Genomic DNA, 72,089 nt, shown 5'->3' on the forward strand with positions numbered 1-72,089 from the left:
GCCAGACACTGTAGCTGGTGTGGCGATGCCAGCTACTTCTGGCAAGAGCTGTATCAGACTTGTTTACTCTCGTCCCTCCTGTTTGTTTGTAAGCAAAAACAAATAGGCATAAGGCTTTAAACACAAAAGCTGAGCTGAAAACAGCTTAACCCCCTTGGGTGCTTCAAGTATACTGTGTGCGGCTTAATGAGGGTACACACGGTACAACAGATGCGTGCATTATTTAAAAGAAAACGCTCTGTGTGATTGTGTGTGTCCCACGCCTTTCCCGAACCAGCCATCATATAAGCAGCGGAGGCCAGCAGGCCGCAGTCGATTAGATTGTATTCAAGCCCACTTATACTTCAAGATAATGACCCGTAATTTGCGGTCAGCGGCGAAGCAAAGGTGCCCGCCGCTGGCCCCGAAGGAAGCTGCCCGCAGAGATCTCCGGGGCGGGAAATTTGCCATTTTCGACGGGTAATTGATTGCGGCGCTCTGTCGTGGGGGTTCCCAGTGAAGAGCCGCTGTGACGGCAACAAACTGTCTGAGCAGCCAATCACATTGAAGAATTCTCACAGGCGGCAAACCAGGAAAGGAGAAGCTGCTTTTATCCGGACTTTCTAAAAAATGTTACAGAGAGCGAAATAAAGGTTGGGACTTTCATATGGGGATAAAGTAGAAGCCAAAATATGGTGAACAAACTCTTAAAAAATAATTTTAAGTTTTAAAAAACTGTAATCTTTATCATAATGGAGAAATTTGACACCCCACAAATATAAAAAATTAATTTTTCAGGGCCAGAACATTAGTTTAGCAGTCAATAGGTGGTTAAAACCCCAGTTACACCTTTTCCAACAAGGCTTAACATTTAATGGGATATTTAACAGCGATATTACCACGGAAAAGCCCAGGTTTTTGTCAGTTTCACTGATTGCCGATATGGGGGTGGGGGTGGGGAGGGGGAGGGGGAGGGGGAGGGGGTTCCACAGTGCAGCCTGTGTCGTAATAGTGAATGACTGACCACAACTTCAGGATTTCCGCGTTTAGATGCGCATGCGCTACATCCTGAAGTTACGGTCAGTTTCAGAGGGGTAATGGCAGCGAACGTTGAAAGTTCACCGTCATTACCCACCGCAAATTTGGGCTTTTGGTTCCCCCTCCCCACCACCCCAGAAACATATCTTACATATATCCGACTCCCGAGTAAAGTTTGAAACTGTAAACAAGGGGCCAGTAATTCCGTTCCCAACGTGTGAGTACGGATGGTGTACTCACGCATGTGGCCGGAGGAATTGCCGGATTCCAGCATGCACAGTGCATGCGCGGGAAACCGGCATTTCCTCTCCATCGAACTAAGGGGTTAAGAGGTCCAACACGTGCGCGCACGCGTTGAACTTCCTTCGTTTTGACAGGTTTGCGCGTGTGCAAGGGCCTGAACTTTTTGGAAATGAAAAAAGGAGGCGTAAGGAGTGGATTCTTGAAGGTAAGTGGTCTATTATGTAAAATTATTACATTTTTTCCACAGCTTCATTGTTTTTAAGGACTTTACAGTAAGGTAAGTTTATTTTTAGACCCGAATTCGTAAAAAAAAAATGTTTTCAAAAATTTTATTAATTGTTTTAAATAGTTTTTTTAAGTTATTTATAGTTTATTTAATTATTGGGATGATTTTTTAAATTTTAATTAAAGTTAAACTAGTCTTTTGGGCGCCCGTACTTTTCATGAGTTTGACAGTCTTTACTATCAAACTCATGAATGAGTTTCCCCTCCCCTGATTGGCTGCAGAGTGCTCACCTGATCCCAGCCGGCACATCGCACTAACTACGCCGCTGGATCAGGTAAGCATAAGCACATCGCGCCGACATCTGAACCGGGCCAGTGACAGGAAATGCAAGCAGGCCCAGGCTTCAGATGTCAGTGCGCAGGGTGAGTGCAGATCGGGGGCTTGCACGCGCGGCAAGCCCCTGATCCTAATTTCTGGCTCAATGACTGTGCTAATTGACGGTCAAATGACAGGAACCCATTGATCGGACTGGGGACTTACTCTAGTGTTCTGTGCACAGTAAGGAATTTTGTGCTAATTTGTCATCTAAATGGAATGCAAACCTGTGCGTTAGGTTAGGATCATCCATGTATTTTGTAGACTCCTGGGCAAGTGATTAAACCATTGCTGAATTGTGCATTTTCTTGGTTCAAGATGATAATGTATTAAGTTAAAGTGATTAGTAGAAGGATTAGGGGGGAGTTGAGGAGAAGTTTCTTCACCCAGAGGGTGGTGTGGGTCTGGAACTCACTGCCTGAAAGGATGGTAGAGGCAGAGACCCTCATCACATTTAAAAAGTACTTGGATATGCACTTGAAGTGCCGTAACCTACAAAGCTACGGACCAAGAGCTGGAAAGTGGGATTAGGCTGGATAGCTCTTTTTCGGCTGGCACAGACACGATGGGCCAAATGGCCTCCTTCTGTGCTGTAAACATATATGATTCTATGACTTCTATGATTCTGTAGCATCAGACTAAAGGAGCTCTGCTCTGTCAGACGGTTTAGTTGCTTAATACATATATGACAACAACTTGCATTTATATAACACCTTTAATGTAGTAAAAAGTCCCAAGGCGCTTCACAGGAGCATCATCAAACAAGATTTTACACTGAGCTACATAAGAACCTAATGGCCCAGTAATCCCGGGCACAACGCGTGAGTACGGACGGGGTACTCACGCGTGGGCCCGGAGGAATTGCCGGTTTTCAGCATGCACAGCGCATGCACTGAAAACCGGCATTTCCTGTCCTCTGACCCAAGAGGTTAAGAGGCAGAACGCGTGCGACTGCACAGGCAGCGCGTGCGCAGTGAAATTCCTTTTTTTTTTCAGAGTTGCCCGAGTGTAAAGGCCTCCGGTTTTTACGCGTGGAAAAACCAGACGTAAGTACTTAGTTTTACAGGTAAGTGGGCTTTTAGTACAATGTAGAAATTTTTTTCCACAGGTTTATTATTTTTAAAGAATTTAGAGTAAGGTAAGTTTAGTTTTAGACCCTATTTTTAAAAAATTTATTTTTTCAAAAAATTGATTAATTGTTTAAAACATTTTTTAATACTTATTAATAGTTAATATAATCAGTGGGATGTTTTTTTAAATTTTATTTAAAGTTTAAGTAGTGTTTTGGCAGCCCATACTTTTCATGAGTTTGACAGTTCTTACTCTCAAACTCATGAATGAAGTTTCCCCTCCCCTGATTGGCTGCACAGTGCTCACCTGATCCCAGCCGGCACATCGCACTAACTACGCCGCTGGATCAGGTAAGCACATCGCGCCGACATCTGAACCGGGCCAGTGACAGGAAATGCAAGCAGGCCCGGGCTTCAGATGTCGGCGCGCAGGGTGAGTGCAGATCGGGGGCTTGCATGCGCGGCAAGCTCCCGATCCTAATTTCAGGGCAATTAGGATGGGAATGTAGGGAGGGAATTCCAGAGCCTAGGGCCCAGGAGCTGTTGCCAGTCGAATAAAACAGAGACCCAAACAGGTATTTTCCATGACTCTTGGTAACCTGGTGGTGGATATGTATCCATGGTACAAATTTCAGGTCTGCACTAGATGTTCTCTCAGGTTCAGCAGCATCAGTCTCTCCTGTAAGTGGATCCAAAGTCCCTTGCATGTCTTGATCATAAGGGACATGGGATCTACTTATAGGAGAGCCTGGAGTTTACCTTTATGCCCAATACCAAGCCATAGGGTATTGTGATCTGGGGGGGCTTTAACAAGTAAACCCCACATTACGTGAACTGGATGTCGTAATCTTGCACATCCCCCCACGTGCATTTCTCCTATCTTCTGAGATGAGGCCAATTATAAACCAAGAGGATGATTTATTTCTCATATAATATAGGAACCAAAACAACAACACTTACACTCTTTTATAATTTATTTCATATTGCTCCCTGGAATGTATGAAATAACAAAGCACATCACATTATCCTGTAAGTGGGCTAAATATACCTCTCTGACTCGCTCTTGCTCTGAAACTAGCTGGCACTAAACCAGAGAAGGAAGCTCTCACTCTCTGGGCTGGATTATGCCGGTGCGCAGAGAGGGGGTTTGGAGGCGGGTCCGCTGTCAAAATAGCAAAGATTGACAGCAGGTAGGAAACCTGCTGTCAACCCGCATCCACACGAGTCTCCCAGGTGTCGGGTCTGTCTGCGCAGAACTGACCCGACACCAAGCAGAGGGGAGACAATTGAGCTCATTAAATAGCTTGTTAAGAGTCAATTTAATGGTATTTTGAGGCTACCTTGCAATTTTACGTGCTCCCCCATGGGTTACCCACTGCTCGGGGAACACGCCAGCTCACCCTGGCGTAAGTTGAGTCTGCTCTGATGTTTCTGATAAGCTGAGCTGACAGTTGCAGAAGTGGTGTAAAGGATGCCATGTTGCAGATGGTCAGTTTCAGAGCGCAGAAACTGTTGGTTACTGCATTTGTAAGACATAGAGATTTCTTTAGCTTACAAGTGTTTAAAGCCAACTGTATGTCCAGTGCCACCTCACTGGAACAATCTCACCAGTGACAGATCGCTTCGGTCATCTCACCTGCAGCTGCCATCTATTGCAGCAACATCGGTGCCCTTGGAAAAAAAATCACACCTTGGTCCTCTGAATCCTTCCACGATCAGCCCCAACACCAACATCAGCAGGCACACCAACATCACCAACAACATCGCCAACCTTCTCCGCCATCACCTGATGCTGCACAGGACACAGGGCATCAGCCCCTGACAACATTGCTGCCCGGGAGGCCAGCAATGGCATCACCATGGCCAGATTTACTTCACTTGACACTGTAAACCCTGGCTGCCACATGATGTGCCAGGTTGACACTATCCCACACCAGCACCGTAAAGCATCCCTTTAATATCCAAGCCATTCCATTCACACTCATCACTGTAGCGGGGAGTGGGGGGGGGGGAGTTAGGTCTCAACATTCACTGGAACTCAGTAAGACACATCTCAAGGTGCGCGCAGGTCTGTCCAATAAGGTTAAGTGTTGAAAATTTAGATTTCACTGTATGGCAACACATTACCAGAAACTTCACATGAACATTGGCTAAACCTCTCAAATGCCTACCCTTGTATGTTGTTAATTGGTATGATTGCAGTAGGATGAGGGTGAGTGTGAGAGGTGGTTAGTGAGGTGGGGAAGTGATAATATAGATAGAGAGGGATGGGTGGAGGTGCAAAGTAAGTTTGTATGAGCAAGGATGTGCAGGAGTAGGGTAGTGAAGGCAGAGTGATGGGGATGCGATGGGTGGCACAGCAGGGTGAGGTTGAGTGTAGCTTTGCAATAACATGTCGTGATCTACTGAGATCATTTAAAGGTTTGCGCCACTGCAGCCTGGTCCTCTTGACAACATCCTTGCTTGTGCCCTCCTGTGCAATGTGCAACCAGGCTGCGTTGGTGTCCTGGGGAGGTCTCTTCCGCCCATGGGAAAGGGAGAGAATCTCCCTGCGTGCTGTGACTCCCTCCATAAACATATGAAGGGAGCCATGCGTAAGCCTGGCTGCTGACGTGCGCCTTTGTGCAGTGCTTGTCAGTGTTTGCAGCACCTCAACAGCACAACTGTCAAAATCTATGTGGCCGTGGTCCCTTTAAGGAAACCGGCTGATGACGCGTCATCAAATGACGTCGTCAGACCCGCTTCCTGTTAATTGGCCAGGAACCCCGCGGGGCGGGCTTAACAAGGCCAATCTATGGTCAATCTTTTTTTGCGAGCAGCTGTGGATGGGAGTGGGACCGGAACCCGCCATCCAGCTCTCCCGCCGCCATCCCGCCTCCGCAGGGAAAATCCAGCCCTTTGTGTCTGACTTCTTTACCCGATTTCTGAAGACTCTTTCTTGGCTGGACCGGACACCAAGGCCTAGAAATTCCTTTAGGCCATTTTTAAAAGGCCAAATGGGTGCAGGGAACGATCCCTGTGCCCGAAGATGGAGGCCCGAGGATTACAAGAGATTGGCCCTCGGGCCTCCTCTGGAGAACAGAAGACAAAAGCAAAATACTGCGGATGCTGGAAATCTGAAATAAAAACAGAAAATGCTGGAAATACTCAGCAGGTCAGGCAGCATCTGTGGAGAGAAACAGAGTCAACGTTTCAGGCTCTGACGAAAGGTCATCGACCTGAAACATTGGCCGGAATTTTCCCCTAATAAACGGGTGGGTTTGGAGCGTAGGGGCAGTTAAAGTGTTAAAAATGGGATTCCCGACCTGATCCTGTCTCCAACCCGCCCGCTTCCAGTTTTGCCGGGGCTGGGATGGGGGCGGGCGACCAACCCGCTCCCAGGGAGCGTTACCTCAATTTAAATATTGTAATGAGGCTGGAAGCCTCTTTTTCCCCCATCCGTTTTGTATTTAACTGCACGTGGACGGGTTTCCCACAATTCGTGAAACCCGGCAGTTAAAGAAAGGTGGGGACTGCTGCATCCAGGAGGCAAGTGGCTTTACACCGGAATCCAGGGTCCCTGCCTAACCCACCCCCCCGCGATTGGAGACCCCACCACTAGGCCTCCGATCACCTCCCCCCACCCCCACAACGAAGATGATGAGACTGGCTACGATCCTCTCTCTCTGCCAGCCGCACCCACCCCCCGACCACCGACCCTGACCCTTGTCGATCCTCTTCCCACCCCCCGACCCTGACCCCTGTCGATCCTCTCCCCACCCCCCGATCCCCAACCCCGATCCCCGCCGATTGCTGACCCCTCTCCCGCGACCCCTTCCCCGGACCGGACCCCACCTCTGAGGCCAACCCGCCCGCAGCCAGCCAGCCTCTCAATCTGGTTGGCGGCGGGCAGGAATCTGAAGCCTCGCATTCAAATCAGGCCCTGGCCAGGGCCTGCAGGAAACCCAGCCTCCCGGGTTTCCTGCTCGCCTTGAAGGCCACCCACCCCAACCCGCCTCCCTTGAGAAAATTCCGGCCTTTAACTCTGTTTCTCCCTCCACAGATGCTGCCACCTGACCTGTTGAGTATTTCCAGCATTTTCTGTTTTTATATAAGAACATAAGAATTAGGAGCAGAAGTAGGCCATAGAATCATCGAAAGTTACAGCACCGAAAGAGGCCATTTCGGCCCATCATGTCCGCGCCGGCCGACAAAGAGCTAACCACCCTAATCCCACTTCCCAGCTCTTGGTCCGTAGCCCTGCAGGTTAGAGCATCCCAAGTGCACATCCAAGTTCTTCTTAAATGTGGTTAGGGTTCCTGCCTCTACCACCCTTTCAGGCAGTGAGTTCCAGACCCCCACAGCCCTCTAGGTGAAGACATTTCCCCTCAAATCCCCTCTAAACCTTCCCCCAGTTACTTTAAATCTGTGCCCCCTGGTTTTTGACCCCTCTGCTAAGGGAAATAGGTCCTTTCTATCCACTTTGTCTATGCCCCTCATAATTTTATACACCTCAATAAGGTCTCTGTTGTGTATGTACCTTTAAGAGAGAACTGATTTTATACTGTAGTACCGGCAGTGACCACCCCTGTATATAAAGCCATAGCAGGCTTCTGTACTTTAAGTTTTAAGCTTACCCTCTGTTCAGTAAATACCTGTTATTATTGTTCTCCTGTAGTCCGTGTATTATTGATACGCGGACACTACAGTCTCCCCTCAGCCTTCTCTGTTCCAAGGAAAACAAACCCAGCCTATCCAGTCTTTCCTCATAGCTAAGATTCTCTACTCCCAGCAACATCCTTGTAAATCTCCTTGCACCCTCTCTAGTGCAATCACATCTTTCCTGTAATGTGGTGACCAGAACTGCATGCAGTACTCTAGCTAAGGCCTAATTAGTGTTTTATACAGTTGAAGCATAACCCCCCTGCTCTTGTATTCTATGCCAAGGCTAATAAAGGCAAGAATTCCGTATGCCTTCTTAACCACCTTATCTACTTGGCCTGCTACCTTCAGGGATCTGTGGACATGCACTCCAAGGTCCCTTTGTTCCTCTACACTACTCATATCCTACCATTTAATGTGTATTCCCTTTCCTTGTTAGCCCTCCCCAAATGCATTACCTCACACTTCTCCGGATTGAATTCCATTTGCCACTGTTCTGCCCACCTGACCAATTTATTGATATATACTTCCTGCAGTCTACAGCTTCCTTCTTCAGTATCAACCATACAGCCGATTTTAGTATCATCTGCAAACTTCTTAATCATACCCCCTATATTCAAGTCAAGATCATTGATATATACCACAAAAAGCAAGGGACCTAGTACTGAGCCCTGCGGAACCCCACTGGAAACAGCCTTCCGGTCACAAAAACACCCATCAACCATTGCCCTCTGCTTCCTGTCTCCGAGCCAGTTTTGAATCCAACTTGACACTTTGCCCTGTATCCCATGGGCTTTTAACTTCATGACCAGTCTGCCATGTGGAACCTTAGCAAAAGCCTTGCTAAAGTCCAAATACACTACATCAAATGCACTACCCTCATCAACCCTCCTTGTTACCTCCTCAAAAAATTCAATCAAGTTTGTCAGACACGACCTTCCCTTAACAAATCCGTGCTGACTATCCTTGATTAATCTGGGAGTAGAGAATCTTAGCTATGAGGAAAGACTGCATAGGCTGGGTCTGTTTTCCTTGGAACAGAGGAGGCTGAGGGGAAACCTTATTGAGGTGTATAAAATTATGAGGGGCATAGACAAAGTGGATAGAAAGGACCTATTTCCCTTAGCAGAGGGGTCAAAAACCAGGGGGCACAGATTTAAAGTAACTGGGGGAAGGTTTAGAGGGGATTTGAGGGGAAATGTCTTCACCTAGAGGGCTGTGGGTGTCTGGAACTCACTGCCTGAAAGAGTGGTAGAGGCAGGAACCCTAACCACATTTAAGAAGAACTTGGATGTGCACTTGGGATGCTCTAACCTGCAGGGCTACGGACCAAGAGCTGGGAAGTGGGATTAGGGTGGTTAGCTCTTTGTCGGCCGGCTCAGACATGATGGGCTGAAATGGCCTCCTTCTGTGCTGTAACTTTCTACGATTCTATGATTCTATGGCCTACTTCTGCTCCTAATTCTTATGTTCTTATATAAGATTGTCTTTCTAAATGAAGATTTATCCTGTCCTTCAGAATTCTTTCCAATAATTTTCCCACCACCGAAGTTAGGTCGACTGGCCTGTAATTACTCGGTCTATCCTTTTCTCCCTTTTTAAAAAAGTGTACGACATTAGAAGTCCCCCAGTCCTTCGGCACCACACCTGAAGCCAGAGAGGATTGGAAAATGATGGTCAGAGCCTCTGCTATTTCCTCTTTTGCTTCGCTTAACAGCCTGGGATACATTTCATCCGGGCCTGGGGATTTATCCACTTTAAAAGCTGCTAAACCCCTTAATGCTTCCTCTCTCACTATGTTTATTTCATCTAATATTTCACACTCCTCCCCCCCCAATAGCAATGTCTGCTTCGCCCCTCTCCTTTGTGAAAACAGACGCAAAGTATTCATTAAGAGCCCCACCATCGTTTCCCGCCTCCACACACAGATCACCCTCATGATCTCTAATAGCCCCTACCCTTTCTTTAGTTATCCTCTTACCCTTAATATATTTATAAAACATCTTTGGGCTTTCCTTGATTTTGCTTGCCAAGAATTTTTCATGCTCTCTCTTTGCTTTCCTAATATCATTTTTAATTGCACCCCTGCACTTTCTGTACTCCTCTAAAGATTCTGGAGTATTTAGCCCTCGTTATCTGTCATATGCCTCCCTCTTTTTCTTTATCCTGCCCTGCATGTCTCTAGACATCCAGGGGGCTCTAGATTTGTTAGTCCCACCTTTTTTCTTTAAGGGCACATATTTGGTCTGAACCCTCCGATTCTCCTCCTTGAATGCCTCCCACTGCTCTGACACTGATTTACCTTCAAATAGTTGTTTCCAGTCCACTATGGCTAAATCCCCTCTGAGCTTCGCAAAATTTGCTTTTCCCCAATTTAGAATTTTTATTCCTGGTCTATCCTTGTCCTTTTCCATAACTATCTTAAATCTAACAGAATTATGGTCACTGGCACCAAAATGCTCCCCCACTGATATGCCTTCTACCTGCCCAGCTTCATTCCCTAAAACTAAGCCCAGAACCGCCCCCTCCCTTGTTGGGTTTGCTACATACTGGCTAAAAAAGTTCTCTTGGATGCATTTTAGGAATTCTGCACCTTCTATACCCTTCACACTAATTTTATCCCAGTTAATATTGGGGTAGTTGAAACCCCCTATTATTACTGCCCTATAGTTTTTGCACTTCTCAGAAATTTGTCTACATATTTGTCCTTCTATCTCCCTCTCACTGTTTGGGGATCTGTAGTACACTCCCAGCAGTGTGATCACCCCTTTTTTGTTTTTCAGTTCGACCCATATGGCTTCGTTTGATGATCCCTCCAACATATCATCGCTCCTCACAGCTGCAATAGTTTCTTTAATCAATACCACGACCCCCCCACCTCTATTTTTACCTCCCTCTCTATCCTGTCTGAAAATCTTGTAACCAGGAATGTTGGGCTGCAATATCTGCCCCTCTTTCAGCCATGTCTCTGTAATAGCTATAATATCATAGTCCCAAGTATCTACCTGTGCCCTCAGCTCCTCTGCCTTGTTCGCTATACCCCTTGCATTGAAGTATATACCATTTAGTACAGGCAAATCTCCTTGTTGACTACTATTTAGCCCTTGATTCCTCTGTCCTTCCAATTTACTTTCTACATTTTTGTTTTCCAATTCCAGTTTTTCTTCCCTCCCTAGTGACTCTATACTTAGGTTCCCATCCTCCTGCCAAGCTAGTTTAAACCCTCCCCAACAGCACTAGCAAACCCTCCCGCGAGGATATTGGTCCCATTCCCGTTGAGGTGCCATATGGCCCCTCGAGCCTGCTCCACCATTCAATAAGGTCATCTTCGACCTCAACTCCACTTTCCCGCCCGATCCCCATATCCCTTGATTCCCCTAGAATCCAGAAATCTATCTATCTCAGCCTTGAATATACTCAGTGACACAGCATCCACAGCCCTGTCGGTAGAAAATTCCAAAGATTCTGAGAGAAGAAATCCCTCCTCATCTCAGTCATAAATTGCCGACCTCATATCCTGAGACTATGAACCCTAGTTGTAGAGTCCCCTGCCAGGGGAAACAACCTCTCAGCATCTACCCTGTCAATCCCCATCAGAATCGCATATGTTTCAATGAGATCATCTTTCATTCTGCTAAACTCCAGAGAGTATAGGCCCAATCTACTTAATCTCTCTTCCTAGGACAGCCCTCTCATCAATCTAGTGAACCTATTCTGAAATATTCTGGGTGAGCTGCCGGCGCTGGTCACGCTTCCACAGGCAGCTGGCTCGATGGAAGCGTGCAATCTTGGGCCACCTGCCTGAGGGCCACTGCCGGTGAGGCAAGTCTCGGGGGGAAAGGATGGTTGGGGGGTGGTGGTCAATCACTGCCGGCAGCAGCCACTGAAAGTACTGTGGAGTGGGAGAAGAATAACTGCTCCTCCTGGCTTCGCACTAAAAGTTTTTTTTTTTTAAAAGGCTCACTTACCTTTTGGTAAGACTAGGCCACATCCACATCCCAAAATCCTGAGCGGATCAGCTCAATTTGTGGAGAGCCTCCTTAAACAGGTGTTAGGCCCTTCATTAGCATATACAAGAGGCCAAGTGTCTGTTTTAGGCGGCCACGCTGAATGCCTGAAAAATGGCCCAACCAAATTGTGTTTTCCAGATGTCCTTGGGTTACAGGATGTTGCTCCCAAAGGTGGTCCTTTTTGCACCCATTTTACACCTATAAAGTGGGCATAATGAGAACCAATTTCTACCTCCAGAATCTTGACCTCTTACCCTCTTCCAGCTCTCTGTGCCTGCAGATTGGCCAGCTTAATTGCCAATTAAACCGGCTACTGACCTCCTAGGTCTTTACTCCAGACGGCTAACCTCTGCTGAGCTCCAATGATTAAATGCATTCCATCACACCATGTATGAATGTTTACTGGACTGTCTTTAATGTACCTCTATTGTCTCAAACTGGTGTGGTATATAGGAAGCACAACACTGTATAGATGCCTTTTGTCTGAATCCAATCTGTATTTCCAGAAATTGTACATTTATTTATTATAAGGGATTAATTCCTTGTGAGCAAAATGTAACTTAATAACAGCATCTTAATATAAATCTAGTGTTGCGTGTATATCCAGTTCCTTGGTGGTCTAGTGGTGGTTATGGGTCTGGATTCATGTTGTCTGGTGATGGCTATGGAGGTGCCTGATAGTGAATATGGGTCTGGGTTCCTGGAGCCTAGTGTTGGGTCTGGGTTCCTGGTGTCTGGTGGTGAGTATGGGCTCAGGTTCCTGCTGTCTAGTGCTGGGTAAGGGCCTGGGTTCCTGTTGTCTAGTGTTGGGCCTGGGTTCCTGTTGTCGAGTCGTGGGTCTGGGTTCTTGGTATCTGGTGGTGAGTATAGACTCAGGTTCCTGCTGACTAGTGTTGGGTAATGGCCTGGGTTCCTGTTGTCTAGTGTTGAGCCTGGGTTCCTGTTGTCTAGTTGTGGGTCTGGGTTCCTGTTGTCTAGTGTTGGGTCTGGGTTCCAGCTGTCTGGTGGTGAGTTCAGCTCTGAATTGCTAATGGTTTATGATAAGTTTTGTTTGGGTCTCTAGTGAGCTCTGAATTTGACCAGCAATGCAAGATGTGCTGCTTTAGGTAGAGATGTGTTTGGACTTCAGGATTCAACCTGGACAAGGAAAAATGGATCAGAACAGATGTGAGGTTTGTTCTGGTATCCAAGCAAGCAGTATCACCTGAATATAGGATCTGGCAATAGCTAATATGTTGATAACTAGACATCAGATACGGCCTAAAATTGAGTTCATCCAAATGCCAGTAACTATTTTGCAATGTGTGCGTGTGCACACCCCAAAAATAATTGAAACCCTATGTCTATTGAGAGCCAGCAGTATATACTCGCACAGCTGCCATCTTTTGCCAAGTCCAAATCTGGACAGGGGGAACAGATCAGAGAAGAGCTAGGCTCAGGTTGACAGCCTGAATTCTGATGTCTGCCTTGCTGCTGGTGCAAAGTAATGTAATTAATAATTAATGCCTGCACACGATCAGTCCAGGAAATAACTGGAAAAAGAACGTTAGTGTTAAAAAAGATCAGACTTTGTCGGGCTAACATTGTGAGCGTGTGCTGCCGATGGGAAAGCGTGTCGATCACCAGTGCAGATCAGGAAATCAATGGCTGCACTCCGACAGTTTTCCATTGGCGAGAGGCTCGGTAACCCAGAGGACACAGATTTAAGCTAATTGGCAAAAAGAACCAGAGGAGAAATGGAGATTTTCATTTTTTTTTTTACACGGCGATTTGTTACAATCTGGAACGCGCTGCCTGAAAGGGGCAGTAGAAGCAGATTCAGCAGTAACTTTCAATGGGAAATTAGATGTAAACTTGAAAAGAAAAAATTGGCAGGGCTATGGGGAAAGAGCGGGGCCAATTGGACTGCTCTTTTAAAGAGCCGGCACAAGCACGATGGGCTGAATGGCCTCCTTTCTGTGCTGTATGATTCTATGTCCTGGCAGTGGGCACGGAACGAGTCTGCACTTGGAAAATGTAGGCTTAGGTATTAGAATGATATTCCAAGAATTTCTGGACACAACAGTCAAAAGCCATTCCCAGTCCAACCACAGGTGTCTCTATAGTCAGGGCCATGCCACTCGATCTACACTCAACGGTTTTGTACACTGAGCTCAGGTTACATTAACTGGGCTCAGTAGAAGTATGAAGTGGAGCCAAAACATTTTCAACCTTTCAATTAAATCTTCAGTTTGCATCTGCATTAATTTCCGTGCTTGTCCAATTGGTTCCAAGTGTTCCAAATAAAGTGCCTGAGGCTATTCACTCAGCCTTACAACCATTAAATACAGGAGAACCCAACAGTTGATTATATGCTGTACTGTTCCACCTTTGTACGTGTGATGTTTTTACAGCTTGGTGAATAGCTTCAACCAAACCACTGTTTGCACAGAACCAGGTATAAAAGGTCGATTGTAACGAACATTGCTTTGTGAATGTAGCTTCACAATAACCCTACGTATTCACTAAGTACAGTATGTTCACTTAATCTATCTCCATTTGTATAGGGCGTAGTTCCTTTGACTCTGCTACCACCCATATATTTCACAATTCAGGGTCAAGATATGAGGCTATTTCTCTTTCCCAGACACTGCCAATTTTTACATTGAATTAAGAGCACATTGAAAGAAAAGAAAAATAAACACAAGCCTTGTTAACTGAGCTACTTTTGGAGCTCCCTTAATGGTTCAGTTGAGAAGTGCACTTCCCGCGCCATACAACAACTTGCGCCTTAAATGTCGCAACGTACTTCATAGAGGCCTAACCAAAAATGGACGCTGAGCAAAAGAAGGAGATGCAAGGAGGGCCGACCAAAAGCTTGGTCAAAGGGCTGGGTTTTAAGGAGAGTCTTAAAGGAGGAGAGGGAGGTGGAGAGGTTTAGGGAGGGGATTTTAGAGCATAGGGTCTATGTGGCTGAAAGCACGGCCACCAGAGGTGGGGTGAAGGGAGAAGGGGATGCGTAAGAGGCCAGAGTTAGAAGAACGGATGGTTTAGGGTGAAGAGCTGGAGGAGGTTACAGAGGTAGGGAGGGGCGAGGCCATGAAGGGTTTTAAAGATAGAGTCATAGAGTCATAGAGTAATACAGCACGGATAGAGGCCCTTCGGCCCATCGTGTCCATGCCGGCCATCAAGCCCTGTCTAATCTAATCCCATATTCCAGCATTTGGCCCGTAGCCTTGTATGCTATGGCATTTCAAATGCTCATCCAAATGCTTCTTAAATGTTGTGAGGGTTTCTGCCTCCACAACCCTTTCAGGCAGTGAGTTCCAGACTCCAACCACCCTCTGGGTGAAAAAGTTCTTTCTCAAATCCCCTCTAAACCTCCCGCCCTTTACCTTGAATCTATGCCCCCTAGTTATTGACCCCTCTACTAAGGGGAAAAGCTCCTCAGCATCCATCCTATCTATGCCCCTCACAATTTTGTACACCTCAATCATGTCCCCCCTCAGCCTCCTCTGCTCCAAGGAAAACAAACCCAATCTGCCCAGTCTCTCTTCATAGCTGAAGCGCTCCAGCCCTGGTAACATCCTGGTGAACCTCCTCTGCACCCTCTCTAACGCGATCACATCTTTCCTGTAGTGTGGCGACCAGAACTGCACACAGTATTCCAGCTGTGGCCTAACCAGTGTTTTATACAGCTCCATCATAACCTCCTTGATCTTATATTCTATGCCTCGGCTAATGAAGGCAAGTATCCCATATGCCTTTTTTACCACCTTATCCACCTGTTCCGCCGCCTTCAGGGATCTGTGTACCTGCACACCCAGATCCCTCTGACCCTCCGTCTTGCCTAGGGTCTTTCCCTTCATTGTGTATTCCCTTGCCTTGTTAGACCCCCCAAAGTGCATCACCTCGCACTTTTCCGGGTTAAATTCCATTTGCCACTGTTCCGCCCATCTGACCAACCCATCTATATCGTTCTGCAGACTGAGGCTACCCTCCTCGCTATTTACCACCCTACCAATTTTAGTATCATCCGCGAATTTACTGATCATACCCTTTACATTCATATCCAAGTCATTAATGTAGACCACAAACAGCAAGGGACCCAGCACCGATCCCTGTGGTACCCCACTGGCCACAGGTTTCCAGTCACAAAAACAACCTTCGACCATCACCCTCTGCCTTCTGCCACTAAGCCAGTTTTGTATCCAATGTGCCAAGGCACCCTGGATTCCATGGGCTCTTACCTTCTTGACCAGTCTCCTGTGCGGGACTTTATCGAAGGCCTTACTGAAATCCATGTATACCACATCCACTGCGTTACCCTCATCCACACACCTAGTCACCCCCTCAAAAAATTCAATCAAATTAGTCAGACATGATCTTCCCTTGACAAAGCCATGTTGACTATCCCTGATTAATCCTTGCCTCTCCAAGTGGAGACAAATTTTGTCCCTCAGGATTTTTTCCAGTAATTTTCCTACCACTGATGTTAGGCTCACTGGCCTGTAGTTCCCCGGTTTTTCCCTACTACCCTTCTTGAATAATGGTACTACATTAGCGGTTCTCCAGTCCTCTGGCACATCCCCTGTGGCCAGAGAGGTCCTGAATATATGTGTTAGAGCCCCCGCAATCTCCTCCTTTGCCTCACACAGCAGCCTGGGGTACATTTCATCCGGGCCTGGGGATTTATCCATTTTTAGGCCAGCTAAAACCGCCAATACCTCCTCCCTCTCGATGTTAATATGTTCGAGCATATCACAGTCCCCCCGCCCTATTTCTATGTCTACATCGTCCTTCTCCATAGTGAAAACAGATGCAAAAAATTCATTTAGAACCCCTCCTACATCTTCCGGCTCCACACACAGATTGCCACTTTTGTCCCTAATGGGCCCTATTTTTTCCCTAGTTATCCTTTTACCCTTAATATACTTATAAAACATCTTCGGATTTTCCTTTATTTTGCTCGCCAGTGTTATTTCATGGCCCCTCCTTGATCTCCTAATTTCTTTTTTAAGTATCCCCCTGCACTTTTTGTACTCCTCTAGGGCTTCCTCTGTCTTTAGCCTTTTGTATCTACCAAAAGCCCTCCTTTTTTTCCTAATCCATTCCCGTATATCCCCTGACATCCACGGTTCCCTGTGGTTTTTGGAACCACTCTTGACCTTTATGGGAACATGTTGCCCTTGTATGATCTCAATCTCCCTTCTGAAAGCCTCCCATTGCTCCGATGCGGATTTTCCTACAAGTAGCTGATCCCAGTCCATTTTGGCCAGATCCTGCCTTATCCTATTAAAATCGGCCTTCCCCCAATTTAGAACCTTTATTTCCGGCCCATCCCTGTCCTTTTCCATGACCACCTTAAATCTTACCATATTATGGTCACTATCACCAAAGTGCTCACCTACTAGCACTTTTTCCACTTGGCCGGCCACATTCCCTAGAATTAGGTCCAGTACCGCCCCCTCTCTTGTAGGACTTTCTACATGCTGGCTCAAAAAGCTCTCCTGGATGCACTTTAAGAATTCTACACCCTCTGAGCCTTTCACACTTTGACTATCCCAGTTAATATTGGGGAAGTTGAAATCCCCCATTATTATTACCCTATTATTTGCACATTTCTCTGAGATTTGCCTACATATCTGTTCCTCTATCTCCCCCTGACTGTTTGGAGGCCTATAGTACACTCCCAGCAAAGTGCTTGCCCCCTTTTTGTTTTTAAGCTCCACCCATATGGCCTCATTAGAGGACCCTGCTAATATATCATCCCTCCTTAGTGCAGTAATTGACTCCTTAATTAATATTGCGACACCCCCTCCTCTTATACCTCCCCCTCTGTCTCGCCTGAAGATTCTGTACCCCGGAATATTGAGCTGCCAGTCTTGCCCCTCCCTCAACCATGTCTCCGTGATAGCAACAATATCATACTCCCATGTGTTTATCAACACCTTCAGTTCATCCACCTTCAGTTCATTTCAACTTCCCCAATATTAACTGGGATAGTCAAAGTGTGAAAGGCTCAGAGGGTGTAGAATTCTTAAAGTGCATCCAGGAGAGCTTTTTGAGCCAGCATGTAGAAAGTCCTACAAGAGAGGGGGCGGTACTGGACCTAATTCTAGGGAATGTGGCCGGCCAAGTGGAAAAAGTGCTAGTAGGTGAGCACTTTGGTGATAGTGACCATAATATGGTAAGATTTAAGGTGGTCATGGAAAAGGACAGGGATGGGCCGGAAATAAAGGTTCTAAATTGGGGGAAGGCCGATTTTAATAGGATAAGGCAGGATCTGGCCAAAATGGACTGGGATCAGCTACTTGTAGGAAAATCCGCATCGGAGCAATGGGAGGCTTTCAGAAGGGAGATTGAGATCATACAAGGGCAACATGTTCCCATAAAGGTCAAGAGTGGTTCCAAAAACCACAGGGAACCGTGGATGTCAGGGGATATACGGGAATGGATTAGGAAAAAAAGGAGGGCTTTTGGTAGATACAAAAGGCTAAAGACAGAGGAAGCCCTAGAGGAGTACAAAAAGTGCAGGGGGATACTTAAAAAAGAAATTAGGAGATCAAGGAGGGGCCATGAAATAACACTGGCGAGCAAAATAAAGGAAAATCCGAAGATGTTTTATAAGTATATTAAGGGTAAAAGGATAACTAGGGAAAAAATAGGGCCCATTAGGGACAAAAGTGGCAATCTGTGTGTGGAGCCGGAAGATGTCCTGGATTTGATCTCTGGGCTTTGCTGAGTTAGCTATTCTCACCAAGGTGACGGTAAGGATGGTGTAATTGACCTCAGTGTCTCCGAGCTAGGCTGGGGAATAAATCAACTGGAGTTGACATTTGTATTAACTATCGAACTAGAAAATTAATAGATAATGGGGGAGCAGTTTGGGGCGATAACTTTAGCGGTAACGAAAAAGTAGCGCCGGGCACTACACCAGTGAATCCAACGGGAACTTCAGGTTTAGCACTCCAGGAAGGAAGTGGAGCGCTAAATCAAGCGGTACCACTTCCCATGGAGCGCTAAAGCCGGCGGGTGGGGCGGTAGCGGTGCGGCGCGGCCCAATGTCGAGGGTAGCACTGCTGGGAACGGAGTCTCCTTCCCTCCCTTAAAGGGAAGGGCCATCGCTGCAGGCTCTGCATTAAATCGATGTCCCTCGTCGCCGACAGCAGCCGCGACTTGCGACAATCAGCCCCAAGCACTGCAACAGAGCGCAGGGCTGATCGATCGCGGCACAGGAAAAAAGTTGAAAAAAAGCAACCTAAGGGGTAGAAACAAATTTTTCATTGACACAAGCAGCCTTGCCTTTCAATACCGCTCTCCAAGCGGTCGGCCTCCTTACCAACGCGTCTTGCAGCTGTCGGTGTTATTGCCCCACGATGCTGCAGGGGGCGGAACCGAAGTTCGGATCACGGGCGCTGCACAGCTGGATGACGTCACATTCTCCAGGCGCAGGAGATCGTGGCGCTAGGGTTTACTGCCGCCGCAAACCTTGTCAATTTCACGGGTGTCGGTACTATCGCTGCGCCTGGTCGGAAAGCCGGTACTGCCCCATTATCACCCCCGGAGGCACTAATGGGAGGTGCAAAGGAGGTGAATTTCTAGCCCATTGAGTAAGGACAGCAGCAGACTCAACCCGTGTTGCTCTCCTCTGCCCGCCCGCCCTCCCTCCCCCACCCCCACCCCCACCCCACCTCATTGAGCAATAAAATGCACTGTCTCTATCTGGGCTCATGCATGAAGTATGGCCATTTGGGTGGGATATGTTTTAGCATAAGTTAGTGTCTTCAGATGAGGAAGGGAGAAATATTGGTGGGACAAAGAATCTGACATTCATACAAGGAAGTTAATGGCACATTGATGTTATCAGTAGTGGGCATACAAATATAGAGAGTATCTTGGAAGATCTCCTTCCTTAAGGTGATAGCTTCTTCAAATCATGCACAGGTTTAAAACTCCATGGATGGTGAAATTGAACTTGGGCAGGGATGCAAACCAGCTGGTAGAGAATTGGCCATCCGTTATACACCCTGCCCGAAATGGAAAATCTGGCTGGCATATAACCGGTGGCTGATCCACTTCCACTCCTTTTGCACCCCCACCCAAGTTCAATGTCGTGTTTCCCCCCCCCCCGCTCGCATGTATTCTAACCTGAATTCAGAGTAAGGACATGTTTTAGATGATATTTCCGATGCTTGCATACATTTTAACTGAAGGTTTAACCTTAATCGTAAATGTCAATAATTGAACTGAGGCCAAAATTGAAGACTAATTTTGCTGCAATAAGAAGAATGCGGAATAAGCAGGTGGAGGAATAATGAAATAGTTTCAAGCTTGGCTGAATTTGTTCATTGAATATCATGGTACATTGTACAATCAGCCTAACTCGCTCTGAAAAGCAAGAACCAGAAAGAGTAACAGATGTATTATGTCCGTGTATAATTGAGACACGGACTGCAGGAGTTGATTATAACAAGTCTTTACTGAATGGAGACAACCTGGAAACTGAAACTACAGAAGCCTGCTAGGGCCTTTTATACAGGGGTGGTCACTGCCGGTACTGCAGTCTGAGACCAGTTATTCCCTTAAAGGTACATACACAACAATTCCTCCCCTTTTAGATAAACAGTACATAACATTCATTTAACAACTAAATCTGGGTGTCCGAGTTGTTGTGGGAATGATCCTCTATCCGCAGTGTCTGTTTCCTTTTGGCAGTCCTGATACCCTTTTTTAGGTTGGTCCTAGCTGCACTGTAAGCCGCATTTAAATCTGGCGACGCGGCGGCTTACAGTGCAGCTAGGACCAACCTAAAAAAGGGTATCAGGACTGCCAAAAGGAAACAGACACTGCGGATAGAGGATCATTTCCACAACAACTCGGACCCCCGGCGCATGTGGCAAGGCATCCAGTCCATCACTGACTACAAGGGCAAAAACACCAGCCCCCCGGTTAGCGATGCCTCCCTTCCGGAGGAGCTTAACAACTTCTACGCTCGCTTCGACAGGGACAACAGGGAGCCGGCTACCAAAGCCTTGCCACCCCCGGAAGACCAGGTGCTCACTCTGTCGACCTCCGACGTAAGGGGTGTTCTACGCGGAGTGAACACACGAAAGGCTGCTGGACCGGATAGCATCCCTGGACGGGTACTCAAGGAATGTGCTGATCAGCTGGCTGATGTCTTCAACGCCATCTTCAATCTGTCATTGGCCCAGGCAGTAGTCCCTACATGCTTCAAGACCGCTACCATTATTCCTGTGCCAAAACAAACGGCTGTGACGTGCCTGAACGACTATCGACCTGTCGCACTCACACCCATCATAATGAAGTGTTTCGAGAGACTGGTCCTGGCTCACATCAAAGCCAGTGTTCCCGCCTCTCTTGACAAACACCAGTTTGCCTATCATGCAAACAGATCAACGGAGGATGCAATCACAACTGCTCTACACTCGGCACTGAATCACTTAGATGGTAAGGAGACCTACATCAAAATGCTGTTCATAGACTACAGCTCAGCATTCAACACTATCGTCCCCAACAAGCTGGCCACCAAACTCCAAACTCTTGGCCTGAACACTTCCCTCTGCAACTGGACCCTGGACTTCCTAACAAACAGACCCCAGTCTGTCAAATTAGGTAACCACACCTCCCCCCCCCGACCCTGAACACGGGGGCCCCACAAGGATGTGTGCTGAGCCCCCTCCTTTACTCCCTCTTCACCCACGACTGTGTGGCTGTTCATGGTTCCAACACCATCATCAAGTTTGCGGATGATACCACGGTAGTAGGCCAGATCACCAACAATGATGAGTCAGCCTACAGGGAGGAGGTCCAGCATCTCATGAAGTGGTGCGCCGATAACAACCTGGCCCTTAACATCAAGAAAACCAAAGAAATCATTGTGGACTTCAGGAAGTCTAAAAGCGGAAGTCACACCCCCATCCACATCAATGGGGCTGTGGTGGAAAGGGTGGACAGCTTTAAGATCCTCGGAGTCCACATCACGGAAGACCTCTCCTGGTCCCTCAATACCTCCTCTCTGGTGAAGAAGGCCCAGCAGCGCCTATATTTCCTAAGGAGGCTGAAGGGATGTAACCTGTCACCCCTGATCCTCTCTAACTTTTACCGCTGCACAATAGAGAGCATCCTGATAAACTGTATCACAGTATGGTATGGCAGCTGTAGCTACTATGACCGGAAAGCCCTGCAGCGGGTAGTCAAAACTGCCCAACGCATTACCGGCACCCGGCTACCGACCATAGAGCACATATACCAGAAATGCTGTTTACGGAGGTCACGGTCCATCATCAAAGACCCTACCCACCCCAGCCACAGTCTGTTCGCCCTCCTGCCATCTGGGAGACGCTACAGATGCATTCGCACCCGTACGACCAGATTTAGGAACAGCTTCTTTCCCAGGGCTGTCATCCTACTGAACTCCACAAATAAACTCTAAAGCCTGCACATCTGCCAATGCACTTTATTATGGTTATATTTATGTTAATATACTACAAGCCAAATGTATGTTGAATGTTTAAATGTCTTAATCTAAATGTACACTCTCGGGAGCCGCAAGCCTACATTTCGTTGTACTGCACTTGTGCACTAACAATGACAATAAAAGTTGATTTGATTGATTTGATTTGATTTTGATAAATAATAACTAATTACAATTACAATTATGGTTGCTAGATACATTGGTTGAAGTTAAGCAATTATAAGTTCAGTCTTTGAGGAGGCTTCCTGATTCTGTCTGGATAACGCCTCTTTGGGATATCAGGTTCTTCTGGCAAGGTTGAGTCGGGATCAATGTCGTTGTTTGGTTCGTCTGCTTCCAATATCACCGATTCTGCGGTAGATGCAATTGGTACTTCGGTTTCATCGCCAGGTGTATCAGATCGTGGTGTGGAGTTGACGTTTTCCAGTGACTCTAAAATCTGGTCAGCATGGCGTCTTACAATGCTCTCTCCAACGTCCACGGTATACATTAGAGGTCCTTGCTGTGTGCAGATCGTTCCTGGCTGCCATTTCTCTGTGCGGTAGTCCCGGGCCAAAACTGGTTGACCTATCTTGCAGAATGTAAAGATACAATTTCCGTATTTTCTTGCCGTTGTATTCGACAGGCACCCTTATTTTTCCTCTGGGGTACACTTTTTGCCCCGTATACGTCCTCAAGACAATGGATGTCTCTCTCAAGGGTATGTGTGAGAATAGCCGCTCGTAGTCTCGTCGATTCATGACGGTTAGAGCTGATCCTGTATCCAATTCCATTTTGACTTGGGACCCTGCTATCGTGAGGGTGACCCAAATGGTTCGGTGATCCTCTTTTGCGATTACGTTGTGAAGTTTGAGACAGCTTAGTCTCTTGTTCCCGGATTCACTATCGCTCATCTGGTCTTCGGAACTACTGTCCGTCATCTTATGTACTTTCCTGTACGGTTCCTTAGTAGCCTTTTTGTTGTCGTTGGTCTTCTTCCCAGACCTGCAAACTCGTGCAATGTGTCCCATCTTTCCGCATTGTCTGCATATTTTGTCCTTGGACCAGCAGTCCTTCTGGTCATGGTTTGTTCTGCCGCAGCGATAACATTTTGCAAATCCCCGTGTCATTTCGTGGGTGCCGTATTCCTGTGGCTTTTGTTGTATTTCCACAGCTCCCCATGCTGCTGCTTCATACGGTACTGCCACGCTGAAAGCTTTATCTAGCGTCAGCTCTTTCTCTGAGAGTAACCTCTTCTGAGTTCCTCCACTCAGGAGTCCACAGACAAATTTGTCCCATAAGGTATCTGCCAGTCCTGCTCCGAACTGGCAGTGCTTTGATAGCTTGCATAGTTCCGTAAGGTAATCAGCATTGCTCTCATTTTTATGCTGATTTCTCCTGTGGAATTTAAATCTTTCTGCTATCAGCAGCGGTGTAGGATTTAGGTGTTCCTGTAGGATAGCAACAATTTCGTTAAAACTCTTCGCCTTCGGTTTGGCTGGAGTAATCAGGTCCTGCAATAGGCCGTACATTCTTGCGCCCATTAAATTTAGCAATACCGATGCCTTTTTCTCATCGGCTATTTCGTTTGCCTCGCAATATACCTCGACTCTTTCCACATACGTGGTCCAGTCTTCTATTGCATTATCGAAGGCAGTGATATCGCCAGTCTTTGGCATCTTGAAAATCGAAGATGGCGCCTCCCGCGCTTTGCCTTCGTCCCCGATGGATCAAAATGGCGCCTCCCGCGCTTTTCCTTCTTCCCCGCCGAGTTAAGATGGCGCCTCCCGCGCTTTCCCGCCGCTGCCGCTGCTGCCAACGCTGTTGCTGGTGATTATATTTATTTTACTATCCTGTAATGGCGACGCCCTATGGTCTTCGCGCCTCCCCGATCGCTGCTGCCAACGCCGCTCTCCGCGGTATTTTTATTTTTCTATCGCGCTTCAATATTTGCTCCGTTAATTGAAGAACCGTTCCCGTCGTGGAGCGGACCCTCTGGGACACTTCCCTCCCTCTTCTTAGGTCCGAACGCTGCCCGGCTTCGAAGCACCGGCTGCGCCCTGTGTGCTCCACCCTCTCTCTCTCTCTTTGCTTCCCGACTTGCTGCACTTTTCAATTCGATGATTTGGAGGGCGGTTGCCCACGGTCGACGCCCGTTTCTCGAGTTTCTTTGGATTATTATTTATTTTATTTTTTTCTTTCTTCTGGCTTCGACCTTCAATAACATCGTCTGAGGTGCTGCCGAGTTGCAGGTAAGTTCGTTTCTTACTCGTCGCCAGTATTATGTCCGTGTATAATTGAGACACGGACTGCAGGAGTTGATTATAACAAGTCTTTACTGAATGGAGACAACCTGGAAACTGAAACTACAGAAGCCTGCTTGGGCCTTTTATACAGGGGTGGTCACTGCCAGTACTGCAGTCTGAGACCAGTTATTCCCTTAAAGGTACATACACAACAAGATGTGTGGACAGGACTCCCCACGCCCCCACCCTTGTTCTACTACACTAGTTCCCTGTTCCCCAATGCAGTGACTTTAAAATCTTCATACTTATCAACAAATCTGTCTAGGACCTCACCTCGCACAATTAGTGCAACCTTCTCTGGCGTTACATCCACTTCCTGCCTCTGCAATCTTCTCCAGCCTTGCCTCCCCTCTTGTGCCCTTTGATCTGGTTCTGACTCCTCTCCCTCTGCTCCACTATCTGTGGAACAGTCTTCAACCACCTCAGCCCTACTATCTAGAACTAACTCCCTAAACCGCTCTGCCTCTTTACTTCTCCCTTTCCATTGAAAAACCTCTCTCTTTAATCAAGCATACGGCCATCTTTCTTAACTCTCCCACATGGTTTGCATCCATTCCTCTCTCTTCTTTTGCGAAGCACCTTGGGACATTTTTCGACATCAAAGGAGCATTATAAGTGCCAGCTGTTGAATTACAAGACTATAATTTAATCGAGGGGCTCAGACAATAGCATAAACAGTAAGAGCAAAACTTAAGTGGTTTATAACTGGGATTTGAATCCTTTCATTAGGTTGCAACCTTGATTTTTTTTGTTACTTTTATGATCTATATATAAAAATACTGTTCCGTCTAGAACATTCTTAATTCTGTTTTTTGCTGTTGTTCTGTACCCAGAGCAGCTGTTGTTGTTCCACATCCTTGATGTCTGATAAGGTTCACAAAACCATACTAACGCTATCTCGCCAGATAACTTAAGTGTGCTTATGCAGACTCCAGGTAAGGAGGTCAGGCTTGAGCGGAAGATCCTCCACAATCAAATAACTTTCTGCCTCTCACTGCCCAGGCTCACATATAAAGAGCCGCCAATGGGTGAGGTATAAGGGGGCATTTGCCGCCCGTGGAATTGTACCTTCACGTGGGTCATTGCCTACAGGAGAGGAGTAAAGAGAAACAGATATTAACATAGAAACATAGAAATATAGTAGATAGGAGCAGGAGTAGGCCATTCGGCCCCTCGAGCCTGCTCCGACATTCAATGCGATCATGGCTGATCATCCAAATTCAGTACCCGGTCCCTGCTCTCTCCCCATACCCCTTGATCCCTTTAGCCTTAAGAAATATATCCAACTCCTTCTTGAATATATTTAATGTATTGGCCTCTACTGCCTTCTATGGTAGAGAATTCCACAGGTTCACCACTCTCTGGGTGAAGAAATTCCTCCTCATTTCTGTCCTAAATGGCCTACCCCTTATCCTTAGACTGTGACCCCTGGTTCTGGACTCCCCGACCATCGGGAACATCATTCCTGCATCTAGTCTGTCCAGTCCTGTCAGAATTTTATAAGTTTCAATGAGATCCCCTCTCATTCTTCTAAACTCCAGCGAGTACAAGCCCAATCGGCCTAATCTCTCCTCATATGTCATTCCTGCCATCCCATGTATCAGCCTGGTGAATCTTCGCTGAACTCCTTCCATGGCAAGAACATCCTTCCTCAGATAAGGCGACCAAAACTGCACACAATACTCAAGATGTGGTCTCGCCAAGGCCCTGTATAACTGCAGCAAGACATCCTTGATCCTGTACTCAAACCCTCTTGCTACGAAGGCCAACAGACCATTTGCCTTCTTAACCGCCTGCCTTATGAGAAAAACCAAAAAGGTATTACTGAGACCTAATGGGTGGTGATTGACTAGTATTTTGGTGTACTTTATCTGTACAATATAATTTATATATATAAAACGGTCCGTCTGTCTTTCTGTCTTTCCGTCTTTCTGTCTGTCTTTCCGTCTGTCCGGCTATACAATCAAAAGTTATAGAGCGTACCTACACATATGTTATATCAAAAGAAAGCTTATCATTAGGGGACTCTAATAAGCATATTTACTTTTTGGTCAGACAAAAATTGTTCCAACAGTATACAAAAAAGATTCAAAAAACGGCAACATTCCGCTCATTAGCGTTGAGTGACGTGATGGTTGACCAATCGTACAGGGGATTAACCTGATTGACCAATTGGTGCGTCACGGGGGGCATTTCATTGCGTGTGTGGGCGGGCCTAATCCTTCTGAGCTGAGGTGAGTGGCCACCATCTTGATTCCTAACGATTCATTTATTTTTCCCACTTTCTGCGTGTTTATTTTCAAATCTAGATTTCCAGCAAAAAAAAAGTTGCTTTTAAAACACAATTAAATTGTTTTTAAAAAAAGTTAATTAATTTGTAAATATTTTCTCTAACCTCATTAATTTTCCTACCTTTCACCATTTTTTTTCCCTCTTGACTCGCTACCTCCGCCGGGCGCCGCAACCTTCCAGGGTTACCCCACCTGCAGGCCTCGAAGCCTCAGCATCTCCTCCCCAGCCACGCCCGAGCTAGGCACCTCCCGTCCCGCTCAACAAGCGGCCCGCGATCGCCGCCATCTTTGTAAAGGCTGGCAGGGCGGGCCTGAGCTGAGCGTAGTCACCGTCGCCATCTTTGTAAAGGCTGGCGGGGCGGTACGGAGCTCCGTGGAGCCATCGCCGGCGCTGGGCTCGGGTGCTTTGTGGCCTGCGGCCGAACGGCGGCTGCGGAGCTCGGGCTGCCCGGGGCGCTGGGCTCGGCTGGGCCATGTCAGTGCGGGTGCCCGAGGCCCCGGGGCCTAGCCTTCTCCAACCGCCGGCAGCGCAACTCTCAACACTGGCAGAGGGGAGAGGGTCTGCTGGCTCCCTCCCTCCCTTTCCCCCCTCCTTCCCCCACACCCCCTTTCCCCTTCCCACCCCCCTTTCCCCCCTCCCACACACACACCCCTTCCCCCCCCTTCCTTCCCCCCACCCCTTCCTTTCCTCCCCTCCCCTTTCCCTCCCCCTTTCCCCCCTACCCCTTTCTCCCATCCCCCCTCCCACCTCCCCCTTCCCCCCAACCCCCCTCCCTTTCCCCTTTCCCCCCTTCACCCCCACCCCTTTCCCCCACCCTCCCACCCCTCCTTTCACCCCCATCCCCCTTCCCCCTCACCCCCCACCCCCCCTTTCCCCCCCACCCCTTTCCCCTTTCTCTCCTTCCCTCTCTCTCTCCTTCCCTCTCTGTCTCTGTCTCTCTCTCCCTCTCTGTCTCTCTCTCATTCCCTCTCTCTCTTCTTCGCTCTCTGTCTCTCTCTCCTTCCCTCTCTCGCTCCTTCCCTCTCTCTCTCTCTCCTTCCCTCTCTCTCTCCTTCCCTCTCTCTCTCTCTCCCCCCTTCCCCCCCTCTCTCTCTCCTTCCCCCCCTCTCTCTGTCTGGCACAGGGTTCTTGAGTTCCCTCGGCACCGCCGGGCACTCCAGCTAGTGTTTAATATATAAATGTAGAGTGGTAGAAAATTGGAAAACAACTGAAGATTAGCTGGGCATTCACCTCATTGAGTGTCAGCTGTGGCTCAGTTGGTAGCACACTTGCCTCTGGGTCAGAAGGTTGTGGGTTCAAGTCCCACTCCAGGGACTTTGAGCACGTAAAGCTAGGCTGACACTCCAGTGGAGTGCTACATTGTCAGAGGTGCTGTCTTTTGGTATGAGATGTTAAACCAAGGCCCCATCTGCTCTCTCAGGTGGACGTAAAAGATCCCATGGCACTATTTCAAAGAAGAGTAGGGGATCTCTGGTGTCCTGGCCAATACTTAACCCTCAACCAACATAACAAAAACAGATTATCTGGTCATTATCACATTGCTGTTTGTGGGACCTTCCTGTGCGTAAATTGGCTGCCGTGTTTCCCACATTGCAACTGCGACTCCACTTCAAAAATACTTCCTTGGCTGTAAAATGCTTTGAAACGTCTGGTGGTTGTAAAAGGCGCTATATAAATGCAAGTCTTTCTTTTATTGCTGTTTGTGGGAACTTGCAGTACACTAAATGGCTACCATTTTGCCCACATCACCAGAGTCAGGTAATTCATGGTGAGATGTTTTGGAGAGATATGAGAGGTGCAAGGATTTCTTTATTTTTTCCCTTTTTTTTGTCGTATTCATGCCAGCAGCTTTGGCAAGTGAAAGCTGAATTCAATTTAATGCACACAGACGAAATATTGCGGTGTTCTTTGGCTTTTCTCCGCAATGTTTAATGACAATGACACCTTTAAATACGTTAGGCTCTGCAACAAAAAACCTCAGAATAGTTTATAAAGAGGACGGGGGTGGCTCGCACCAAATAGTTCAGAGATGCCAAGGCTGCTTTAGAGCTCACCAACTAAAGTTTAAAAACTTAAAACAAACTACGAGATGAGGGTAATGAATTGACATTAATGGCAGGTGAATCGGAAATGAAACGTGAATTCTTCCTGTGAATGACTGGGTGCCACAAAGGTTCACAATGCCGTCCTTGCTCCTCTGAAACCTGTGATTGTATCAAGCTCAGAATGAATAGAGAGGAAAATCTCTTTTTCTGATGACTAAAAAGGGACTAATATAAAGCAAGTTTAGGCAGTCTGTAGTCAATGCAAGCCCAAAGCACAAATGAACACTAATTGGTAGGATCACTCGTAACTCATTCAGCAGCGATGCAGAATTTACAAATAAATCAACACGCGTTCACCTGCTGAGTCAGGAATTTGTTAAATCTTCATTGAATAAATGGGTCATATTTACAATCCGTTAAACTAGGACACATCGGTAAACTGTGATGGGCACACTGGTAATTTCTTAATGGGTATATCAGTAACCTATAATGAGCACACAGACAATCTCTAAATGGGCACATTTGACAATCTCTTGGGTGCATCAGCAGCCTTTATAGTGAGCACACCATCAAACTCTTAACAAATGCAATATTGCAGAAAAAAATATTTTTTGCGTGTCACAAGACCCGTGCCATCCCCTCCCCAGCCCACTATTGCAATTACTCAATCATTTTTCTTTTTGTGGAGTGGGCTTTGCAATTCAATTAAATTGCTCTGTTATTCCTCCTATCATTTTTTTCAATCACCTTGCAATTTGTAGAATCATAGAAACTCACAGCACAGAAGGAGGCCATTCGGCCCCTCGGGCCTGCTCCACCATTCAATGCGATCATGGCTGATCATCCAAATTCAGTACCCTGTCCCTGCTTTCTCCCCATATCCCTTGATCCCTTTAGCCTTAAGAAATATATCCAACTCCTTCTTGAATATATTTAATGAATTGGCCTCCACTGCCTTCTGTGGTAGAGAATTCCACAGGTTCACCACTCTCTGGGTGAAGAAATTCCTCCTCATCTCTGTTCTAAATGGCTTACCCCTTATCCTTAGACTGTGACCCCTGGTTCTGGACTCCCCGACCATCGGGAACATCGTTCCTGCATCTAGTTTGTCTAGTCCTGTTAGAATTTTATAAGTTTCAATGAGATCCCCTCTCATTCTTCTAAACTCCAGCGAGTACAAGCCCAATCGACCCAATCTCTCTTCATACGTCATTCCTGCCATCCCAAGTGTCAGCCTGGTGAATCTTCGCTGCACTCTTTCCATGGCAAGAACATCCTTCCTCAGATAAGGCAACCAAAACTGCACACAATACTCAAGGTGTGGTCTCACCAACGCCCTGTACAACTGCAGCAAGACATCCTTGTTCCTGTAGAGCGTTCCAGATCCCGACAACTCTAAGTGAAAACATTTCTCCTCATCTCCCTTTTAGATCTTTTGCCAATTATTTTAAATCTCTGACCTCTGGTTATTGACCCACTCCAGCTACCACCCGATCTCCTTACTCTGCACTTGTTATAAAGTGCTGGAGAAGCTACTACTCCACAGACTTGCCCCCATCATCGAGCCAACCATTCCTAAGGAGCAAGCGAGCTTCCGGAGCGGCCGTAACTGCTGCGACCAAGCAGTAGCTTTAACAACGCACATCGAAGCAGGCTTCCAGCACCAGCTCCAGACCGCCGTAGCATTCGTGGACCTGTCAGCGGCGCATGACACAGTATGGAAGCATGGACTGCTTTTCAAGCTCTCCACCATTTTACCCTGCAGAACAACGATCCATCTTCTCAACTCCATGCTTAGCAACCAACGCTTCCATGTACACCCTGGCACCCAGAAGAGCAGATATAGGACACTGAACAATGGACTCCCACAGGGTTCTGTCCTGACACCCATGTTATTCAACATTTACACCAGTGACCTGCCCAAAACAGTGTCCCGCAAGTTCGTATACGCCGATGACATTGCCTTGGCCACGCAAAACATGAATCTGTCCATCACCGAGGTGACCCTGACCAGTGATTTACAGAGGATGGAGGCCTACTTCCGCCGAGGTCGACTTCAGCCAAACCCGCAAAAGACCATTACTATCTTTACCATCTTGGTAAACCTCCTCTGCACCCTTTCTAAGGCTTTTACATCTTTCCTGAAGTGTGGTGCCCACAACTGTCCACAATACGCCAGCTGAGGCCTAACCAGGGATTTAGAAGGTTCTATCACGATCTCTTTGCTTTTATATTCTGTTCCTCTATTTGTAAACCCAGATGCTTTTTTAACCACATTATAAACTTGACATGCCACCTTTAAGGATTTCTGTATATGGACACCAAGGTCTCTCTGCTCATCTACACGTTTCTGAATCGTGCCATTTATAGTTCACTGTCTTTCCATATTAGTCCTCCCAAAGTGCATCACTTCACACTCAGTGGGTAGCACACTCGTCTCTGAGTCAGAAGGTTGTGGGTTCATAGTCCCACTCCAGGGACTTGAGCACATTGACTAGGCTGACAGTCCAGTGCAGTGCTGAGGGAGTGCTGCACTGCCAGAAGTGCCGTTTCTTGGATGAGATGTTAAACCGAGGCCCCGTCTGCTCTCTCAGGTGGATGCAAAAGATTCCATGGCACTATTTCGAAGAAGAGCAGGGGAGTCATCCCCAGTGTCCTGGCCAATATTAATCCCTCAATCAACATAACAAAAACAGATAATCTGGTCATTATCACATTGCTGTTTGTGGGAGCTTGCGGTGCGCAAATTGGCTGCCACATTTCCCACATTACAACAGTGACTACAATTCAAGAAGTGCTTCATTGGCTGTAAAGTGCTTTGAGATGTCCGGTGGTCGTGAAAGATGCGATATAAATGCAAGTCTCTCTTTCTTTCTATTTGGCAGTGGGGATAGGACTACAACATTGTAGCCCCGATTTTATGAGCCCTACGCACTGCTAGCATAGCCATGCAAAATGATCCCTTTTGTATATAAAGCCCACATTTTCACCTCTTCACTTGTGTGATTGGTTGGAAGGACAGGTAGATGAGTGAAAGAGTGCAGCACTGAGGGGGTGCTACATTGTCGGAGGTGCCATTTGTTAGGCGAGATGTTAAATCGAGGATCCGTCTGCCTGTTCAGGTGGATGCAAAAGATTCAAAGAAGATCTGAAGAGGTTATCCCTCAACCAAAATAGATTTTACTGGACATTTATTTTATTGCTGTTTGTGGGACCTTGCTGTGCACAAATTAGCTGCCATATCTGGTTACATAACAACAGTGACTGAACTTCAAAAGTAATTCATTGGACACGAAAGGTTCTATATAAATGCAAGTTCTTAAATACTCTGGGGGAGAAATTCGGTTGTTAGCGCCAGCGATTAGCGCCTAAAGAGCCCGAGAATTGGGGCATTATCCAATTTTCAGGCGGGCGCAGTGAACCCAGCGCCTCTTGCCATATTGAGTGGGCTTTTAGCGCTGGCGCTAAATCTTAGCGCCCGCTCGCGGGCGCAGGCAGATCATGACGTCATTTCAGTGTGCAACGCCTTTTTGGCGCCCCAGACCGGAAGTTCAGTGGCGTCCCCCTCTGTTCCAACTGACGCTATTAAGGACAGCTTCCTGGAACGTTCCTCAGTCGCTCTCGGGCTTAGGGGGGCGCTCTTTAAAGGGGACTGCACTGGTATAAAAGCGGCGGCCATTTTGGGAGCACAACTTATTTGAGATTTACACAGAGTTGCAAAGTTGAACTCTGAGCCATTTCACTAGTGACCCAGCGCTGCCAGAGGACCTTCAGTCTTCATACCATCACCCTGCTGCCGGTGAGCGTTTACACCCTATTTAATTTCTGCTGACCTATTATTATGGGGGCTGCTTTGGAGGGGAACGTCCTGCTGCTCGACCATCTTGAAAGGGCACAGGGACGGAGGGAGAGAGGGCCAGGAATGGCCAGACGGAGGAGGGCCAACAGACGTCGCCGCTCCAGACCTTACGCTGCCAGGGTATTCAGGCAGCAGTTCTCTTACCTCAACATGTCGGAGGAGCAGTGTGTTAGGAGGCTGCGATTCCGAAAGGAGGTGGTGACTGAGCTGTGCCACCTGCTTCAGGAAGATCTGCAGCCGCAGATAAGGTGCAGGACCTCTCTGTCGGTGGCTGTGAAGATAACAGTGGCATTGAATTTCTATGCGACCGGCTCCTTCCAGTCAGCAACTGGGGACATTGCCAACATATCCCAGTTTGCAGTGCATAGCTGCATCCAGCAGGTTACAGATGCCCTGTTTAAAAGGCGGCGTCAGTACATATCCTTCAGTGTGACACCGGAGAAGCAGCGGGAGCGCGCAGAGGGCTTCGCGGCAATAGCGGACTTCCCCATGGTGCAGGGCGCCGTTGACTGCATGCACGTGGCTTTGCGGGCGCCTGTACAGAATCCTGAGGAGTTCCGCAACAGCAAGGGGTTCCGCTCCTTGAATGTGCAGCTGGTCTGTGACCACCGGCAGCTGATCCTGGCGGTCAATGCACAGTTCCCAGGCAGCAGCCACGACGCATTCATCCTGCGCCAGACTTCAGTCACTAACCTTTTCGAGGCCCCGGCTCACCCAGAAGGCTGGCTTCTCGGCGACAAGGGCTATCCACTGTGCCCATGGCTGATGACCCCACTCCGTACGCCCAGCACCCCTGCAGAAGAGCACTACAACGTCAGCCATCAGGCGACGAGGAACACTGTGGAGCACACAATCGGCGTGCTGAAGCAGCGGTTCCGCTGTTTGGACCATTCAGGAGGAGCCTTGCAGTACTCACCAGAGAGAGTCTCCCACTTCGTCGTTGTCTGCTGCATGCTCCATAACCTCGCCACCCTGCGCACCCAGCCAATGCCAGCAGACATTGAAGGACCAGCAGAGGAGGAGGAGGAGCAGGAGCAGGAGCAGGAGGAGGAGGAGGAGGAGGAGGACCAAGACGGGAGGGTCTGAGAAACTGGAAGGGCCGTCCATCTGAGGCTGATAAGGAGTCGGTTCTAGGCCCCTCTCACGGACTGCTTGGTGCCATTCGAAGACCAGGAATGGAACCATTCGGATAACCCAAAGCCTATGAAGGCCACAATGATTGTAAATAGCAGACATGGCCAATGACAATAAAATGTTTTGTTTATTTTGAAAACTGTGCTTCCTTCCAACATGACAAAGCAATGGCAACAGAAAGCTTAACTAACAAACTAACAAATAAGTGACTCGCACACCCGGGAGACTATCCAAAACATGACTAACATTCAGACCAATTGCCTCGCACACCCGGGAGACTATCCAAAACATGACTAACATTCAGACCAGCATCCATGGCCTTGATTTCTAGAAATAGGACGTTTCAGCAGCACCTTCTACTCTTTCCCCTTTGATGGTGATCTACTTCTCTTGTGAGAACGGCCCCTTCCCTCCCTGCAGCTCCTCCGTAATGGGACCCCAGTGGCTGCATGAAGGCTGGGGGACGCCTGCTGACTGTCCAAAAGCGCAGATGCCCCTCAGGGACGGCCTGGACGGACTCTGGGCTTGGAGGGGCCGGATGCTGACTGCCCCAAATGGGCATGGGTGGAAGCAGTCTGTCCTGCAGGTGATGGCAGCTGCAGTGGAGACGTGCCAGTGTTGGCATCAGGAATGCTGACATCCTGAGAGCAGACACCTGCTCCGTGGTCGGCCGACACACTAACACTCTGACGGGGCAGCACCGCAGCATGCGGACCAATCGGCTGGTCCACAGATTGCTGGCCTGCTGTGGTGCTGCAAGGGCCCCGGGTAATCCTGCCTGATCCATCGAGGGTGGCAGCAGTCAGTGCTTGTGTGGCCTCAATCTGCCTCTGCATGAGGCCAGCGAGGGATTGCGTGGCAGCACTCAGCACTTGCGTGGCAGGTGCCAGTGCTTCGGTGAAGCCCTGGACAGTCCTTTCCAGTGATGTAGCGACGCCTTGGACAGTCCTTTCCAGTGATGTACCGACGCCCTGGACAGTCCTTTCCAGTGATGTACCGATGCCCTGGGCAGTCTTTTCCATGGCTGCCCCGAAGTCCTGGGCACACCTTTCCTGTGTTGCCCCGAAGTCTTGTACACTCCTCGCCTGTGCTGCCCTGAAGTCTTGCACACTCCTTGCCAGTGTCTCGATGGATTTAGGCATCCTTGCAACTGCAGCCATCAGCTCAGTGTGCCTGAGTCGAGCCTGGGCGCTCATTTCTGCGAGGGAATGCACCTCTTCTGCGCTCTGTGCAGCAGTCATCATGGCCTGACGCGCCCTCTGGGGAGACGGCTCCCGAACTTCCCTACCCCCCCTTGCGCTGCTGGAGGCCGCTGGTTCCTGCAACTGGTTCCTCCTCAGAGCCATCCCCCCCGCTCCCTTCCAGGGAAGCACTATCCCCAGTCTGCAGATGGGCTGGCTCGCCTGAGGGTGGGACGGATGGTCCGGCTTCCTCCTGCTCGTCGCCTCCGGAGTCCGTGTCCCTGGCAGCTTGATGGCCCGGCTCCCAAGCTGGTGATGCAGCATCTGAAAGCAGGGAGGTTGAAGAGTGGCTTTAGCGAAAGGACAGGGTGGCAGCAAGGGATGCAAGAGTGCTGCAATGCTCTGACATGGGTCCAGGCTGAAAAAGCATGCTGGTGGGGGGAACAAGTGGAAGGAGAGAGTTCAAAAAGGTGATGACCTTACCATCGCTGTGCACAATGGGGTCGGCAGCTCCAGTGGTGACAGGACCACTCATCCGGCCTCCAACAATCTGGTGGACTCTTTCCTCCAGGCCCGTGAGTTCCTGCAGCTGAGGAGGGCCCCCTCCAGTATGAATCTGTTCCCTCCGGTTCCTGGCCAGCTTGCCCTGCAGGAGAAAGGACGGGGAGTTATGAAACATGCTGCCCTGAGTTGTCATCTCATGCCCCCCCATGGTGGATCAGCCCTTACATTATGCCCTGAGTTGTCATCTCATGCCCCCCCATGGTGGATCAGCCCTTACATTATGCCCTGAGTTGTCATCTCATGCCCCCCCATGGTGGATCAGCCCTTACATTATGCCCTGAGTTGTCATCTCATGCCCCCCCATGGTGGATCAGCCCTTACATTATGCCCTGAGTTGAATGTGCGTGTGCGTTCCCAGAAAGGGCCATGGGTGCTGGCTGACAGATGGCCATTGGGGCATCGCACACCCTCTGGCCATAAAGTCAGGTGCAGATGGAGGGATGAAGAAGATTGCCAACAAGCCACTCACCCTAACGACCCGAGTGAGATCGTTGAACTTCTTCCTGCATTGCACAGGAGTCCTGGGCGCCACGCTGCTGGAGTTGACTCTTTGACAAACTTCCCTCCAAGCTCTGCGGTACTCGTTCTGATGAGGCCTCCTGCCATTGTCAGGGTACAGCACTGCTCGCCGGCGCTCCACTGCACCAACCAAAGCATCCAATGCCCTCTCGGTAAAGCGCTCCGCTCTCTGCCTCACCCTCTCCATCTGGTCAAAGTTTGTAACGCCTCAGAATGCACAGCACTGATTTTGAGGCCTACAGGGCGATGAGTGTGGCTGCTGAACCTAAATGACCCGCCCCTTTAAGAGCTGGCCGGCGCCAGCATGTCTCGTGGTCATCGATTATTGACAGCACCTGCACTGCGCCCGTCCGCCCAGATATTGAGTAGCGCCGCCAGGTTAGCGCCTTAGGAGTCCCGTGCAGTGCCTGATTTTACGCCGCAATCTCCTTCAGGGGCGATGAAACCCAATATCGCTGGAGGTGGTGATAAGTTGCGCCTGGCGATACAATTTGCGCTCCGCCAATTCTAGCGCCCCAAGCGGGGCTATACCCAATTTCTCCCCCTCTGATTTTTATGGTATGTCAGTCAGTGGGCATTAAGGGGGAAAATTTGGTTGCTTTGCGCCTCCCGTTAGTGCCCTAAAAGGACGCTAATGGGGCGCAAAGCAACTAGCGCCCAGGCGCGACGATGTTTGCGCCGCTCGTGAAATTGACCAGACATTTCGCGGCAGTGCTAAACACTACCACCACGATCTCCTGCGCCCGCAGATCGTGACATCAGTCGAACGTGCAACGCCCCAGTAACGCTCCGGACCGGATATTGAGTGATGCCCCCCCTGCCTTTCCACCTGCCGCTAGCAACGGCTTGTTGAGGGGAGCATTTTGTAGTCAAGAAGGGGCTTGGGGAGCACTATTTAAAGGCGACCACTTCCTGCCTTTTTTTGTCGGTGACATTTTTGCACCACGCATTCTGAGAGAGAGAGAGAGAGACTTCTGGAGAGATTCAACGCTGTGTGGAGTTTTGGGTACTGAGCAGTACTTTGCAGGTTTATTTTGATTTGAGCTTCCTTGCATCAATTTAGAAGAGATTGTGGGGGCTGCACTCTGAGCTCTTTCTCTGGGCCTCTCCATTGTTCTTTCCAGCAGAATTGATGTACAGGTCTCTCCAGTCGAAGATTCAAGGCTGCAATGAGCAGGGTGTGGATGGAGAGCAAGATCGACCCTCCCCTTTAAGAGCTGGCTGGTGCCAGTGTGTCTGTGTTCCATTGCTGACTGACATCACATGAGCTTCGCCAGCGCTCTGAGGTAGCGCCTCGCTCCTCAGCGTTAGCACCTTAAGGGAGGTGTGTAGCTCCTGATTTAGCACTCCAATCACCTCCAGGGGCGATAGAAGCCAAGTTTGCAGTCGGAGGCGATAATTAGTGCCAGGCGCTAAACTTTGCGCCCGGCCGATAATTGTGCCCCAAACGGGGCGATACCGAATTTCTCCCCCTAATTCTCTTAACTTTAGTGGATTTTTTTTATCATGAACTAACACACATCCCGTGGCATTCCTCTTGGGTAGTCCAGGACCTGGAATGTAGTCCTTGATGTTAATTACTGTTTACGCTACAACCCAAAAGTGATAGCAGTTCACCCATCTCTGCAATACAATAACTTCACTGAAGCAATATAGCGCATGGCTCAAATGGATAAAATACCACAGCCTAGCATTTCCGCCAGTTTACGTTCATTTTATCAGCACCATCCAGGTGAAATCAGCCGAACCAGTGCGAAAGATCGCGGAAACTCAAGCATAAGTAACGTCAAGCATAAATCGCGTTTTTGTGATCTTTAAACCTGGATTAACAAATCATTTCACACGAAGTCGGCCCCGCCCACAAAATAATGAGGACGGCACGTTTCTGCTGATTGCGTCCGTTCGAGGTGGACCTTCAAATGAATCTGGTTTTCTTAGGCGCACAGGCACTAGTAGGCGCATTTTTAAAAATGTACATATTAAAAAATATTTAATTTATGAAGAAACTGACTAGTGTACAGCAGTGAAACTAGTAAATGGTTCAGTTTAGTCTTTTTAAGTCATTTTCAGTGATTTAAAATCAGGTTAGTCACAGGTGGGGGACGAGACAAGCTTATTAAAAATGCTTATTCTTTGTGGTAAACCTATTTCCAGCTGTATCAATAAAACTGCACCAGGTTACCACTCTTAAATACATCAATGAATACCTTTTAATGCAAAGAAAATAAAATAAACAATTATGTCTCCTGAGCAGGTGATCATTCACCATAGTGCGGGCCTCACCAACTAATTGAGGTCTGAGGTCAGCACCAAAACACCTCATAAACATTCTGGTTCCTGTGGAAATATCAGACCCTCTCCGCAGCACAAGTAATACCTCATGCCAAATAATATCATTAGCTCAGAATTGTTATTTGGCGCCTTAAACTACATAAAACACTGAAATATTATAAAATTACTATGGCCTAAAATGTATTAAATAATGAAAAAGAAAAAGAGACCTTTATTTTTTTTATAATCTGATTTACAAGTGCTTCAGAACTTGTAAATCAGATTAGTAAATCTTCCACTTGACTAGTCTGGTTATTGTAATTCTCAGGATGCATCTTTCTCCACAGGAGCTCAAACTCTCCAGTCCTTTTCTATCATTGTCACGTCATGTGGGCATCACAGGGCACATTATCTGTGAGGCAAAAATAGCCAAAGCATGAACACTACAATTGCAATGATGCGCCTCTCCATCTCTCGCGCACACACACACACACACACACACACAGTTTATCAACAGAAGCTGGGAATAGCCAGCACTCCGACCCAAAGCAACGACCTGGTTCTAGACCGTAGGGCAGGCCTATGTGTCATAACCTCCTTGCGGGTATTTCTAACATTAATTAACCAATTTAGTGATTTTTCAGAATGGAGTCATTTTGTTTTTTTAAGTGTTATCATATAGATGTTATTTCTAGCTGTTAAGCACCCATTTCTGTGAAGACGCAAAATGGCCGACCAAGTTTAAAAGAATGATTTAAACAATATGATTGGTTTTGTCCAAAGCAAAATACTGCGGATGCTGGAAATCTGAAATTTAAAAAAAAAACAGAAAATGCTGGAAACACTCTGATGAAAGGTCATCGACCTGAAACATTAACTTTGTTTCTCTCTCCACAGGTGATTGGTTTTGTGGTACTTGCTGGTGAGTGAATGGTAGCTTTTTTTAAAAAGGAAGGTTTTCATTGCTTAGCTTTCTCCTGGTTACTCCTTCCATCCATTTCGCTACTTTTGATTTCTCCATATTTGGTTTATTTAATTGGTAATAACAGATGACTTTCATTTCAGCCAGTCACCAATTTCTTCCTGAAGGACTCACATGATACTTTTAGGTGTAGCACCTTTTGAGTTCTGGCTGTTCCAAGACCACATTTTCACAAAATGACAGATGTGCACTAGACTCAACTAAACCCAGAGAAAACAAAGAGTCAGGAAGTGCATTTGGAAAACAAGTCAGTCGTGTCCACTATGGGTCAGGCTGGGCTAGGTTATTAAAAACCGAATGAAGGAGATTGATCAGCACATGTTCCTGACTGTGCCCTACCTTTTCTTAGAAGTTACCTTGAGATAAAACGTAGCACAGTCAGGATGACCCGACCTGGGTGTGATTATGTAGTATTTACTGTCCTCACTCCCTGGTTCTGCCCATTGATACGATAGCAAAATACTGCGGATGCTGGAAATCCGAAATAACAACAGAAAATGCTGGAAAAACTTAGCAGGCCAGGGCAGCATCGGTGGAGAGAGAACGTTTCAGGTCGATGACCTTCGAAGGGTCATCGACCTGAAACATTGACTCTGTTTCTCTCTCCACGGATGCTGCCCTGGCCTGCTGAGTTTTTCCAGCGTTTTCTGTTCTTATTTCTGCCTGTTGATTGTGTGGTGTTCCACTAACAAACGTGTTGTGCTTCTCCTTGTGATGAAAGGACATTTGGATGGCGCCGTTTACAACCGTCTGGTCTGAATTCCCAATTTGTGGCTGACCTTAAATCAGTCACGCCAAATGCATTGCTCCGAGGATGGGCAGCAAATGGCAAGAAATGTCTCAAAGCCAACGACTCCTTACACTGATGATAATATTGAATCTTTTTGAGGTTTTTTTTTCTGGCAAGCGCCTTCTAGGTACCAAGTCGCTAATTTTAAAATATAAGCAGAAGTATTATTAATACAGTTAATTCACCGACGCTTTAACATACTCCGTTAAACTTCCCGTTGATAGAAAGTGCGTACTGGGTTCAACTGACGAGTCATTGTCAAAAGCATCCTATAGGGGGCACTGTTGGTGCTTTATTGAGGCCAGCGGTGAGTCGACTGTCGATGCTCCAACAAAACTTTCAACATTAGCATATTAGCCACCCCTGTGGATCAGATTTTGTAGAAAATTCTGCTCTCCTCCCCAAGATAATGGTGCGATTAAAAAGAAAACTTCACGCCCTGTACACAGAAGGAAGAAAGTGCTTATGGCCCAGTTGGGCCGAATGGCCTGTTTCTCTGCTGTAAATACTATGTGATTCCAGTGGATCTAATTCTCCAGTATATCGGGGTTTCAGGGGCTTTTTATCTTGTGTTGACTGCGGGCGAGAATTGCTCACAGTGTGGTGGCGCTCACTAATATAAGCAGAGTTCCATAAGCCCACAGACCGCTCAGTCTCACTTTTTCACAGGTCTCCTGATCTGCCGTCGGAACAATAACCCCTTCATCCTGCTAAGCACGTGGAAGTGCAGGTCACCGTGTTCCTGTCTAGGCCTACAACAGGCCTGCAGGAAAGCAGACGCACACAGAAATACATACACAACAGAACAATGCAGGGAGGTGATTGTGGCTTCACTCTCCCATATGGAACTGTAAGATAAAGAAAAGGCTTTTACATTGCTGGCAATGACTGCTAAACAGTCAGTGAAATAATCCAGGACAGGTTGCTGAGTCTCACCACTCTCAGGAACTACTGACTATATAACTATCATCCAAATGGTTATTTTGTGAAAGAAAAATATTTAGAAAGAAAGACAGACTTGCATTTCTCTCGTGCCTTTCACGACCACCGGATGTCCCAAAGCACTTTACAGCCAATGAAGTACTTTTGAAGTGGAGTCACTGTTGTAATGTGGGAAATGCGGCAGCCAATTTGTGCACAGTAAGGTCCCACAAACAGCAATGTGATAATGACCAGATAATCTGTTTTTGTTACGTTAGTTGAGGGATAAATATTGGCCAGGACACCGGGGATAACGCCCCTGCTCTTCTTCGGAAGACACAAGAAAGACATTTATCACTAATATTTATTATTGCCAGGTACAGAAAATATGAATCTGCACTCTCAGGCCTAGAAATTCAGTTGGGTGCGCCAGCCGTTAGCGCCTTAGGGGGAGTAGATCTCGAGCGCTAGGCGCTTATCGCCCGGGCGCAGTGCAATCTGCGCCTCTCCCCAACTTCAGGACACATTTAGCGCCGGCGCAAAGTCTTAGCGCGCGCCCTGCTGCGCGCGCAGATCATGACGTCATTTAATAGTGCAACGCCCTTTGTGCGCCCCAAACCGGAACTTCACTCGCGCCGGCCCATTGTGCGCCGGGCGTCCCGAGCGACTGTGAAGTGGAACGGTACACAGGCCAGCCGGGCCGGGGGGGAGCGCTAATTAAAGGGCACTTACCCAGCAGTATAAAGGCCAGCCATTTTGCAGCATTCACTCTTGTGCAACGGTTTTTTGGACAGAGACCAAGGAGGAGAGTTTACTGGTTTGGACCAACACTTGGACAGGTATTTTTGGCTCAGGCCAGAGCTTACCAATTATCTTTGCCTTCATTCAGAGCTCAGTGTTTGCCAGCATATAATGGGGGCTGCATTGGGTGGCAACGCTGAATTTCAGCCTTATGCCAGAAGGGCTTACAGACGTCGTGAGAGAGTGGCAGCCCTGGCTAGACGCAGAGGGGGCAACAGGCGTCGCCAACTGAGGCCTTACCCACGCAGGGTATACCGCCAGCAGACCTCCTATCTGACCATGTCTGCCGCGATGTGTGTTAGGAGGCTGCGATTCCGAAGGGAGGTGGTTGCAGACACCTGCCGGCTGCTTCAGAGAGATCTGCAGCCACAGCTGATGCGCAGGACGTCTCTGTCGGTGGCAGTGAAGGTGACGGTGGCTCTCAACTTCTATGCCTCCGGCTCCTTCCAATCCGCTACTGAGGACATCGCTAACATCTCCCAGTTCGCCGTGCATTGCTGCATCCGCCAGGTGACCGAAGCCCTTTTCAGAAGGAGACATCAATTCATCTCCTTCCCCATGACCCTGGACAAGCAGCAGCAGCATGCAGTGGGGTTTGCAAGAATAGCGGGCTTCCCCATGGTGCAGGGCGCCATTGACTGCACGCATGTGGCTTTGCGGGCACCTCTTGAGCATGCCGAGGAGTACCGCAACCGGAAGGGCTACCATTCCCTCAATGTACAGCTGGTGTGTGACCACAGGCAGCGCATCCTAGCTGTCAATGCCCGCTTTCCAGGCAGCAGCCACGATGCCTTTATCCTGCGACAGACAACTGTGGCTGACATGTTCCAGGCACAGCCTCCCCCAAGAGGATGGCTTATCGGGGACAAAGGCTATCCTTTGTGTACCTGGCTCATGACCCCGCTCCACGCGCCCACGACCCCTGCTGAAGAGGCATACAACGAGAGCCATCAAACGACGAGGAACCTCATAGAACAAACAATCGGCGTGCTCAAGCAACGGTTCCGCTGTCTCGACCGCTCCGGGGGAGCCCTCCAGTATTCGCAGGAGCGAGTCTCCCAATTCGTCGTCGTTTGCTGCATGCTGCACAACCTGGCTATCCACAGGACTCAGGCACTGCCACCTCACGTTGGACCACCACCTCAGGAGGAGGAGCAGGAGGAGCATGAGGACGACGAGGACGAGGAGTACCAGCCCAGGAGGGACGCACAAGGTCCAAGGGCCGCCCGTCGTCGGCTTATTGAACGTCATTTCTAGGCCCCCTGTCAGGGAATGGCTTGTGCCAATGATAGAACATGATTGCAGCCGCTCCGCAAGCCCTCAGCCGGTTAAGGCAACAAACACTTCAAAGATCAAACATGGACAATGTGAATAAATAAAATGCTTTATTGTACAAACTCTGGGCCCTTCCCACATGAAAACCAAAAACAGATGAAACCCCCAAAAAACACTCAAACACATTACTCGCTCCCACAACCTGGGGAGGATTAACAAAACAGGGCAACTAAAATGGCCGTCATTCTCGGCCTTCGTCCAAAACAAACATCACATCATCGGCCTTCAAAAAACAAACATCCAACTCTCGGCCTCAAGAAACAAACACAAATGGCCACACATTCGACTATTTGGCCCGCTAGGGCGATGCCTTGGCCATCTTTGGGTGGCCCCTGCCCGCCCTGCTGCTCCGCCTCAAAGTAAGGCCATTGGCTGCTGCAAGGCTGGGGGCAGGCTCCTGAGGGGCACATGTCGTGACGGCAGATGCCCTTGGGGGTCGGCCTAGCCGAGGTCTGGCCGTCGAGCGGCCGGCTGCTGATTGCTGCAGCTGTGGCTGGCCAGCATCAGTCGCTGCAGCAGCTCCTGGCAGCTCCACTGGGGGAGTGGCAGTGGCGGCTGGAGGAATGGCGGCAAGCTGGCGGATGGCAGGCGCTCGCTGGTCGCCTGAGACACTGGCACTCGCCCGGGCCAGCACTGCAGCATGCGCACCAATCTGCCGAGGGACAGACCGATGTGCTGCTGCAGCGCGCTGGGTGCCCTGGCGATGCCTGGCTGACACAGCGAGTGTGGCAGCAGTGAGTGCCCGTGTTGACCTGCTCACTGACCGCAGCAGAGCAGCCAGTGACTGGACGGCACCACTAATCACCTGGCCAGTCGCTGACAGATCTGCCCGGTATTCCGCCCGACTGGTGGCCTCTAAGGGCCCGAACTCGGCCACACTCCGAGAGAGCAAATCGATGGGCTCAGGCAACTGTGCCACTGCCGCCATGAGCTCCGTGTGCCGGCGCTCCGAGTCCGCGGACAAGTCTTCGAGGCGTTCCATCTCCTCGGCGAAGAGCATCTCCTGACTGGAGGCCGGACTCTCCCTCTGGGGAGAAGGCCGCCGAGCTGGCCGACCCTTCCTGCGTTGCTGGAGGCCGCTGGGCCCAGCAATTGGACTCCCCTCCGACGCATCCCCCCTCTGGGGAGAAGGCCGCCGAGCTTCCACCCCCCTCCCGCCTTTCTGCAGCACGCAGGTCCCAGGAGCTCCCCTCCCCTTCGACACTTCCGCCACGCTGCCCTCCAGGGAAGACGTGTCCCCTACATTGGCCTGGGTGGCCGCGGCTGAGGGTTCCCCTGATGGGCCGCCTTCCTCTTGCTCCTCCTCCTGCTCCTCCTCGGAGGGTCTGTCACTGGCAACTTCAGGGACCTCCTCCTCACCATCTGAAAGCAGGAAGGCACAAGAGTAGCTTTAGAGTGAGGAGAGGGCGTCAGTGCGGGATGCATGAGTGGTGGCATTCAGCGCATTGGTCGGACAGTGGCAAAGGATGTAGATCTGATGCGCAAGTGGGACGAGAGAGGTGCAAAAGGTGATGTCCTTACCATTGCTGCCCAGAACAGGGTCGGCATCTCCACATGCAACGGGCCCAATCACCCGGCCACCCATGAGGCACTCCACGCGATGTTGCAGGCCGGTGAGTGGCTGGATATGGGGTCGTCCTCCCCCGGTCGCAGTCCGGCTCTTGCGATTATTCGCCAGCTTGGCCTGCAAGAGAAAGGACGGCCTCTAAGTACAGTGTGTCGCCGTGATCTTGTGTGCACTGCCTCCCATGGTGGAATAGCCTGGCCAGTGTGTCGCCATGATCTGGTGTGCACTGCCTCCCATGGTGGAATAGCCTGGCCAGTGTGTCGCCATGATCTGGTGTGCAATGCCTCCCATGGTGGAATAGCCTGGCCAGTGTGTCGCCATGATCTGGTGTGCACTGCCTCCCATGGTGGAATAGCCTGGCCAGTGTGTCGCCATGATCTGGTGTGCAATGCCTCCCATGGTGGAATAGCCTGGCCAGTGTGTTCAGTGCAGAATGTGCAATTGATGCTCATGCCTGTGCCATAGCTGCTGGATGAAGGCTGGCCATTAGAGCTTTCAGGTCCCTTTGCCCATAATGTGAGGTGCACATGAAAGGATGAGGAGGTCATTGGAAAGGGTACTCACCCTGACAATGCGTGTGAGGTCATTTAACTTTTTGCGGCATTGGGCACCGGTCCTGGGGACGTCGCTGTTGGCTGACAGCTTGCTGGCGACATGCCTCCAGGCTCTCCTGTAGACGCGGACCGTCGCCTTCTTGCCATTGTCCGGGTACAAAACATGGCGCCTCTTCTCCACAGCAGCAAGCAGCACACTCAGATCACGCTCTGAGAAGCGCTGCGCACGTTCACGGGCCTTCTCCATGTCTTCAGGCGCTATTTGGGTCCAGCAGCAGTGTTCAGGCCTAGCTGGAGGGCTCCACTATCCAGGGCGTGGCAGCAGACACAGTCGACCCTTCCCCCTTAAGAGCTGGCCGGCGCCAGGGTGTCTGCTGTCAATCACGAGATGGCCGCACCTGCGCTGCGCCCGGCCTCGGCGCTATCGATCACCACCTCCGGCTTAGCGCCCAAAGAGAGGCGTCCAGCAGCAGTTTTAGCGCTCGCCCGAACTAGTAGGGCGAAGCTAATGAATATCGGAGAAGTGACCTAGATTTGGCGGCCGCCGCAAACTTTAGCGGACGCCCCACTTTAGCGCCCCAAAAGTGGCGTCAATGAATTTCTAGGCCTCAGTGTCAAAGATATAAAATTTAAGTGATCACTTTATACAACGATCACTTGAAGCAAAATTGCAAGCGCAGCCAATCACATTGAATATGGGTTTTATACAAGAAGGTTATCAACAGATTCCACTGATCAATGATGACGCATTTAAAGTTGGAACTAGCTTGGCCTGGCACACCTCCATGCATCGTGGAACCATACCCAGCATGCTTACCTGCAGTCAGAAGAGGAGAGGTGAAAGGAGAAAAAAACATTTAAAAAAAAATTCTTTCCAGGGCCCAAACCATCCTTAGCTGCCACATACAAAAATTACAGCAACAACTTGCATTTATATAGCACCTTTAATTGGAGCAAAATGTCCCAAGGTGCTTCACATGAGCTTTAGCAAACAAAATTTGACATCATGCCACCTGAGGAGATATTGAGACAGGTGACTAAAAGCTTGGTCAAAGAGGGAGGTTTGGAGGAGCGAGAGGTAGAGAGGCGGTGAGGTTTAGGGGAGGGAATTCCAGAGCTTAGGGCCTAGGCTGCTGAAGACATGGCCGCCAAAGGTGGAGCGATGAAAATCAGGGATGTGCAAGGGGCCAGATTTGGAGGAGCGCAGAGATCTCGAAGGGTTGTAAGGCTGGAGAAGGTTACAGAGATACAAACAGGGAAAGACCAGCTGGAATATTGCGTCAGTCCCATACTGTCATGAGGAAATTCAAAGGAAAAGAATCTACTAAATACCTCTCTGATTCCCATAGTGAATGAAATAAGTTCAAAAAGACCACAGTGACTGGGATACACATTCCCCCCGATACCCCACCTACCTTTTGTATACTTTTGATGTCAGCCACAGTTAGGAACTTGTCCAGCTCCATTTTGAATGCTTGCAGAAAATCTGCATTCACTGCCCGAGTTGACAACTTGTTCCAAAGATTAATGACCCTCCCTAAAGAGAAAAACCTCCTGAAACCTAACCTAGTTCGATGCTCGCGTAACATTTATGCATGTCCCTTGGTCCTCTCTAACCTATCTAACTCAAATAGTCTATCCACGTGGACTAAAGAAAATACTGTCGTTATTTTAAAGATCTTAATCAAATCTCCTCAAAGTCTACAGTACTAAGCCTAACATGGTAACTGAGGGCCTTTAAACTAAGTATCAATTTAATGTCTCTTCGGTGAACTTTCTCCAGGGCCTCAATTTCCACCCCCACCCTTCGTCATGTGAGGGGACCAAAACTGGACACAGTATTCGAGGTGAGGCCTAATCAAAGATCTTATACAAGGACAGTATAATGTTTTTTGTTTTGGATTGGATTGTCCCAGCAATACATCCTAATATTCTATTTGCTTTTTCTATATCCTCTCATCACTGGTCATAAACGTTTAGCAATTCATGTACAATAACACCTAGGTCTTTTTTCCACTCAATAGTGTTACGTTCACAACCTGCATGGCATACGTGCTTGCAATTAGCCCTACCCATGTACATAACACTACACTTATCTATATTAAATGGCACCTAATCAGTATTTCCTCATTTATCTTGTCCTTTTTCCTCTATTCAATCTTGTTGATGTTCTGCACTATGGACCTTGCCCCTGCACCCTGGTGTCTTAGTTTTTTTTTAATAAGGCTTACTATTGGTGTGATTATCCTGTGTTGCCACGAGTTGCCACCTGTTGCCGATTTTCTGATTTAAGAAACAAAGACAGCCCTAATACTGCACTGGCCAATCAGGAGCGTAGCTCCAAACATCCATTTTATGCGGCTGCAGTCCTGTCGTGAGTGGAAAAAAACTCGAGCCGCGTGAGTCGGTGGCAGTTGGAAATGTGTGAACCCAAACTGTTACAATGCTCAGTGCCTATGTTACTCTTAAAGCTAGATGTCTCTTCCTCGTCTGCCGCTGGCCGGAATGCCATGAGCAAGAAGTTCAAACCCATAGCTTCCAGACCAGAAAATAGCTGTGGTTAACTCCCCAGATGGTCGAGTCAGTAAAGCCACTGGCCAGTTTTGCAGTAGCTATGCCAGACTAGAAAGTTTGAGGTTTGATTCCTGGTCTGTTTTGAGTTAGCTGAACTCAGCGGAAGCATTTTTTTATTTTGTTGAGATGATAATGGCTAGCTGCAATTCCAGCTCCTGATTAGTATCCAGCCACTCACGCTGTGCATGTGTGGATATTGGATGAAGGCAGGATCAGGCCTGGCTGTACTGCCACGCAAAGCAAAACAGCCCGCTTACACTCATTGTCAAGTCATACAGAACGGCCACTAAGGATGAAGTAGCAGAAAGCTGGCACCACACGTGGAACCGTGTTCCAGGATGGAATCAGTGCCTTAGCAACAAGGGGGATCAAAGTTGGAATTTTTTTTTTAAACTACGGTGGAGAATGATTAAACCCCACTGCTGATCAATCTGAAAATTCTCCTTCGCATGTCAAAGCAGGGTTGCCAGAGAGCCTCCCTTCCTATCAGGCCCACTGCGCTGTGAAGTTTCATAAATCAGAAATTTGCATCAGTGATGTTTTTAAAACCTGCCATTTATAAAGTACGTGTGCAGAAGCGTTGACCCATTAGGAGCTCTCCGAATGAGCAAACCTTTCCAAGGCCTCCTACACATCCTGTGACAACAGCACAACCCAAACACCCAGACGTCACGCCAGAACCCTACCAACAGCCACCTGATTGGCCTTCCTTGCAGCCAATAGCGAGACACTCCTTTCCACCCCCCCCCCCCACCATATCCACGGAACAAAGGAAAAGTACACAGTTCAGCTCAGTGAAGGTCAAGAATTTGGTAATAGATCCTTCTGTTTATGCAAAATACTTGAAATGACAGAAGCAACTGTTGCGTCTCCTGCTGAAAGGAGCCGTTCTTGATTTTTTTTTAAAATCAGAATCCAGTCACTTTCATCCAAAATTACGCACAGTAACCCATTCAGTCCTTCAGCTGCCTTTCCTGTATGCCACGTAAATGATTTCCATCTTCACAACGCATCAGCTGAAAAATAACACAATAGAATATCTTTTTTTTAAATTTAAGCCACAAGAAAGCTGCAATGCACAGAACGCCCCAGACCAAAGAGCGAGCATATGGCCTGCATTCTGCCAAGTCAATGTAAAACATAGCGTTAACTACTTGAATATAATATTGATATTGGCTCATCTGTTGTGACTTATTTTAGTTATGTACAGCTGCAAGCTTTGTAACCCACAGCCCTTATTTTTTTTGTCTGTACCCTTAAGAAAACCACAAAAAAAGTATTAATTGTCCCATTACATCTGTTCAGAATACAAAAATGTTGATATTTTACTTTGTGAATGTTTTAATTCTTCAGCCTCAGGCTTCTCTGATGGGACAATTTAAACAGTAATTAGACTGGGTGTTTCGTATTAGACTGGGTGGGTACCTGCCATCGAAGTAATACTACACCCAGTGCTTAAACACCAGGAAAGAAAACTCCAAATAGGCCATTTACATTCCTGCAGTTGCTGAGAAAGATTCAGCCACAAGGAAGAAACCAAAGCTGGTGAATTCTGAGGAATTTTTTTTTGATATCCTGTAGCCATTTTCCTCAGAACACGAGCATTTCTGAAATTCGGGCCAGATTTGAGTTGAAGATTTCGTCAATTTTTTTTAATTGCCCTTCCTCTCCTTCATGTGTGAGGCTAGACAGTGAAGCCGAGATTTTCAGATTGGCTTTACCTTAATGCCACCGGTAACCTGTTGAAAACAAGTGGGTTAGCACAGGCTTTAAAGTGATACATAAATGCAAGTTCTTTCTTTAATACCAATTGGACATCATAGGGCTACGTGTTGACAAGCTGTTTAACTGTAGGCATCATAGCTCAGCCTGAACCTATCCTCATCCAAAATAACAACAGAAAATGCTGGAAAAACTCAGCAGGCCAGGCAACATCCGTGGGGAGAAATTAGAGTCGACGTTTCGGGTCTAACCCGTTTTCAAAACTGGAAAGGAAATGAAATAGATCGAAAGGCAGGGCTGGGAGAGAACAAAAGAAGTGAAGAGACATTAAAAGGTATTCAAAATGAGACGAGATGGTGATAGGACAAGTGGAGACAAAAGACGGCTCAGATTAGGTGTGAAATGTTCTGGCAGAATGAGAGACAGCTGCCATGTGGGAGAGAGAAAAAAAAGGAAAGGGGGGAGGGGAGGGAAAAACCAAAACAAAGGGGTGGATAAAAAATATAAGTAAAAATGTAATAGGGGCCGAGGTTATGATCTGAAATTGTTGAACTCGATATTGAGTCCGGAAGGCTGCAAAGTGCCTAATCGGAAGATGAGGTGCTGTTCCTCGAGTTTACGTTGAGCTTCCGTGGAACAATGCAAGAGGCCAAGGACGGTGAGGTCTGAGTGGGAATGGAGCGGTGAATTAAAATGACAGGCGACCGGAAGCTCGGGGTCACCCTTACGGACTGAACGGAGGTGTTCTGCAAAGCGGTCACCCAATCTGCGTTTGGTCTCCCCAATGTAGAGGAGACCGCATCGTGAGCAGCGAATACAGTATACTAGATTGCAAGAAGTACAAGTAAATCGCTGTTTCACCTGGAAGGGGTGTTTGGGGCCCTGGACAGTGGGAAGGGGGGAGGTATAGGGGCAGGTGTTACATCTCCTGCGCTTGCACGGGAAGGTGCCAGGCAAAGGGGAAGAGGTGCTGGGGGTGATAGAGGAGTGGACTAGGGTGTCTCGGAGGGAGCGGTCCCTACGGAATGCTGAAAGGGGAGGGGAAGATGCGTTTGGTGGTGGGATCACTTTGGAGGTAGCGGAAATGGCAGAGGATGATCCGTTGAATGTGGAGGCTGGTGGGGTGAAAGGTGAGGACAAGGGGAACCCTATCGTGGTTCCGGGAGGGAGGGGCAGGGGTGAGGGCAGAAGTACGGGAGATAGAACGGACACGGTCGAGGGCCGTGTCAACCACGGTAGAGGGGAATCCTCGGTTGAGGAAAAAGGAAGACATGTCAGAAGCACTGGTGTGGAAGGTGGCGTCATCGGAGCAGATGCAGCGGAGACGGAGAAACTGGGAGAATGGAATAGAGTCCTTACAGGAGGCGGGGTGGGAGGAAGTGTAGTCCAGGTAACTGTGGGAGTCAGTGGACTTGTAGTGAATATTGGTCAATAACCTATCCCCAGAGATAGAGACGGAGAAGTCGAGGAAGGGAAGGGAAGAGTCAGAGATGGACCATGTGAAGGTGAAGGAAGGGTGGAAATTGGAGGCAAAGTGAATGAAATTGTCTAGTTCAGGGCGAGAGCAGGAAACGGCACCGATACAGTCATCAATTTATCGGAAAAAGAGGTGAGGGAGGGGACCTGAGTAGGACTGGAACAAAGAGTGTTCCACATATCCCACAAAAAGGCAGGCATAGCTAGGACCCATGTGGGTACCCATAGCAACACCTTTGATTTGGAGGAAATGAGTGGAGTTAAAGGAGAAGTTGTTCAATGTGAGATCAAGTTCAGCCAGGCGGAGGAGGGTAGTGGTGGATGGGGACTGGTGGGGCCTCATCCAATGTACACACACACACACACACACGAGCTTTCCGACCAGGAATTTCCTGTAATGGCCACAGGATGGACTGCTGTCTGGTTCCTTTGTGGCATCTGAGATTTTCTGCTCCTGTTAAAAGTGAGTTTCAGTGATTCTTGCTGCCTTAGACTCTTCTCATTAAAAATGTCGTCGTCTCTACTTGTTTTCTTTTTGTGCTCACCAGGGTGACAGATGCTAATGGGAGGGAAAGGAACTCTTCCCAGGCATCCCAGTTGTTCAAGGATTTTGGTAGAGCATAGCAAAGTTCCCTTGAATCTGTCCCAACACCATTTCTCAGCCTCAGCCTCAGCAAAGCATACCCTACTGTTCCAGAGCATCATTTTTCCATTTCCCATGCCAGCCATCCTGTAGCCTCGTTTGTGAGACATTGCGAGTTATTATCAAATTAGGGCCCAGTTTTGTGCTATAGGAACTGAGTTAAGACTGCCAAAACTCATTTCAAATAAGACCCACAAAGTCAATGGGGACTTCCAGTTTGGGTTGGATTTGAACCCTGGTTGTAGAGGTTGAAGGTCAGTGTCTAACCCGCTGCACCATCCCCCTCACATAAGCGACTTTGTAAACATGTAAAAATAATCAATTTCAGGGTTCAAAACACTCTCATAAGATGAAAACAACAATTTATCTTTTAATATCTCAAAAATAAAGAGGCTAGGGTGAGGTCAGGGCTGGTCATCGTGCTCAATAATCTCACTGACAAGTCAGTTGTGAAATTTGGCAAAGCAGTCCTGGCTGCTGTTTATCTCTGTTACAGAAATGACCGTTGCGTTGCTCAATCTGTTAACAGGCAGTTTAATGTTAAACAGGATTACCATTGTAACCCTTTCACTACTAGGAAAGGCATAGGCTCAACATTTCTGAAACAGAAAGCGTTGTTTGTGTACCTTCATTCATTATGAAGAAAGTGGCTGATCAATTTAAACCCGAAGCTTTCCTCACTAATTATGTTGTAGCCAATTTTACAAAGGCTGGGCATATAAAACAGACACAGTAGCAGAAGATTGTAACTGATCAACTACAAGGGGGCAGCGTGCCTCTTTTGCACTGGGGTGAAAAGAAAGACTTGCATTTATATAGCACCTTTCACAACCACCGGACGTCTCAAAGCGCTTTACAGCCAATGAAGTCGTTTTGAAGTGTAGTCACTGTTGCAATGTGGGAAACGCGGCTACCAATTTGCACACAGCAAGCTCCCACAAACAGCAATGTGATAATGACCAGATAATCTGTTGTTTTTGTTATGTTGGTTGAGGGATAAATATTGGCCCCAGGACACCGGGGATAACTCCCCTGCTCGTCTTCGAAATAGTGCCATGGGATCTTTTACATCCACCTGAGAGAGCAGACGGGGCCTCGGTTTATCATCTCATCCGAAAGACAGCAGTGCTGCATTCCCTCAGCATTGCACTGGAGTGTCAGCCTAGCATTTATGTGCTCAATGTCCCTGGTGTGGGACTTGAACCCACAACCTTCTGACTCAGAGGCGAGGGTGCTACCCACTGAGCCACAGCTGACACTGCTTACTAATCCAATAGTAAAATACTGCGGATGCTGGAAATCCGAAATAACAACAGAAAACGCTGGAAAAACTCAGCAGGCCAGGCAGCATCCGTGGAGAGAGAAACAGAGTTAACGTTTCAGGTCAAAGACCTGATGAAAGGTCTTCGGCCTGAAATGTTAACTCTATTTCTCTCTCCACGGATGCTGCCTGGCCTGCCGAGTTTTTCCAGCGTTCTCTGTTGTTACTGCTTAATAATCACCTGGGCAGAGCATCTACAGGGGAATGGGCTGGGAGAGCTTGCTCACCTTTTGACGTAGCTTGCCTAATCTTCCGTCTATTCGTTTCAATGGAAGGGAGGTCAAAGAAAACTGCCCCTTGAGCTTATGAACAAGCCTCAAGACATTCATACGTTTAGTACTTTGGGTGGCAGAGGACCAACGTCTAGGCACCAGCACCCTATGTTGGCACGTTTTTTTATGATGCCGTGTAAGTGCAAGTTGCTGTTGCTAAAACCAGCTCCCTTAACCCGACAGCAGAGCCGTAGACTCACAACGAGGTCAGGGATAGAGGTTATTACCACAACCTGAAGTACAGAAGTACCGAATGTAAAAATACCTTTATGGGCCTAAGAAAAGAAGAGGTTCGATTTTGGGTTTTGGGCAACCAACCTCGCCAACCGGTTGCCCTCACACGAAGGGCCGAAACAGCAGCGACTTTGAGTTGTGGCCTCATTAACTCTGGGCCATTGAGCTGCTTGGCACCAAATGGGCGTCCCAGCGAAGCTCGCCGGATTGAGGTCGCCCTGGCCTGCCAATAGATAAGTGCCGGGGGTGGGGGGGAGGGAGGGGAGGTCGTCGCGATCTGTGAGTGGGGGGAGGAGCAGGGTTAGTCACGGGGCAACAATGGCCCAGGTTATTTTTGTGGGGCTTGGAGGAGCATTCCTGGCCCCATGAGAGTAATTCCAAGCGTACCTTTGCTGGGCTTCTTCTCCCCGATTGCCCGTGGGAATGATGGGAGTGTGCATGGCGTGGGCTACGAGTATTTCGAAGCTAAAGTGGCAATTGGGGTCCTTGGACCCTGATTTCCATACTGAAAGGGGCCTGCCGCCTGAAACAGGCAAGTGCTATGGGCGCTCATCAATAGGCCCCTTTCAAAATGGTGCCTGTTATGTATTATGTGTTCTCCTCCCACCTGCGGTGGCGCTGTCACAGCAGATAAAAGGTTGGGTTTGTTCTCTTGGTTGGGTTTTTGTTCTCTTTGTTCTGTACTCTCCAGAACTTTCCTTTTGAATAAAGAAGCCTCATGTTTGCAATCTCGGGGTTCTTTCTGAGCACTAATTGTGTCTAGGTATAATGGCATAGGTACAGACACAACAAAGTGGCGACGAGGATCGGATGAATCTGCGTTGTGGGAACTTTCTTGTTTTCGACTACAAAACACTCGGAACAGAGATTGCAGCATTACATTAACGTTACGGGTGCAGTGAGTAAACAGAAATTAAAATTTGAAACGTGAGATGGCTACTATATTCGGAAACATTGGTGATTTGGATGAAAATGTTGAGCAATGGAGCGCTTATACGGAACGTTTTGACTATTTTGTTTTGGCGAATGCGGTGGCAAACGATAAGGTCCTGCCTACATTTTTGAGTATATTGGGAGCAAAGACATTCAATTTACTGCACAGCCTTGTACAGCCAGTTAAGCCAGGAACTAAAACATATAAACAACTAGTGGAAATTCTTGGAGCACATTTTTCACCGAAACCTCTGGTTAATGCTGAGAGATTTAGATTTCACAAACGGAATCAAGAGGAGGGGGAAACAGTGATTATGTTTGTTGCTGCTTTGAAAAGGTTGTCAGAACACTGCGAGTTCAAGGAGGTGCTGAATGACACCATTAGAGACAGACTTGTGTGTGGTCTGCAAAGTGCAGCCACACAGAAGCGCCTTCTTACTGAGGACAACCTTACTCTTGAAAAGGCCATTGAAGTTAGTGTCTCCATGGAGATGGCGGAAAAGGAGGCTCACCAGTTTAGTTCAACAGGGAGAGTTCACAAGGTGTCGTCTGAGCCTAAAGGTGCGCGGAACGGCACATGTTACCGTTGTGGGAAAACGGGCCATCACGCTAATGACTGCTGGTGTATGGAGCTGGAATGCCGAAATTGTGGCAAAAAGGGTCACATTCAACGTGCCTGTAGAGGTAAAAAAAGAACAGACAAAGCTGGAAAGCATGAAAGCAAAATGTCTGTATTTGGACAAGGGAAGAAAAAGAGTGTTCATTCAGTGCAGTATGATGGAACAAGCAAAACAGAGGGGAGCGACATCTCTGAGGAGGAAGAGGTGCACATACTGACGGTTGCAGGTGGTCCAAATGGCTACTGGGTGTCACCACTGGTGGAGGGATAATCAGTGCGGATGGAGGCGGACACAGGCGCGGCTGTGTCCCTTGTTTCAGACACTGTCTACAACAAAATGCTAAAGCATCTTACCCATCAACCAACAAACATTGTGCTAAAGACGTATACCGGTGAACCTGTGGCCATGAGAGGTGCCATTGAGGTGACAGTTAAATTGAACGGACAGACTGCGAAATTGCCACTATATGTGGTAAAGGGAAATTACCCATCTCTACTGGGACGTGCGTGGCTAGAGAAAATCACGCTGGACTGGCCTGCAGTCCGCATGATGTCAAAAGGGGAGTCAGGTCTGACTGCAGTTTTAAACAAACATGCAGAACTCTTCAATGGTGAACTTGGGAGCATGAAAAAGATCAGCGTGAGACTGGACATTAAACCTGACAGCAAGCCGAAGTTTCACAAAGCCCGACCTGTACCCTATGCAATTAGGCCAAAAGTTGAGGCTAACTTGGAGGCCCTAGTCGAGAATGGAGTCCTGGAGCCTGTGAGCGTGAGCAAATGGGCCACACCCATTGTTCCTGTCCTGAAAAAGGATGGATCTATTCGAATCTGTGGGGATTTTAAAGTGACTATTAACCCGGTGCTGTCTGCGGAACAGTACCCTCTTCCCCTCATTGATGATCTTTTTACGGGCCTGGCCAGAGGGCAAAAGTTCAGCAAAATAGGCTTATGCCAGGCTTATCTACAAATGCATGTCGATGACAAATCAAAGGAGTTGCTGACAATTGTGACACACAAGGAGCTATACAGGTACTGCTGCCTTCCGTTTGGAATTACGTCGGCCCCTGCTCTATTCCAAAGGGCAATGGATCAGATTTTGAGTGGACTGCCAGGAGTCCAGTGCTACCTGGACGACATCCTTGTCACTGGGACAAATGAGGAGGATCATCTTCTGAACTTGGATGCGACACTACAGCGACTGAAAGAGTACGGACTCAGAGTTCGTAAGGACAAATGTGAATTCTTTCAGTCTTCAGTTGAGTACCTGGGGCATGTGATTGACGCTACTGGCCTGCATAAGGTGCCGTCAAAGGTCAAGGCGATCGTGGAGGCCCCAGCACCCCAGAATGTGAGCCAGTTACGTTCATTCCTGGGGCTGCTTAATTACTATGGAAAGTTTATTCCAGACTTAGCAACATTGCTGAAGCTGCTACATCAGTTGCTATGTCAAGGCAAAACATGGAAATGGACTGAACTGTGCAACGAAGCTTTCATCCAAGCAAAGAAAGCATTGCTGAAGTCAGAGGTCCTGACACACTTCGACCCAAAGCTACCCGTGCAGCTAGCATGTGATGCATCACCATATGGTATGGGAGCAGTCATATCCCACATCATGCCTTCTGGTGAAGAGAAACCTATCGCCTTCACATCACGCACCTTGAACAAGGCCGAGAGTAACTATGCACAGATTGAGCGCGAGGCATTGGGAAACGTTTTTGGAATTCGAAAATTTCATCAGTACCTGTTTGGGAGAAGGTTCACACTCCTGACGGACCACCGTCCATTGACTGCAATCTTCGGGCCCCACACCGGAATTCCGTCTCTTGCTGCAAGCAGGATGCAAAGGTGGGCTTTACTGTTGTCAGGACACACATACGACATCAAATATCGCAAATCAGACTTGCATGGCAATGCAGACGGTCTCTCGAGGCTGCCCTTGCCTGTTACTCCCCCAGAACCTTGTCAGATAGACATCTTCTACTTTAGACAAGTGGAGGGAGCACCTGTTACTGCAGTTCAGGTGCGAAGGTACACCCGCAACGATCCAGCCCTGTCTGAGGTAATGGACGATGTCATTCGAGGGAGAGCTATAGGAGATTCTCCTAGTTTGAAACCTTACATTTCAAAAAGAAATGAGCTCACCGTCCAGGCAGGTTGTCTTCTCTGGGGACGCCATGTCATCATTCCGCCACCTCTGAGGGAACCTGTACTGCAACAACTTCATACAGGCCACAGTGGGATGGTTCGGATGAAGGAAATGGCAAGAAGCTACTTCTGGTGGCCAGGTCTTGATGGAAATATTGAGGAGAAAGCCAAAACATGTTCCCCGTGTCAAAGGGTCCGGAATGTTCCACAGCTGGCAACCCTACACCCCTGGGAATGGCCTGAAGAAGTGTGGCAGCGAGTACATGTGGACTTCGCCGGTCCTTTCGAAGAGAAGATGTTTATGGTGGTTGTGGACGCTCATAGCAAGTGGCCGGAGGTCGCTGTGATGAGAAAACAATTGAGAAACTTGGTGAGATGTTCAGCCGTTATGGCTTACAACTCGTAAGTGACAACGGTCCACAATTTGTATCACAGGAGTTTGCAACCTTCCTGCAAGTGAATGGTGTCCAACACATCAGGTCTGCGCCCTATCATCCCTCTACTAATGGCCTGGCAGAAAGGTTCGTGCAAACTTTGAAGCACGCCTTGAAGGCTTTGCAAGGTCAGGGCTCAATCCACCAATGTCTGAACAGCTTCCTGTTGTCCTACAAGAACGAGCCGCATGCCACAACTAAAATTCCCCCGCTTCGCTCATGATGAAGAGGCAGTTGCAGACAAGTTTTGACTTACTCAAACCTCCAAGGGCAGAGCAGGTTGTCCAACGTCAACAACAAGCTCAATTTGAAAGGAGAGAGAAAAGAGCCAAGGAGAGATGGTTTCATCCTGGAGAGCACGTCCTAGCTCGAAACTACAACACTGGACCGAAATGGGTTCCTGCTACGGTGATCGCGCAGACGGGCCCTGTGTCTTACACAGTTGAGACTGCTGAGGACGTCATCTGGAGAAGACACACTGATCAACTGTTGCTAGGAGCAGAGACAGCCACAGAGGCTCCAATGGCTGGTTGGCCTGAACTGTTTCCGGATGATACCGCAAACCAGCATCCTTTGCCACAGTGCTCTTCTCCAACACAGGAAGTCAAAGAGACTGTTCCACCTGTGCAAACTCCTGACTTTCGACTGACACAGGCACCTTCTCTATCTAGGCCTGTGTCAATGCCTACTGCTGTGGAAGCCAGCGATGACCGCCAGTATCCTGTCAGAGAGTGGCGGCCTCCAAGACGCTTGGATCTGTAGGCTTAGTGACTTACCCACAAGACTGGGGCAGAATAAACCCCAGGGTAAAGTCAGGGTTTGAGGCAGTCTACCTCTCCCCTTGATTAGTTGAGTGCATTGAAAGTAACTTACCTGTTGAGGAATAATGTGTACCTTTCATTTAAGAGGGGAGGAATATGTTATGTATTGGGTGTTCTCCTCCCACCTGCGGTGGCGCTGTCACAGCAGATAAAAGGTTGGGTTTGTTTTCTTGGTTGGGTTTTTGTTCTCTTTGTTCTTTACTCTCTAGAACTTTCCTTTTGAATAAAGAAGCCTCATGTTTGCAATCTCGGGGTTCTTTCTGAGCACTAATTGTGTCTAGGTATAACGGCATAGGTACAGACACAACAGCGCCGGCCGCATCATCGGGGTTAATTGGGCAGTAAGGCGAGCGACCCCATTTTGAGGCCCCAATCGATCCCAAGAGTATTTTCCTCCACGGAGTCCACAGCCTTAAGACAACACACCACACCACACCACAATGTAACAAGCAGTTTCCCCAGAAATAAAACACCATGGCCTAGATCTTTAAAGCAAAATTCTCAGTCTATTGTTTAAGTGATGACCATGAATCTTTGACTCCATGGCATCTATCGTCCCTGGATACCATTCACTTCACTGCACTTTGTTCTTTCTGGCTAACATCTGTCAGACGAGCAGCTGAACACCAATATGCCGGCTGTCTTGAGCCTAGTACGGTTCTGAAAGCTGCATTTTGTTCCACCTCATTCAGCGCTCCCTCGATTACTGTTGTATTAATTACCCCTTCCCAACGCCCACCGCAAAATTTTTTCTGATTCTTTGTGAATTAAGGTCACATTCATTAATATCAATGGTGATAACCTTATTCCGTTAGCAGCCTTCGCTTTAGTGCAAGACAGTCTGACCTCTGGTTGTGGTGTTGGAGCATTGAGATTTGCAAACACATTTTGTCCAGTCTTGCTTTCCTATCATGACTGGTGGCAGTACGAGAGGTTTTCAAAAGCTGGTCTATGATACATGTTCTTTAGATGCCGATCTCCAAGAGAAAGGAACTTTCTTCATATGGTGTAATAGTACCTTTGTAATCATGCCTTTCCAAAAGACAGCGATGGTGCTTTATGAGGGAGTTTTCAGTTTCAGCCAGGGACAATCTTCTGTTGAAAGATTTACCCCAAAGCCACCATATTGGAGCCCGTGGACAAATCCTCCACCTCTATCCTCAGTGCAGTTTCCATGTTGTACTCTTTGATTTTTCTAAAATGATTACTAGATCTGTAATGATATAGCTGTACCCACAAATTGCACCACCACACCCTGCAACAACACAGCAATGTGCTGTAGAAGACAGGTTACCATGGCGACGCCGCCCTTTAAATTCAGGTTTTTCCTCTCTTTAACTCCATATTTTGCTTGCAGTGTGTACAAACAAGTTATACTGGTAATCACCTGATACCACTCCATTCTCAAGTCTGTGTCTGCTGCAGGGCAAACTGTTGGTTTGGCAGTTTTTCCCCTCCCTTCTCAGAGTCACAGGTCCTCTGAAGGTCTGGCAGTTCAAACTGTTTTGTTTGCCAAATTTCCACAGTAATTTGCATCTGTCTCCTCCTCTCCTGAAGGTGTTGACTCCTCGCTGAGATATGGTCCTACTGGTGTGGTTACCGTCTAGTACCTCACCCAGATGGCTATTATTAGTGAGTCTAGACAGTGAGTGTCAGCAGCTATTAGACAATGGAAGGGTATTTAACCAAGCAAAAACCTGCCTCACTCAATGTACGCGCACACACTCACACTTGCAACAGGGTAGCTATCAGGAGGGGGAGCCCTGACCGTTTTTTTTCTCTCTCTAACCCAGAGCTGTTGAGGACAATTGTAACAGACCTACCACTGCCCTGCTCAAAATGAGACAACTCAGCAAAGACTGGAATCAAACCTGCGACCTCTATATGGCTCAACTACTCGCTGGATAAGCACACCAAGTCAGTTCACACTATCCAAGCACCTCTTAACTGAAGCTTGAACTGCTGGGCGATAGCCTAATAAAGCGATAGTATTACTCTCCTTCCCGTTACAAATATTGTGAATTTTTACATGGTCGATCGCGCTGATTAAATGGCACAATTGAATGAAGGTGCATTTTTCTTTACTGCTTTCCAACTCCAATGTATCACTCGGAGGCAAAATGGTCAACACTGCTGCCTCTTGAGGTATCGAGCCACATTTCACCATCACTTTCAGAGACAGAAGCGTTGGAGCAACAATAACAACTTGTATTTATATAGCGCCTTTAACGTAGTAAAAATCCCAAGGCGCTTCACAGCAGTATTATAAGACAAAGAATTTGACACCGAGCCACATAAGGAGAGGTATGTTTTAAGGAGCCTCTTAAAGGAGGAAAGAGAGGTAGCAAGGTGGAATGGTTTAGGGAGGGAATTCCAGAGCTTAGGGCCTCGCCAACTGAAGGCATGGCCGGCAAAGGTGGAACGATTGAAATCGGGGATGCTCAAGGAGGTCAGAATTAGAGGAGCGCAGATATCTCAGAGGATTGTGGAGATTATAGGAGAGAGGATGGGGCAAGGCCGTGGAGGGATTTGAAAACAAGGATGAGAATTTTAAAAATCGAGCAGCATTGTAGATCAGCCACCCTTATCCATGGACGCTGGCAGAGCTCGGAGAATGTCGATGTGCATAAAGTGCAAGCTTTCCTCAGCCATCAGGAAAGTGCAAGCTACAACTTTCAAACAATTGCAAGTTTGAAGTTATTTGTCTGTTTCACAACACTGGCAGTTAATGCCATGACAGAACCATTTCCACTGCAATTTTAACAGATCTTCCACCTCAGTCTCATTTTGAAGGGGACTCCTCCAATGGCATATCAGTTTCACTCTAGACATTTAGAAATGTTCCCTTAAGTGCCAATATTTCAATTAAGCAAACAGTAGCTCCTGAATTGTGAATACCAGTCAGTCTGTAAGATGGAGACTGCTAGCTTGCAGTGAGCGACTGAAAGTAAAGTTGTTTGAAGCAGCATAAATCTAGTTGTTATACCTTTAGCATACAATGCTGGATTATTGGGAATGTTAACAGCGTAACAACAACTAACGGCACCCTCATTCCTTATTTCTCATCATTTCCCATACTACGATCCTGTGGTCGCCTGATGTCCACACACACACACGTCCAGCAGGGTAGACTGGAGAGCAATCAAGAACAGGAACCCAAATTGATTTTCCCCTCTCTAAACCACAGGTGTTCAGACCAACTGTAGCACCCTTATCTTTACCCAGACTGAAAGTACCTAGCTCAGCACAGAGTGGAGATTGGACCTTGGCATCATCCTGCTCTATTTGACTAAGGTGCTCACGTGACCTGATAGAGGTCTTCAAGATTAAGAAGGGCTGTGATAAGGTAATAGTGATTGATTGATTGTTTCTACTGGTCCAGTGACACAGTAACGAGAGGGCATGAAGTTTAAATTAAATCACAAACAGAATTAAAGGGGAAGTCTTTGTACAGAGGACGGTTAGAATGTGGAATCCTCGGCCACAAACCAGAAGCTGAGTCTACGTTATTTTAAAAGGGAACTAGATTGTTGCTTGAAAAACAGGATATTAAAGGGTCTGAGGAACGAACAGGAGAGTGGGATTAGGTGGTTTATGTGGAGATTGAATGGCCTGTTTCTGTGTGGTAACTTTCTATGATTAATTGGGTAACCTCTTTGGAGGAGTGGTCAATTGTTTGAACAAAAGCTATAGACATTTATTTCATTTTTCATTTACTGGGACGTTTTGTATCAGGTAGAATTTAGGACAACCCAATGTTCTGGAGCTTAAAGCAGGCCCTAAATCCTCAGTGAATTTGACTACAAGTTGCGCCTGAACACTTGGCTGCTCTTTTGGTGCGACCAATAAACAAAAAAAACTGTAACTTAACAAAAATACATCAAATGAAACTTAACAAATTAAATTAAAATTTGGTTTCCGTGGGCAATGAAGCACTCCAGTCCCTGCGCTTGGGACGTCCTGAGGCCGTGAAAGGCGCTATAGAAATGCAAGTCTTTCGTTTCCACAGGCAGTGGGTGAGGGAATGACCATTGCACCTTTTAAGGGAAGAGCAGATAAACATTGGAAGCTGAAGAAAATACAGAGCTATGAGGGGAGAGAGCAGGGCAGTGGGGTTAGATTTGGATTACTCTTAACAAAGGGCCAGAACAGACATGAAGGGCCGCATGGCCTTCTTCGGTGTTGTAAACTTCAAATGGTGCAATGGAAACTCCTGGGGTTGGAATCCTCCTTAAACCCTGGACATTTTCTGGTAAAAAAAGAAGTGAAATTATGCCCTCGTTTGCATGTTCTTGTTGCTAATGTGTTATGTTTTGTTGCTATAAAAACAGTACATTCTTCTGCAAACTTCACGGGGTGTCTAATGTTACAAGTATTGCAGCTGAGCCTTGGAGAGCAAACACTGCCAAATCCTTTGGTAAATACACTGAAAATATCACCATATCATTACAACCTCTTCAAAATATTTAAGGCAAAACAAAAGGGTGACTGAAAAAGAAAAATGTGATTAAATCCTGAAGGAGTCTGCGTGAGATTTCGCTTATATATATCATGTTGTGTAACCGGAATAAAAGTGGAACAAACTGAAGTATATGTGGTACAAGTACTACCAAAAGTTGCATTGCTGAAAGTTACTTTGTCCGACCGAGATTATTTGATTCAGCGCAGGATAGTGCCTCTTTAAAATGGGCGCACACAACTGACCATTCACTCAGTGAGGGGAGTGGGGGGCTGGTGGAGTGTTTGCAGCTTTCCACCGCAGTCAGCAAAATCATTCATTCAAGAAGCTGGCTCGCTGAAAAGAAATGGTGGGAGTTGTTATTGTTGCTGCTGCACCTGTATGCAAAACAGGGCCTCCGGCTGCCAGAAATAATCTGTGGGAGTGCGAGGCCTGCAGGCTGCTAAACTCGTTACTGTACACCCAGCTTCAAGGGGCTTAATGCTTCCTGTTGGCTAAAGGTGGCTTGTATCATCATCACATTTCAATGGAAACAATCTGTGAGTGTTTTGGAAGGGGGATAGCGTGGGGGAGGGGAGACGCAGGTCCAGGCAGACAATATTCAGGCCCTCTCTGAGAAGCACTCCAATACTCAAAAGGCTTTTAAAAGTCCGTCAAGTATCTAAAGTGTATATACCTTTTAAGATTGTGGTCACCTCATGAAGGGTACAAGGACGAAGGTTGTTAACAACTGACGATGCATGTACAAATCCTGAAGACGTTGGAGAGAAATTTCCTCTGTGCATTGTGTGTAACAAAACTGTAAACCTGTTTGTTAAAACTGGGTTTCCAAGGTGCAGGAAATCTTCCTTGGTCGTTTCCATTGCTGGTGGAGATAAACAGACAATTTCTTTGTTCGCGAGGGGTAACACTTTAAATACAAATGCAGTGAGTTCCACTTTATTACTTCAACTTTTCTCGAGTCGCAGTTTGCTTCAATAGAACTGTTAATAACTTGGCCGGTGATTCCATTCTCGCCTATTACCACTTTTTTTAAAACAAATTTGGCCTCATTGTTTGACGCACCTGGCTTGAGGGCTGAATCCGTAACTTGTTCCCAGGTATCTGCCAATGCCTTTTTATTACTGGCTGGTGCGCAACATGTGAAAGTGGCCCAGGGTGACTCCAAGTCTTTCCAACTAAGAACAATTTTTATGAGGGTAAAGACTTAACCAAGTGTTAAGAGAGCAAAGTATAGCCAAAAATAAAAACAGAAAATGCTGGAGATACTCAGCAGGTCAGGCAGCGTCTGTGAAGAGAGAAACAGAGTTAACGTTTCAGGTCAATGACCTTTCGTCTGATGAAAGGTCAATGGCCTGAAACGTTAACTCTGTTTCTCTCTTCACAGATGCTGCCTGACCTGCTGAGTATCTCCAGCATTTTCTGTTTTTATTTCAGATTTCCAGCATCTGCAGTATTTTCTTTTTGTAAAAGTATAGCCAAATTGGCTAAGGATTCAGAAGCTGCACTAGACCCCAACAGGCTTTGGGTTCTCACAAACCCTTCACGACTGAGTTCCGAAGAACAGTCTGCACCTGAAACGTTAACTTCTCTCCATGGGTGTGGATTGACCAGCTGTGTGTTTCCAGCATTTTCTGTTTTCTTCTGTTTCAGATTTCCAGCATCTGCAGTATTTTGCTTTTTACCTTCACTTATTCTGTCTGATACAAAATATATGAAACTAATCATAGAATCATAGAATGGTTACAGTACCAAAGAAGGCCATTCGGCCTGTCGAGCCCGTGCCGGCTCGCTGCAAGAGCACTTCAGCCAGTCCCACTCCCCCGCCCTTTCCCCGTAGCCCTGCATATTTTTTTCCTTCAGGTACTTATCCAACTCCCTTTTGAAAGCCGTAATTGAATCTGCCTCCACCACCCTTTCAGGCAGTGCATTCCAGATCCTAACCACTCGCTGAGTAAAAGAGTTTCTACTCATGTCACCTTTGGTTCTTCTGCCAATCACCTTGAATCTGTGTCCTCTGGTTCTTGACCCTTCCGCCAATGGGAACAGTTTCTCTCTATCTACTCTGTCCAGACCCCTCATGATTTTGAACACCTCTATCAAATCTCCTCTCAATCTTCTCTGCTCTAAGGAGAACAGCCCCAGCTTCTCCAGTATATCCACGTAACTGAAGTCCCTCATCCCTGGAATCATTCTCGTAAATCTTTTCTGCACCCTCTCTAAGGTCTTCACATCCTTCACTCGCCTCTGAGTCAGAAGGTTGTGGGTTCAAGTCCCACTCCAGGGACTTGAGCACATAAAGCTAGGCCGACACTCCAGTGCAGTGCTGAGGGAGTGCTGCACTGTCGGAGGTGCCACCTTTTGGATGAGACATTAAACCAAGGCCCCGTCTGCTCTCTCAGGTGGATGTAAAAGATCCCATGGCACTATTTCGAAGAAGAGCAGGGGAGTTATCCCTGGTGTCCTGGCCAATATTTATCCCTCAACCAACATAACAAAAACAGATTATCTGGTCATTATCACATTGCTGTTTGTGGGACCTTGCTGTGCGCAAATTGGCTGCCGCATTTCCCACATTACAACAGTGACTCCACTTCAAAAGTACTTCATTGGCTGTAAAGCGCTTTGAGACGTCCGGTGGTCGTGAAAGGTGCTATATAAATGCAAGTCTTTCTTTCTTTCCTAAAGTGCGGTGCCCAGAATTGGACACAATACTCCAGTTGAGGCCGAACCAGTGTTTTATAGAGGTTCATAATAATTTCCATGCTTTTGTACTCGACACCTCTATTCATAAAGCCCAGGATCCTGTAAGCTTTTGTAACTGCTTTCTCAACCTGCCCTGCTAACTTCAACAATTTCTGCACATATACCCCCACGTCTCTCTGTTCATGCACTCCCTTTAGGATTGTACCCTTTAGATTATATTTCCTCTCCTCATTCTTTCTACCAAAATGTATCACTTCGCACTTTTCTGCGTTAAATTTCATCTGCCACGTGTCCGCCCATTCCACCAGCCTTTCTGTCTTCTTGAAGTCTATCACTATCCTCCTCACTGTTCACTGTACTTCCAAGTTTTGTGTCATCCGCAAATTTTAAGTAACGTGATAAGTATATATGGATATTAAAAAAATCCAGGCGATTATTCAGAAATGAGAATGAGCTTGATTTCCCTCATCCAATACCTGTAGGGAAAAGGCCAGACCTCTGCTCTCTGCATCTCCATAATGATATGGATGAGAGTGGGAGCTTGAACATGAAAGCACTTCCTTCCAATCATTGGAACTCATTGGAGCTCCACTACCAATACCACCATACGGCCGTTCTTCGCTTTCCTATATATCCTGTCATGTTCATTTATTTCCTTATTCACGTGTCCTTCAGTTTTTCACCACTCTTTCTATCTGTCATTGCTGTTATATCCCGCCCTGCTCACATTCCTCTCTTTCACAGTCCTATGCAATGGGCCCGATATTTACGGGGAGGCAGGGAGGTTGCAGGGGAGGCCGGAAAAGACAGAGGAACCCGTCAAGGCCAGAGACGCAAAGGTCCTGCCGGATTTAACGGCAGGACCACATTATCATTTATTTTCTTCCGTTCCTTGCCCGGCCGCCAGTCAAATTGACAGCCTGGCCGGCTACCGGGCAGGAAAACCAGTGGCAGGCGGCCGCAGCTGGGGACCCTTGGGGATGATCCCTGGTAATTGGGGTGATTGGGGGGGGGGGAAGAGAATAAGAAGAAGGGGGAGCAGGCCAGTGGGGGGGGAAGTTGGCCGCGATCACGGTATTGAGAGAGAGGCATCGAGGCTTGGCGGGGGGGGCGGAGGTCGGCGATCGTGGGAGTAGGCCTAAGGCTTCCTCGAGGGGCCGGGAGGAGCATTCCTGGTCCTCCTAGCCCAAGGCGCGCTGGAAAAGGCACTTAGCTTGTGGAGCCGGCAGTTCAGTTCCTGCCTCCCTTTCACTGCCAGGTTTCCAGACCCCCGGGAAACCCGTGCAGCAATTGCAAAATTTAAATCAGGCTCCCAATTGCAGTGCGGGAGCCCGATTTAAATATGTTAATGAAGTGTTCCGCCTCTCCACAGCTGGACACTCGGATGCCTCGAAATGGGCAATGGGCGTGGTGGGTTGGGGACTCATCCCTGTTTTTCCATTTTTAGCCCCCACCCCCCCCCCCAATCCTCTCCTACCAGTCTTGTGGTGGTGGTGGTGGGGGGGCGGGGGGGAGAGTTAATATCAAGTCAAATGTTTCTCCTTTTCCCCCATCTTGGTATTGTATTTAACTTGGCACCGTGCCATATTTTCCTCATTCCAATAAGCTGGTAAGTTTGGAAAGGTTGCTGCTGATGGTCTCAATCACATCCTCTCTCCCCTGAAATCACTATCGGAAATCTTTTCTTTGAGCTAGGTATTGTACTCTGCCGGTTGCTCAGAGAGCTTATCAAGTGATTACCTGACCAGGAAGGCCCAAGGATCAATCAAGGTGCCGTGTTGATGTTAGGAGGGGATGGCAACAGGGGGGAAAGCAAATTGACATCAATGCTCTCTGGATTAAGAAGAAGAATCAGCCAGAATTCTCAAGCCTGGTTACCATCCACCAGCCTTTGCTGGAAAGGTGCGTGTGCAGACATTGGGTGAGGAATCGATCACATACACAACTGAAAGCCTGATGGCCCTCACTGTCAAGACCCCCACATGGCAATGGCCCAAGGGGTGAGGTACCAGAGGGAAACCAGTACCTGTGGACCCTCATTGAGGATTCAACACCTTCAGGAGGGGAGGGGAGTGGAAAACTGGCAACGAAATTGGGATAACAAAGAAGAAAAAAAATCTCTTGAGCTTGTTGGTATCAGACTAGCAATCCCAGCCTTGCGTGTTATCCTCTGAGAGGGAAGGGGAAGGTGAGGTGACACTGAGTTGAACTGTTACCACCATAGCATGGAATGTTTAGGGCTTTGGGTTACAGAAAACCAACACAGGGAGGGGAGTGCGGAGAGGCAAGAATCTGTGACAGAACTTGCTGCTAGGCCTATGGCATTCTTATCTCAGTGGTGTTTTCATTCAGAACAGATGTGTCAGCACGAAACAGATTTTCCAGTTGCACCAGAAGTAATCGGGTTGGAGTTAAGCCCTTGCTTCAAGAAGGAAAGGGTAGAGCTTGAGGCCTAGAAAGTAGCCTGGGCCTATTTTCAGGCCCCGACTTGGCGCTGTGTAGCTATCGCGTGCCCGAATCGAGAGGCCCGAGGATCGATGGAAATTGGTTCTCGGGCCTCTTCAACCTACTCGCCACTGCTGGTCACAATTCCACAGGCAGCTCGTCTGAGTGAAGACATAAATATCAGGCTGATACGACAGCAAAATACTGCGGATGCTGGAAATCCGAAATAACAACAGAAAATGCTGGAAAAACTCAGCAGGCCAGGCAACATCCGTGGAGAGGGAAACAGAGTTAACGTTTCAGGTCAAAGACCCTTCTTCAGAACTGAGAAAAAAAAGTCAGGAAATGAAACAGATTAAAAGGCCAGTTTGGGGTGCTGGGAAATGGGGGAGGGGATGAAAGAACAAAAGGGAAGGTCTGGGAGGCGAAGAGACATTAAGAGATATTCAAGGCGAGACGAGATAGTGATAGGAGACAGGTAAAGAGACAAAGGATGGCTCTAGATGAAGTGTGAAATGCGCTGGCAGAATGAAAGACGGCTGCCATGTGGGAGAGAGAAAAAAAGGAAAAGGCACAAACCAAAGGTGTGGATAAAAAATATATAAAAATGTAATAGGGGCCGAGGTTACGATCTGAAATTGTTGAACTCGATATTGAGTCCAGGAGGCTGCCTACCTCACCAGCAGTGGCCTGGGAGGGGAGGATTGGAGCGGGTTACAGGAGCGCAATCATGGAGGTGGAAGAGCAGTCCTGCTCCTCCTGGCTCCACAGGGCGGGTTTATTAATTTTTTGTTTTAATTACCTGGAGCAGGGGGCACTGAAGAATCCTGAACGGGGCAGGCCCGATGTGTGGCCCGCACATCTCCAACAAATTTCTCAATGGGGTCCATCCACAGGCATTTGGCCCCTAACTTACCTATTTAAAGGGCCTAACACCAGCTTTAAGAGCTGGCCTGGGAGACTTACGGTAAAGGGCCCTGTGAATTTCGCAGTGGTACAAATGTCCCTGCTGATTGGGTGCAGGCCGCCCCACTGCTGAACTGGTGTGCGTTGCGCCAGTTTTATGCCTGAAAAACGGGTGAAATACGTACCATTTTCTAGCCCAGAGTATTCAAAGTGTACCCTATGATTATATCGTTTAACTTTTTGAAATTGGCAGTTCCACAAATTTGCCATTTTCGTGCTTGTGTAAGTGGTGGGGTGGGGGGGGTGGGGGGTGTATATGGACTGTCTCCGATTACTTTTGTCCTGATTAGATTAGGTCCCAAACACTTTATTTTGTGAAAGGTGATAACAGAGCCAGGGACAGCTGCAGCTTAGAAAAAGCCCAGCCCAGACTGCGAGACAGGCTGTGGGGGGTGGGGGTGGGAGGAATGCTCACAATTAAAGCTTTGTCCCTGATCACACAAAGTAGCTACAGCTTCCAAACTTTTGCAAACAGTATAAGGCCTTCCTCCATAAAGGGAATTAATTTGCTGTCCTGTGAAGCCCCTATTCTGCCCAGACATGCCTGGAAGCCAATCAGGAGCAGGGACAATATAAACACCCACCCTGGAACCAGGCAAAACTGAACAGCTGGGGGGCAAAGGTCGGGGGTGGGTCTGATGAATGATAGGAGGAGGACCCTGAGGCCTACACGGCTCACCAAAGCATAGACGCTTACTCTTAAAGACACAGAACCTTTTTTCCACAGACTAGGCAATACAGCATGTTCCAAAAAAAAAAGCTCAGTTATTAGCAAGACAGCTTTTTAATGGCAATTTTATACCAAAGTAAATCCAAGTATAAAGTTGATGCCTGGAGTAAATTTTGTTTTGGGTTAAATCACTTTCCTCCCTAACACTGCCTTCATGCCGAGCTACTCAATGATTCAGAGAATCAGCTTTAATGCGGAGAGGATGATGGAAAGGTTTTCGGTCAGAGTTCAGATTTCCGTCAGTTTTGTCCAGATTTTGAGAATATTCCGCTACAGATTTTAAAAATGAATTATTTGCAGGATTATTTTCCAATGCTAAAACTACAAGTTACAAATTACAGGAAACCAAGCAACAGAAACGAACAAACTTCAAATCTGAAGAGGAAAAGTGCCAAACATGTAACTATTAGCCACCACTGGTCAAGAGGCAATCACTGTAAATCCAGATTCCGAGATTCATCAGCCTTCAGTCTGGACTGCGATAGAAGTACACAAGGCATCAGATTCATTTCTAAATGTTGTTGAATAAGTTATTCAGGTCTAGATAAGAGGTGCTCCATGTGCTTTAGGGATTAGGGGATGTTTTAAATATAATCGTCTCAGCATGTTTTATTCAGTAGCATGAAGTATTCAGCACTTTTAAGGGAGGGGTTAATAGGTATTGATCAGTTCGAAAACTAAACAGATGCATGGATGACGGAGAATATATTCCTGGGAGAAAAATATTTTGTAAAATATTTTATGTTCTGTCATCTCTGGGGCCTGGCTTTAAATCTAGACCAGAAAGTCTTGCTTTTTTTCTGGAGGGCTCGCTAATATGATGAATACAAAGAAAAAAAATGGCGAAATAAAAATCCATGCACTATCTCTGTGTGCAGAAGAAGTCCATCTGTGATCAGCATCCTCATCAAACATGGTCAGCCTAATGCGTTTGACGCTGAGCTAACCGTTGTCTAGGAAACTAGATCAGGCTCTGAGGAATGGCATTGCCTGCAAGTACAGGTCACAACAAGGAATCAAAATCACCACCCCCCTTCTTCATTTAGGGCTCGATAAAAATGGCAGACCTGTTGCTGGACTAACTGGGTACTCTCTGGGTGCACCAGTCAGTTGTTGTGGCCATTCTAATAACCAGTCTCGAGCAATACTGCAGGTCAGGGGCTAATTTGCACCATTTTAATCTATAAAGACTTCCATTAAAGTGTAAAGCTAGGAGGCTGGATTTTCACAGATCATATGAAGCAGGAGCTGGCAACAGCAGAAAAAAGCTTTGGGTACTAGGTTCGGCTTGGAGCTGTGCCCATACTGCCCAATATCTAACTATGTGATCACCGAGGCAGGCTAACAAATTGCTTATTGTTTTCAGTCTTGGTGGAACCGGCTTCAACGTCCAGCTCCTTAGCATTTTACCTTTAATTTCGAGTGGTCTTAAAACTGGTGTGAATACACTTTGCTTTAAAAACTCAACATTGAAATGTTCCTCTTTTCCAAATGCTTTCTGTGGAGAAATGGTCGAAAAATTCCAAAAGGTGACAACAATGCTTCCCTGAAGAATTGGCTTGGCTCACTTCTGAGTCAGAAGGCCCAGTATGAACCTGAGCAGACAATCCAGGCTGAGACAAGGCAGTAGCTGAGGGGGAGCTGCATTGTCGGAGATACCATTTTTTTTGGATGAGCTGTTAAGCTGAAGCCCGGCGCTTGTACCAACTGAGGAGACCAGTTAATTCAGCACTGACAATTTTTTTTTTAAAGGGTTCGAGCCGAAGCTTGTGCTGAAAACACCTCTCAGAGCTCAGCTGTTTCCTGTGGTGCACCACTAGCATTTTGTTCAGTTTTGCTGACAATCATCTGCAACAGTCAAGAAAGGAAGCTTTACTTTGGTTTGAAGCTATCCTCTCACACATATGTTTCTCCTTGACAGTGCCAGCACATGTCACCAGCTGGGCCATATTCATCTCTGGAGCTGCTGTCAATGCCAGTCCACTATCACCCAGCAGGATCCAAACTAAGTCTGAAAAACTTGTCTCTCTTGCTACTAAGCACTATTCTGCTCCATCCAGAGACAGCATTCCTTTTTATTTCAACCTGAAATGGCCAGATTTAAAATGGATGATGTGCTGCGATGCTCAGAGACAGCTTGTCTGACATCCAGCCTTGGATGAGCTTCAGTTTCCTCCAAATAAACATTGAGAGGCTCAAAACCATCATTTTTGACCCCCATCGCAGACTGTGTATCCTGGCCACCGACTCCACCCACCCCAGCCACTGTCTGAGGCAATTTTGGTGTCCTACTTTACACTGAACTGAGCTTCTGACCCGATACCCTCTCCATCACAAAGATTGCCTACTTCGACCTCCATAGCATCACTCTTCTAGGCCCCTATCACAGCACATTAGTCTCTTTATCACCAAGAAACTCGACCAGTT

This window comes from Somniosus microcephalus, chromosome 18, assembly GCF_052327205.1.
Source record: "Somniosus microcephalus isolate GS21.2 chromosome 18, FLI_Smic_1.0, whole genome shotgun sequence".
NCBI classification, from domain to species: domain Eukaryota; kingdom Metazoa; phylum Chordata; class Chondrichthyes; order Squaliformes; family Somniosidae; genus Somniosus; species Somniosus microcephalus.